The sequence below is a fragment of the Felis catus genome, chromosome B4, assembly GCF_018350175.1.
Source record: "Felis catus isolate Fca126 chromosome B4, F.catus_Fca126_mat1.0, whole genome shotgun sequence".
Classification (NCBI taxonomy): Eukaryota; Metazoa; Chordata; class Mammalia; order Carnivora; family Felidae; genus Felis; species Felis catus.
The window spans coordinates 42,668,476-42,740,083 of record NC_058374.1 but is presented as its reverse complement, the minus strand read 5'-3'; the positions used below and the strand labels follow the sequence as shown (position 1 = coordinate 42,740,083).

The following is a 71,608-nucleotide window of genomic DNA, read 5'->3' as shown; positions in this document are numbered from 1 at the left end:
TTTCACCACTTTGGTTAAATTTCTTCCTAAATCTTATTGGTTTTGATGTTATTGTATGTAAGATTTCTGTCTTAATTTGTTTCAGATAGTTGGTTGTTATAGAAATGCAACTAATTTTTGTATGTTGATTTTGTCTCCTGCAACTTTATTAACTTCATTTTTTAGTTCTAACATTTTTTTGGTGAAGTCTTCAGGGTTTTCTATATAGAGGATTATGTCATCTGTAAAGTGATATGATTTTACTTCTTCCTTTCTGGTTTGGTTACCTTTTATTTCATTTATTATTATTATTATTATTACTATTATTATTACTATTTTGCCTGGTTACTTTAGCTAGGAGTTTTAGTACTATGTTAAGTAGAAATGGTAGGAGTGGGCATTCTTGTATTGTTTCTGATCTTACAGATCTTACAGGAAAGGCCTTTAACCTCTCACTGTTAAATATGATATTAGCTTTGGGCCAGTTATACATGGCCTTTATTGTGTGGAGGAACATTTCTTCTATATTTAATTTCTTGAGAATTTTTATCAAGATACCATGTTGAATTTTGTCAAATGGTTTTTCTATATTGATTGAAATAATGATATGATTTTTTTCCTTTGTTCTGTAAATGTATTAGTTACATTTCTTAAAAAAAATTTTTTTTAACGTTTATTCATTTTTGAGAGACAGGGAGAGACAGAGTATGAGTGGGGAAGGGACAGAGAGAGAGGGAGGCACAGTATCTGAAGCAGGCTCCAGGCTCTGAGCTGTCAGCACAGAGCCTGACATGGGGCTCAAACTCATGAACTGCGAGATCATGACCGAAGTCGGACGCTTAACCAACTGAGCCACCCAGTTGCCCCTGTATTAGTTACATTTATTGATTTGCATGTGTTCAAACATTCTTGCACCCCAAGGGTGAATCCCACTTGATCATAGTGTATGACCCTTTTAATGTGCTCTTAAATTTGGTTTGATAGTATTTTGATGATATTTGTATCTATGTTGATCAGGGATATTAGCCCATAATTTTGTTTTCTTTCAGTGTTCTTATCTAGTTTTCGTATCAGGGTAATGCTGCCCTAATAACATGAATTTGGAAGTGTCCTTTTGTCTTTAATTTTTTGGAAGAGTTTGAGAAGGGTTAGTATTAATTCTTCCAAGATTTGGTGAATTTCACATGTGAAGCCATCTGGTTCTATGCTTTTATTTGTTGGGAGATTTTAATTTTTAAGTTTTTCAAAAAGTCTTATTTATTTAAGCAATCTCTACCCAACGTGGGGCTTCAACTCATGACCTCAAGATCAAGAGTCACATGCTTTTCTGACTGAGCCAGCCAGGAGCCCCATGAGATTTTTTTAAAGAATTTTTTTAACATTTATTTATTTTTGAGAGAGAGAGAGAGAGAGAGAGAGAGAGAGAGAGAGAGCACAAGTTGGGGAGAGGCAGAGAGAAGAGTGAGACACAGAATTGAAAGCAGGCTCCAGGCTCTGAGCTGTCAGCACAGAACCTGATGTGGGGCTCCAGCCCATGGACTGGGAGATCATGACCTGAGCTGAAGTCAGACACTTAACCAACTGAGCCACCCAGGCGCGCCCCCATGAGATTTTAAATTAATGATATAATCTCCTTGCTTATTATTGGTCTGTTAAGATTTTCTATCATTTCATGATTGATTCCATTTCATTTCATTATTCTTTTTTTTTTCAACGTTTTTTTTTTTTTAATTTATTTTTGGGACAGAGAGAGACAGAGCATGAACGGGGGAGGGGCAGAGAGAGAGGGAGACACAGAATCGGAAACAGGCTCCAGGCTCCAAGCCATCAGCCCAGCGCCCGACGCGGGGCTCGAACTCACGGACCGCGAGATTGTGACCTGGCTGAAGTCGGACGCTTAACCGACTGCGCCACCCAGGCGCCCCATCATTTCATGATTCTTATAAGTTGTGTGTTTTAGGAACTTATCAATTTCTTCTAAGTTACCTAATTTTTGATGTATAATTATTCTGGATAGTCTCGTATGATCTTTTGTATTTCTGTGATATCAGTTATAATGCTTCTTCTTTCAATCATAATTAATTTTAGTCACACTGTGGTTGAAAGAGATAGTTGATATGATTTCCATCTTCTCAAATTTGCTACAGCTTGTTTTGGGACCTGGCATACGGTCCGTCCTGGAGAATGTGCCATGCGCACTTAATAAGAATGTGTAGCCCGATGCTGTTGAATGAAACGTTCTAGACGTGTCTTTAAGTCCATTTCATCTAAAGTGTAATTGTGATGTGATTTACAATAAGAAATATATGGTTGGTCTTTTTCTCCTGGAACTCTTGAATTTTCCTGAGTGATGAAAATGATGTAGGTGTCTTTTGATATATTTAGAAGGTGATTTTGGAAAGCACCTAAGGATGGACATTGCTTGCAAGGAAAACCAACCGTGTGATTAGAAAGCTGAAAATTTCAGTCTCCTCCAGGCCCCCCCATCCTTGAAGGAGGGGAGAGGGCCTGGAATTTGAACTAATCACTAATAACCAGTGATTTCATCAACTGTGTCTGCATGATGACATTTCCATAAAAACACGAAAGGATTAGGCTCAGAGAGCTTCTGGGTTGGTGAAAACATGGAGATTTGGAGAGAGTGGTGTGCTTGGAGAAGAGCATGGAAGTTCTGTGTCCTTTCCCCATCCCTTGCCCTGGGCACACATCTCTTCTGTCTGGTTTTTCTTGAGCTCTATCTTATTATAATAAACTGGTAGTCTCGTAAGCAAAATGTTTTCTCTGAGTTCTGTGAGTCACTCTGGCAAATTAATCAAGCCCAAGGAGGGGCTCATGGGAACCTCAGATCTATAGCCAATCAGTCAGAAGCAAGGTGACAACTTGGACTACCACTTGCATTTGAAGTTTGGGGCTGGGGCGGGGAAGGGCAATGAGATCTGATGCTGTGTTCACTTAGTATCAGACCTGCGTTTAGTTTTAGGACCCTCAAATGCTGTTGGCGAATTGCTTTTTGGTGTGGGACCCACCTCCCCATTTTGGAATTTCATGCAGAACTGAAACTGGTGATCAGAAGGGAAAGCAGAATCTCAGTAGTTTAAGTTCATTATTTCCTTAGTGGGTTTTTGTCTGGATGATCTATTCAATGTGGAAAGTAAGGTATTCAGTTCTCTACAATTGTTACATTGCTGTCTCTTTTTGCCTTCATTTTTTAAAAAGTTTTTATTTACTTCTTTTGAAAGAGGGTGGGGGGTGGGGAGAGAGAGAGAGAGAGAGAGCACAAGCAGAGGAGGGGCAGAGAAAGAGGGAGAGAGAGAACCCCAAGCAGGGTTCATGCTGTCAGCACAGACCCTGGTGTGGGGCTCAATCTCACAAACTGTGAAATCGTGACCTGAGCCCAAATCAAGAGTTGGATGCTTAACCAACTGAGCCACCCAGGTGCCCCTATTTTTGCCTTCAGATACATTTATAATTGTGTAATCTATTTGGGCACTCCAAAATTAGATGCATATAATTCACAATTGGTATATCCTTTTGATCAATTGGTCCCTTAATCATATATAATGACTTTCTTTGTCTATTTTTACTGTTTTAAATTAATGGGTATTTTGTTTTATAGCAAAGTATAGCTACCCTGCTCTCTTTGGGTTACCGTTTTCACGGAGTATTTTTTTCCATCCCTTTACTTTCAGGCTATTAGTGTCCTTAAAGCTTAAATGAGTCTCTTGTAGGCGGCATATAGTTGGGCTTTGTTTGTTTGTTTGTTTAGTGATTATTTATTTTGAGAGAGAGAGAGAGAGCAGGGGAGGGATAAAGAGAGAGGGGGACAGAGGATCCAAAGCAGGCTCTGTGCTGACAGCAGAGAGCCTGATGTGGGGGCCTGAACCCACGAACCATGAGATCATGACCTGAGCTGAAGTCAGATGCTTAATTGACTGAGCCACCCAGGCACCCCTCTCTTTGCCATTTTTATTTTCACAAGGCATGTCTACTGGTGATAAATTCCCTCAGGTTTTGCTTGTCCAGGAAAGTCTGTATCTCTTCTTCATCTGAAGGACAACTTTGCCAGGTCAAGTATGCTGGGCTGACAGGGTTCGTTCATTCGTTTGTTTGTTTTTCCTAGCATTTGAGTATATATTATCCCAGTCTTTCCTGGTTTTGCAAGATTTCTGCTAACGAATCTTCTAATAACATTATTGGGAATTCCCTAGCATGTGACGAGTCTTTGTTTTCCCTTGCTGCTCTCAAAATTCCCTTTCTTTGATTGTTGAGAGCTTTATTATGATGTGTCACAGCAGAGATCTCTGGGTTGAATCTGTTTGGATACCTTTGCACTTTTGGTACCTGAATGTCCATGTGACTCCCCGGACTTGGGTAGTTTAAACTCATTATTTCTTTAAATTTTTTTTTTCAACGTTTATTTATTTTTGGGACAGAGAGAGACAGAGCATGAACGGGGGAGGGGCAGAGAGAGAGGGAGACACAGAATCGGAAACAGGCTCCAGGCTCTGAGCCATCAGCCCAGAGCCCGACGCGGGGCTCGAACTCACGGACTGCGAGATCATGACCTGGGTGAAGTCGGATGCTTAACCGACTGCGCCACCCAGGCGCCCCTAAACTCATTATTTCTTTAAATAAATTTTCTATTTCTCCTTATCTTTTCCTCCTGGGACTCCCATAATGTGAATATGATTCCTTTAGAAAAGAAACATAGAAACATAGGTTTCATTTTTCATTCTTTTTTTATTAAAATTTTTTAATGTTTATTTAAAAAAATTTTTTTTTAATTTTAATTTTTTTTGAGAGAGAGAGACAGAGAGAGAGAGAGAGAGAGAGAGAGAGAGAAAACAGGGGAGAAACAGAGAGAGGAGACACAGGATCCAAATCAGGCTCCAGGCTTTGAGCTGTCAGCACAGAGCCCACATGGGGCTCGAACTCACGAACTGTGAATTCATGACCTGAGCCAGAGTCAGACGCTCAACCGACTGAACCACCCAGGTGCCCCTAATGTTTATTTATTTTTGAGAGAAAGAGAGAGAGAGAGCAAGTGAGGGAGGGGCAGAGAGAGACACACACAGAATCCGAAGCAGCCTCCAGCCTCTGAACTGTCAGCACAGAGCCCCTCTTGCAGGGCTCAGACTCATGAACCACGAGATCATGACCTGAGCTGAAGTTGGCTACTTAACCGACTGAGCCACCCAGGCACCCCTGTTCTTTTTCATTCTAATTTCTTCTCCTCTGGATAATATTAAGAGACCTGTCTTCAGGTTCTCAGAGCTTTCCTTTTGCCTGATTGAGCCTGCTGCTGAAGCTCTCTGTTTCATTTCTGATTTTATTCATTTTATGGAGCTTCAGCTCCAGAATTTCTGCTATTTGATTTGATTTGATTTTTTTTTTATTTTTAATGATTTTTATTTTTTTTTTTGTTTACTTCTAGTTTGTGCAGCAGAGTCTGGGCATGCTGGTCAAAGTCCAACTCTTTCCCCAGGGCAGTAACAGGGCAGCAGCTGCACATCCCTTGTGGTGGCCTATTAGAGACATGTCAGAACCCAGGGGAGTCCCCGGGTCCCCAGGGACGGGTGGCAGAGAAGTGACAGCTGGCCCTGGCAATGACTGGTCAGAGCTGAGAACTGGAATCCCAGGGTGGAATCAGGACAGTGGCAGCTCACCATTATAGTGGCATTGGAGGCATGACTTGGTACCCAGTGGGTGGAGCCACAGTCGTTCTGCTCTGTATATAGCAAGGTGCTGTGGCATCCTGGTCCTGGAGAATGGGGCACAGGAGTGACTGGGGCCCCTGAGGACAGGTGTCATCACAGTGGACATCTCATCTTGGGAAGGAGATGTAGCAGCAGGGACTCTGGGCTGTTCCATCATCTGGGATCCCCGTTGGTGAAGGCTGTGGGGTTCCTCCGTAACAAAGGCTGCACATCTCCATGGTGGGGAAGCCTGCTGGGTTTCTCCCATTCTCTTTTTCCCTGGGTAGGGGGTGGTGGTGAAATTCCTCCGATGGGATCTTTTTTGGCACCAAGATTCTCTGGCCTGGGGGATGGAGTGATGCCTTCTTATCTGAATTGGGAACATGTTAGTTTGGGCAACCTGAAATTTTCTCGAATGTTAGAAAAAAAAAAAATCTCAGAGACTTTAGTATAATCCAAAGAAATAACATCATCACCTAAGGTAGCTCCATTTTAGTTTTTCAAGGTCAAGTGCTAGACAGAAAAATTTGTTTAAGGATAGGTATTTCATTAATCAGTTTGAGTCTCCACAAATGAAAAATAACAATAATAAATACAGGAAGCAAGAAAATGAAATGAGGAACTGAGACAGATCAGTGTATCTTTTTGCCGAAGAATAAAGAGAGAGTTTTTATTGTAAGACCTTTAAGACATCTCAAAGCATTGACAATTTTCCTTCCTTGTTAGTTTATCCCTTATGTTTCTTTGAAGTTACTAGTTAACTGAAAACCTCAGAAACTCAAAGAGCCCACGAGTTTTTTTTTAATTTTTTTTAATGTTTATTTATTTATTATTTTTTTTTTAAATTTTTTTTTTCAACGTTTTTTATTTATTTTTGGGACAGAGAGAGACAGAGCATGAACGGGGGAGGGGCAGAGAGAGAGGGAGACACAGAATCGGAAACAGGCTCCAGGCTCCGAGCCATCAGCCCAGAGCCCGACGCGGGGCTCGAACTCACGGACCGTGAGATCGTGACCTGGCTGAAGTCGGACGCTTAACCGACTGCGCCACCCAGGCGCCCCAACGTTTATTTATTTTTGAGACAGAGAGAGACAGAGCATGAACGGGGGAGGGGCAGAGAGAGAGGGAGACACAGAATGGGAAGCAGGCTCCAGGCTCTGAGCAATCAGCCCAGAGCCCGACGTGGGGCTTGAACTCGAGGACCGTGAGATCGTGACCTGAGTTGAAGTCGGATGGTTAACCAACTGAGCCACCCAGGTGCCCCATAGAGCCCATGAGTTTTCACAAGGAATAATAAAATACAGAGAAGTAGACAGCCTGTAAGCGAACACATTTTTATTGAATATTTACTATTTTTCTGGTGCTGGGGAAACAGTGGGGCACCTAAGAGTCCCTGATTTAAACCATAACTCTGGGGTGCCTGACTAGCTCAGTCTCTAGAGTGTACAATTCTTGATCTTGAGGTCATGAATTCAAGCCCCATGTTGGGCAGAGAGCTTAGTTAAAAACAAAAAACAAAAAACAAAAAACTGTAACTCTTACCTGTTAATGAAATGGACATTGAAAACATACATAAGCTTATAAATAAATTAATTAAACAAATATAAGCAAGCTCTGAGATAGCAAAGTTTTCCTTCTTAAGGTTGATCACAGAGAAGACAATATATTTAGGGTTGAAGAGAGTTATTATTAAACGGTTAGAGTCATGCTGGCAGATTTGAATCTTAAAACACATGAGATGGAATAAATGCGGGAGAACAGGGGTAAGGTGATCTGTGAGAGGTGATCTGTGTGTGTTCTGGTGGTTTATAAACATATGAAACTTTCTAGACTAACATATACTGAAGTGTAACAGAAATAAACCTCTTCTTCTTTTCCCATGATTCATCGAAGTTCTGCATAATGGAAATTTGACTTTTCTTTTAAAGTAGGCTCTAAGCCCAACATGGGCTCAAACTTGTGACCTTGAGATCAAGAGTTCCATGCTTCACCAACTGAGCCAGCCAGACACCCTTGACAAGGGTATTTTATGACTCACTTGTGAAGTGCAATCCTACTGAAAGACGCTGCTTTGTCGTGCGTAATCAGACTTCTTGTTCTAATGTATAATTTTCATTTCGTTTGATCTCCATACTGAGTTCCAAGTAAGTAGGTCCTGCCGTTTCACTTAGAGATCTTAAATAAGAATTTAAAACTTAACAAGTTGAAATAAGGCCCTAGATTTTACCAAAAAACTGCCTCTTCTAGAGCTCCCCGCTTAAGTAGATGGATTCAACATAAACCCAGGTGCTCAAAATTATAAATCTAAGAATCAGTTTTCAATAACTTTCCTCTTTTTACCCTCTGTTTTGTGCTGGGCTCAGCCTATCAATAGTGGTGCTATCAGCTAGACGTGCCTGGGGAGTTGACAAGGACCCATGGCAAGTCCCCACAGACATCTATCTCCCCTTTTGGAATCAATGTTGTCCGGACCAGCCTTTGTGGTTCTTCTTATGATTACAAGATGCCCCCAGCAATAACCATCAGGAAACTTAAAAAAAAAAAAAAAAAGCGTTTATTAGTTCAAGTCCTGGCCTGCCTGGGGCCACACATTGAGGTCAGAGGAAGAGACAAAGAGAGGCTGTATAAGCCTAGGGTTCTGCTTTTATTGGGGGTGAGGGTGGGAGGTTTTAGGGTTTTGTGAGTTAATCTCTTTACTGATGAATTTAAAACTGAAAAGTGGTATTTGAAGTGTAGAAGGGGAAAAACAAACAGCCAAATGGTCAGTTATCTAAGTCAACCAAAGGTCTCTAAAGCAAAGGAAACGTGGTGGTGGTTGGTGGGGGAGGGGGGCTTGCAATATTGGAGGAGGTCATCAAGATGTGACCACTGATTGCCCTGGGAACTGGACCCAGGCAATTGGAAATCCTCAGTCCCTCTCCTGTCCTCGGAGCATATGTTCTGCCTCTTATTCCGCATTTGGGGTCATTTTAAGGATGTAGTTCAGAGTGAGTAATGTGTTTTTGAGACCATCTCGACTGAATCCGTGATTGAACCCCGCTAAGGACTCTATACAAACTTTCAAAATCTGGGGGGCAGATGTGGTGATTTACTAGTAGCCAGCCTAGACAAGCCTCATTTGTAAGTTCTCTGGCTTCTTGAAACCGTCCCCTACCAGTCTGGAGTGGTCTGCTTCTTTCTTCAGTCTCTCCTTGCCCTCTGTGTATGAGGGTCAATCTCAGATTTCATCCAGGGAACTCCTGAGATTGTGGCCAAAAGAAGGCCTGCCTCTTTAGTTACGTGGTTGGTAATGTGTTTGAGATAGCCATCTTGGAGGTGGATGGTTTTCAGTGAAAAGCTTAAGTTGGCCCTTTGCATTACCATAAAAATAAAACCCAAACTGTCAGGTGCTTACACTACACCCTCTCGTCTACTATCAAATCCTATTTCTTAGAACTTTCAGATGATTATTAGTGACACCCCTCTACTCTCTGGGTTTTAGGGAAATTATGAAATAGACAAAGGAATCAGGAAGGGATCCGAATACCAGCTTTATTTCTGGTAAAGCTGTCCTGGAAAATGTGGATCGGATTTGCAGCTAAAAAGTGTTTCCTATTACTGTCTCAGCATCAGGTCTGAAATGGAAATCTGTTTTGGGGAGAGGGGTGTAGACTGGATGCAGAAAAAGTCCTCTTTTTCACCTTCCTGTAGAGAGCCCAGAGAGAAAAGGGACACTTGAATCCTGGTTTTTAATTAATTCTTCACAACGGAAATAATGAAAGCATCAAACCCCATCTCAAGAGTCTGGGATACTGTGAGTAATGAAGAGACCCAGAAATGTATTGGAAGTATTGCTGGAAATTCTTCTTTAGGGATTGAGGACAAATACAGAGAAGAGAGAATGGTTTTTACCATGCTGTCTTCCTTGTTTTGTTTTGTTGTTGTTGTTTTTTTTAATAATGTTTTAAAATGTTTATTTATTTTTGAGAAAGAGACAGAACATGAGTGGTGGAGGGGCAGAGAGAGAGGGAGACGCAGAATCTAAAGCAGGCTCCAGGCTCTGTGCTGACAGCTCAGAGCTTGATGAGGGGCTCAAACTCATGAACCATGAGATCATGACCTGAGCCGAAGTTGGCAACTTAACTGACTGAGCCACCCAGGCACCTCTGCCTTCCTTGTTTGAATCAACTTTATTGAGGCATAACTTATATAATAAGATACACCTTAGTTCAGGCTGCTATAACAAAGGACCAGGGACTGGTGGATTATAAACAACAGAACATATTTCCCCGCAATTCTGAAAGCTGGAAGTCTGAGATCAGGGTTCCCATGGTGCAGGCTGACTGCGTCTGAGGACCCAGACAGGGTCCCACAGGATCAGTCAAGAGGGTCCTTGGCTTTGTGTGGAATAGAAATCAAATGTGAGCTGAGAGAAAGTGAGAGCAAAGTTTATGGAAGACATAGAGTGTAGACACAGAACATCCAGGACCTTGGAAAGGAAAAAAGTGAGTCTTGTCTTAGTTTGGGGTCTGGGGTTTTTATGGAGGCTTGTGTTACGCTGCATGTGTCTTCTCAGGCATCCAGGAACAAAGACGAGTGTTTAGGTGTCCTTCAAAAGTCACTTATGCCCCAGACCCAGGGTGTTGGAGAACTTCATGGCGACCCACCCAGTAACTTTTTAGATGTTACTTGTGGCAGAAGACTCCAAAGAAATCATTAACTCCTTGATCTCTACAAGGAGGACATACATTATCTGTTTCATAAGGCTGTGGAAGATGGAAGTGTAGATTCTAGCAAGAATAGAAGCTGGAAAAGGAGCAGCCAAAACCATTTTTCATGGTGTCCCTTTAGTTGTCCTGTCTCGCCAACATGGTCTGGTTCTGGTGAGAGCCCTCTTTCAGATGGCAGACTGCTGTCTTCTCACTGTGTCCACTCCTGGGGTCTCTTATGAGGCCACTAATCCCATTCAAGAGGGCTCCTCTCTTATGGCCTAATCAACTCCCAAAAGTTCTGCCTCCTAATACCATCACATTGGTGTTAAGATTTCAACATATGGATGGGGGGGGGGAGGGACACCAATTTTAAACGTCCATTTCAATGACTTTTGACAAATTTTTACACCCTTATAAATTGTAACACAGTCATGATAAAACATTTGCATTACACCAAAATTCTCTTAAGCTGCTTCTTAGCCAATTCTACTCTCAACCCCAGCCTCAAGAGACCATGGATCTGCTGTGAATATAAATTAGATTTTTCTTTCCTGGATTGTCATGTAAACAAAATTATACAGTGTGTATTCTTTTGTCTATGGCTTCTTTCACTTAGCATACTGTTTTTGAGATTCATCCATATTATTGTGCCTATCAGTGTTTAATTCCATTTTATTTATTTTATTTTTTTTCAATTTTATTTTATTTTATTTTATTTTATTTTATTTTATTTTAATTTAATTTTATTTTATTTTATTTATTTTATTTTATTTTTTTAACGTTTATTTATTTTTGAGACAGAGAGAGACAGAGCATGAACGGGGGAGGGTCAGAGAGAGGGAGACACAGAATCCGAAACAGGCTCCAGGCTCTGAGCTGTCAGCACAGAGCCCGACGCGGGGCTCGAACTCACGGACCGCGAGATTGTGACCTGAGCCGAAGTCGGCCGCTTAACCTACTGAGCCACCCAGGTGCCCCTCAATTTTATTTTTTTAACTTACATCCAAATTAGTTAGCATATAGTGCAATAATGATTTCAGGAGTAGATTCCTCAATGCCCCTTACCCATTTAGCCTATCCCCCCTCCCACAACCCCTCCCGTAATCCTCAGTTTGTTCTTCATATTTAAGAGTCTCTTATATTTTGTCCCCCTCCCTGTTTTTATATTATTTTTGCTTCTCTTCCCTTATGTTCATCTGTTCTGTGTCTTAAAGTCCTCATATGAGTGAAGTCATATGATTTTTGTCTTTCTCTGACTAATTTTGCTTAGCATAATACCCTCTAGTTCCATCCACATACCTGCGAATGGCAAGATTTCATCCTTTTTGATTGCCGAGTAATATTCCATTGTATGTATATATACCACATCTTCTTTATCCATTCATCCATCGATGGACACTTGGATTCTTTCCATACTTTGGCTATTGTTGATAGTGCTGCTATAAACATCGGGGTGCCTGTGCCCCTTCGAAGCAGCACACCTGTATCCCTTGGATAAATGCCTAGTAGTGCAATTGCTGGGTCATAGGGTAGTTCTATTTTTAGTTTTTTGAGGAACCTCCATACTGTTTTCCAGAGTGGCTGCACTAGCTTGCATTCCCAACAGCAAGTTTAATTCCTTTTTATTGATGACTAGTATTCCACCGTACAAATGTAACACAAATTGTTTATCCATTTTCCTGTTGATGAACATTTTGGTTGTTTCAAGAACTTAGCTATTATGAATATATTTGCTATGAATATTTATGTGCAAGTCTTTTTGTGAGCACATGTTTTCATTTATCTTGAGTAAATTCTTAGAAGTGAAATTGAAGATGTCTACGTAAGTCTTTTGAAACCTGCCAAATTTCTGATGAGAAGTCTGTGGTCTTTCTTTACTTTGTTCCTTTGTACATAATGTATTTTCTTTCTTTCTCTGCTTTTAAGATTTTCTTACTATTGCTTTTTTTTTTTTTAAGTAATTTGGTTACACTGTACCTTGAGTTTGTGTGTGTGTGTGTGTGTGTGTGTGTGTGTGTGTGTGTGTCCTGCTTGGGGTTCATTAAGCTTTTTGCATCTATGTGTTTCTAGTTTTCAGCTACTTTGGAAAATTTTTAATTGTATTTTCACTCAAATAGTTTTCTTGATCCCTTTTGTGGGACTCCAAATATATGTATCAAACTACTTGATATTATGCCACAGGTCTCTGACATGTTCATTTTTTCAGTCTTTTTTTTTTCTGAAAAAAATTGGATAAGTTCTATTGCTGTGTCTTCAAATTCACTTAACTATTCTTCTTCAGTGTCTAATTTGGTATTAATTCCATCCAATGAAAATTTTATTTCAGATATTTCATTTTTTTAATCTCTAGAATTTCCATGTTTTTAAAAAATGTCTTCCAATTCTCTCAGAATGATCATGTTTTCCTTAGGACACTTTTATCTGATATCTGTTAAATGTTTTCTACTTCATCCTTTCTCCTCTACTTAAGATTTATGTGTAGAAAATAAACACATTATTAGTCTGATAGAGTTTCCTTTGGATAACAACGGTATACCTTCCCTTTAATGAAAATGGGATTCCACCAGGTAGGTTTTTTTTTTCCCATGAGTCATGAGTCCTCCCTTCCTCTCAGGGCTGACACACCCAATGTTGTCTCTCCTGGTGCCCCATTAGTATAAGTTATCCTTCTGTACATTTTTTTCCTTGGAGTTGTGGGTCTCAAACTTACCTTGCCCTTTGGAATCTCAGGAGATTTAAACAATTCTGAGGTCCGATACTCATTCCAGGCCAATTAAGTCAGAATCTATGGGAGTGGCACCCAAACACTGATATTGTTTTAAAGCTGCTCACTTATTTCCAATATGAAACCCATACTTATTCCCTCAGGACACGTGCAATGTCTCCGTACCCTTGAAATATATATAGCCTTTGAAATTTCCCCTCGTAATTTTAGAAACATTCTATGCTTCTCTTTTCAACTTTGGTAGGGCATTTCCATATCTACACATTCACATTTTTTATATGTATTTGTATTGATTTTAACATCTTTAGTTGCCTAAGATTTTTTTCTATTTCATCTATTTAAAAAATATGTTAGCAAATAGTTACTCCAAAGAGATTTTGTTGTTTTGAAATCTCTATCTATAGTTATTTCTTCCTGTTTATTCTATTTTTAAAAAAATGTTTGTTTATTGAGAGAAAGAGAGAGAGAACGTGTTAGCAGGGGAGGGCCAGAGAGAAGGAGAAAGAGAATCCCAAGCAGTCTTTGCACTGTTAGTGAAGGGCCTGACAGGGGGCTTAATCTCATGAACCATGAGATCATGACCTGAGCTGAAGTCAAGAGTCATTGTTTAACTGACTCAGCCACCCAGCTGCCCCATGTTTAACCTATTTTTTATTTATTTAAAAATTAGTTTTATTTTACTTATTTGAGAGAGTGAGAGAGAGGGCACAAGCAGGAGCGAAGGGCAGAGGGAGTATGAGAGAGAATCTTAAGCAGGCTCCAGACTCAGCACAGAGCCCGACTCGGGGCTCAATCCCCCAACCCTGGGAGCCCAAATCAAGAGGCAGACGCTCAACCAACTGAGCCACCCAGGTGCTCCTATTCTATTTTTTAAATTTAAATTTTTATTTTCTTGATGAGCCTTGCTGAAATTTGGATATCTTTTTAGTCTTTTGGATAAGTAACCTTTTAGTTTTGTTAATTTCTCCATTTTTTATTTTCCATTGTATGGGCTTCTACCTTTATCTTTAGTATTTTTCTTTCCCCTTCCCTCCCTCCCCCTTATTTCCTTCCTTATTTCCTTTTTTCCCTCTTTCCCTCCTTCCTTCCTTTTTTCCAATTGCTAAAGAGAATGGTTTACTCCTTTGAGTTTCTTGATGAATATATTTAAAGCAAATTATCCAGTGTAAAGCTAATTAGAGTCAATGCCGTCCAATTAGTGGCTGTTTAGTGCCAGATTGTTTTCTTAATCATTATGTTTTTTTTTAAGTTTATATACTTATTTTGAGAGAGAGAGAGAGAGAGAGAGAGAGAGAGAGAGAGAGAGAGAGAGAATTCCAAGCAAGCTCCACACCATCAGCCTCAAAGCCTGATGTGGGACCCATACTCACAAACCACGAGATCATGACCTGAGCCAAAATCGAGAATTGGATGCTTACCCAACTGAGCCACCCAGACACCCCAATCATTACGTTATGAATTTCTCTTAATGAGCACTTTAAGTACTTTAACAATTTTCCTGTACGTGCATTTTGGCTTTCTCTGATAAATTTTGAGATGTAATTTAAGTGTGTTTTTTTTTTCCAAAAAAAAAAAAAAAAAAAACACCAAATTTTAATTGTGGCAAAATACATACATAGAATTTAGTCACCTTAACAATTTTCAAGTGTACCATTCGGTCGTATTTAGTACATTCATATTGTTTTGTTTTGTTTTACACTACCACTATCAATCTTCAGAACTCCTTTTATCATCCAAAATTATAAGTTTATACTCATCAAACCATAACTCCCCATTCCTCCCATTTCTCAACCTTTGGCAACCACTATTCTACTTTTTGTCTCTATAAATTTCACTACTCTAGGTCCCTCACATAAGTTGAATCAGACAGTATTTGTCCTTTTGTGACTGGTTTATTTCGTTTAGGATAATGGTCTCAAGCTTCATCCGTGTTGTAGCATGCGTCAGAATTTTCTTTTTTAAGGCTCAATAATATTCCATTGTATGCATATCCTACAATTTATCCATTCATCCACTGATGAACATTTGGGTTGTTTTTACTTTTTGATTATTATGAACATGGGTTCATATGAATATGGGTATGCAAATGTCTCTCAGAGACCTAGTTTCAATTCTTCTGAGTATATGCTCACAAGGCATAATAGGTGCATAATATGGTAATTCAATTTTTTATTTTTTGAGGAACTGCCATATTTTCCATAGCAGCTGCAACAATTTACATTCCCACCAATAGTGCACAAAGTTTCCAATTTTTCTGCATCCTTGACAACACTTATTATTTTCCATTTTTTTGGGTGTGTGTGTGTATGTGTGTGTGTCGGGCTTTGTTTTGTTTTGTTTGTAGTAGCTGTCCTAATGGGTGTAAAGTGTCTCATTGTGGTATTCTCCTAATGGTTAGTGATGCTGAGTATCTTTCCATGTGCTTGTTGGCCATTTGTATATCCTTTTTGGGAGAAATGTCTTCAAGTCCATTGCCATTAAAAATTTTTTTCCTAATGTTTATTTTTTAGAGAGAGAGAGAGAGCGAGCAGGGGGAGGGGTAGAGAGAGAGGGAGACACAGAATCTGAATCAGGCTCCAGGCTCTGAGCTGTCAGCACAGAGCCTGACGCAGGGCTTAAACTCACAAACAGCGAGATCACGTCCTGAGCTGAAGCTGGATGCTTGACTGACCGAGCCACCCAGGCACCCCAGCCATTGCCCATTTTTAAATTGGGTTGCTTGTTTTTGTTATTCAGTTGTCGGAGTTATTTATATACGAATATATTAATCCATTTATGAGGTAAGTGATTTGCAAATATTTTCTCTCATTACATAGGTTGTCTTTTCACTGTGTTGATTATGTCCTTTGATGTACAATAGTCTTAAATGTATGTATTTTTACTTCTGTCGTTTGTGCTTTCAGTGTCATATGCCCGAAATTGTTGTCAAATACAAGTCCTACAGCTTTTCCCCTTTTATTCTGAGTTTGATGGTTTTAGCTCTAATGTTTAGGTCTTTCACTCATTTTGAGTAACTTTTGTGTATGGTGCAAGGGTCCAACCTCATTCTTTTTTTAATTTTTAAATTTTTTATCGTTTAGTTATTTTATTTTATTTAAAAAAATTTTTTTTACGTTTATTTATTTTTGAGACAGAGAGAGACAGAGCATGAACGGAGGAGGGGCAGAGAGAGAGGGAGACACAGAATCGGAAGCAGGCTCCAGGCTCCGAGCCATCAGCCCAGAGCCCGACGCGGGGCTCGAACTCATGGACCGCGAGATCGTGACCTGAGCTGAAGTCGGACGCTCAACCGACCGAGCCACCCAGGCGCCCCATCGTTTAGTTATTTTAGAGAGAGAGAGAGCAGGAGACGGGCAGAGAGAGAGGGAGACAGAGGCTCCAAAGCAGGCTCCATTCTGAGCCAAAATCAGACACTTAATTGACTGGGCCACCCAGTTGCCCCAACCTCTTTCTTTTGCATGTGGATATCCAGTTTTCCAACATCAGTAGTTGAAAAAAAATTTTTTTCCATTGGATGCTTTTGGCATCATTGTTGAAAATCATCTGACTATATATACAAGGACTTATTACTGGGTACTTTCAAAAATAGTTTGAAATTCTCTTACAAAGTTACACAGAATCCAGTAACTATATACTCCAAGCTATATGCTCAAATAAGTTGAAAACTTATGTGAAGACAAAAACCTGCACATAACTGTCCATAGTAGTTTTGTTCATACTCACCCAGAACTAAAAGCAGCCAAGACAACCCCTCAGTATGCAATTGGATAAATGAACTATGGTACAGCCAGACAATGGAATATTATTTAGAGCTGAAAAGAAATGAGCTATCAAGTTATTAGAGGGTGTGGAGAAAACGTAAAGTCATATTACTAAGTCAAAGAAGCCAATCATAAAAGACAGTGTACCTAAAAGACAATGCACTGACTTTGTATAGTGATTCCAACTATATGACATTCTGCAAAAAGCGAAACTTTGAAGGGAGTAAATAGATCAGTGGTTGTCATGGTTTCAGAGGGGCGGGAGGGATGAGTAAATGGAGCATTGACGGGCAGTGAAACTATTATGTCTATTCTTGGTTGATACACATCATTATGCCTTTGTCAAAACATTATAGTGTAACACAAAGCGTGAACCCTAATATCAACTATGGGCATTGATTGATAATAGTACGTCCATGTTGATTCATTGATTTTAATAAATGTACCACACTGGTGCGAAATGTTCATGGTGGGGAAGGCTGTGTGTATGTTTCCAGAGGGAATATGTGGTAACTCTGTATTTTCACTCAATGTAGCTGTGAAACTAAAACTATTTAAAAAATAATGTCTATTGAGTTATAAAAAAAAAAAAGATTAGAGAAGTAAAAAAAAGAAGAGAATTCTTTGCGTGTGTGAATAAGAATGGCTTAACTGATTAATTGGATTGTTGAGATATGTGATCTCTCTGCTTACTTTTAGTGTGCTTAATGTGCCAGTTCAGAAAAATGTGCTAATACCTCCAGCTATAAATTTTGATTTACCCATTTCCCCCTCTACATCTGTCAGTTGTTCTTTCATATATTTTTATTCTCTCTCCACTATTATGATTAAATCTTCTTTTAGCGTTCCTTTTAACAATATGTAATATTCTTCTTCTTCACTTATATTATTTTGCATTGAATTCTATTTTATTAGAACTTCAAATTGATACTCAAGCTTTCTTTTAGCTCATATTGCTTGAATCTTTTTTTCTTTTATCTTTTTTTTTGTTTCGTTTTTGATGTCATTTCATTGTTTCAAATTTTTTTCTTTTTCTGCTTGTTTTCTGTATGTCTCTTGCAGACAACAGCCTTTGATCCAACTAGGTTTCTTTTGTTTTGTTTTGTTTTGTTTTTTGGTCTCTTTTTTTTAAATAGTAAGTTTAACCCATTCCTATTTATTGTGATTATTTTATACACATCACTGTCGTCTTATTTCATATTTTCAGCGTACTCTGTTTCCATTTTATTTCTTTTTAACAATTGCTTCCTGCTTTTCATTAGATTAATCAAACTGTTTTCTTATTTTAAAAAGTTACGTTGTATTTTTGTCTTATGGTGGTGGGTACTCTTAATCTCAGATTCATACTTGTGATTATTGTGTTTACTAATTTGTATTTATTTATTTATTTATTTATTTATTTATTTATTTATTTTTGAGACAGAGAGAGACAGAGCATGAACAGGGGAGGGGCAGAGAGAGAGGGAGACACAGAATCGGAAGTAGGCTCCAGGCTCCGAGCCATCAGCCCAGAGCCCGACGCGGGGCTCGAACTCACGGACCGCGAGATTGTGACCTGAGTTGAAGTCCGACGCTTAACCGACTGAGCCACCCAGGCGCCCCTGTGTTTACTAATTTCTTAGACATTGTATTGGGATAGACTGTATTATACTGTGAAAAAGTTATACCAAAACCAAACAAACATGTTTCTTTCTCATGCTGCATATCAATTTCTAGTTGGCTAGGCTCTACCTGACACATGGAGCAGCCACAACGTGGAAAAATGGCAATGACCCTGGAGGAAAGAGCGCTCTGGAGGGTCTCTCATCAGTCGTACATACCTTGACCCAAAAGTGACACATGTCACGTATTACTGGCCAAATGAGCCACAAAGCTCTACTTCTCTTCAGTGACTAAAAAGGAAAATCATCCCGTATGATCAGAAGACAGTAAACCTAGAATATTTGACAAGCATAAGTAATAACTAACACGCTTCTCAGTGTCTATCTCTACTTCTCCTAAAAGAGACAAGCAATGTTAGCACATTCTTTTTTTTTTTTTTTAATGTTTATTTTTAAGAGAGAGACGGAGTGTGAGCGGGGCAGGAGCAGAGAAAGAGGGACGCACAGAATCCAAAGCAGGCTCCAGGCCTGTCAGCACAGAGCAGTAGGACACAGGGCTCCAACCAAACCCGGAGATCCTGACGCTTAACTGACTGTCCACTCAGGTGCCCTTTGGTTGGCACGTTCTTAGTTGCTTTTTTGTTTTTTGTTTTTTTTTGCTTTTTACCTCTCTGTGCTCCAGGTTGCTATGGTCTGGAATTAACTTTTAGACTGTTACAGAAATTCTTTGAAGAATTTCTTTGGTCTTAGGTTTTTCAAGATAACAATGAACTTCACTAAAGGCCTGGGGTCATTTTGTAGAACAATAAATTTTATTAAAATGTTTGATTCTCCTCTCTCCTATCTCCGGCAGCACTTGGCTGTATTTGTTCATATGTTTAAGGACCTCTTTTTATTTTCAGTGATAGATTTCTTGGGGTAGAATATTCTTATAATGTTCTTGTATGTAAAAGACCATTTGGCTAGATATAAATGTTAGATTCCAAATACTTTTTTAATAGGTAAAAAAAATATATTATTCCACTGTCTTCTTTCACCCAGTGTTACTATTGAGAAAGATAAGGTAAATCAGATTTTTCTTTCTTTGTAGGAGATTTGTTCTTTTTCTCTGGACTCTTTTTTTTTTAATTTTTTAAAATATTTATTTATTTTTGAGAGACAGTGAGACAAAGTGAGACTGGGGGAGGGGCAGAGAGAGAGGGAGACACAGGATTGGAAACAGGCTCCAGGCTCTGAGCTGTCAGCACAGAGCCTGACGCGGGGCTCGAACCCACAGACCGTGAGATCGTGACCTGAGCTGAAGTCGGACGCTCAACCGACTGAGCCACCCAGGCACCCCTCTCTGGACTTTTTTAAGATACTCCTTCTACCTTTGGTATTCTTAAGTTATGGTAATTTGTCTTAATATGTAATTTTATCTCTAGCTTTTGTGATGCTCTGAATCCTTTCAACAGCCAAAATTCTGTTCAAAATGATTCATCTTGTGACTTATTTTTCTTTTCATTAGTAAGAACTTCATTACCCAGAAGCTACATAACTCCATTACAGTTTTTCTCTTTTTGTGATGCTGGTGGCCACTGGTGGGGTATTTGATGACTAGATGCATTAATTCACTGGGTCCCAAAATGCTGATATTGTGATTGTATAATTTCCTTGTCATTTACCTGCTGGGATACTTTTAATAAGAGATTCTTCCTCTCAACTATTGTACCAGTAACATTTCATCTAAGAAACACAGGTTATATACTTGATTCTTTCAATTTACTTACTGATTATCAAACATTAGTGCATTTGTTCTCTGTAACTCTGGTAAGGTCGTTCAATTAATTCTTTTTTTTTTTTTTAATTTGTTTAAATGTTTATTTATTTCTGAGACAGAGAGAGACAGAGCATGAGAGGGGGAGGGGCAGAGAGAGAGAGAGGGAGACACAGAATCCGAAGCAGGCTCCAGGCTCTGAGCTGTCAGCACAGAGCCTGACGCGGGGCTCAAACTCGCAAACTGTGAGATCATGACCTGAGCTGAAGTCGGTCGCTCAACTGACTGAGCCACCCAGGCACCCCTCAATTAATTCTTATAATGCCATTATAAACTCATGGATTCAAATATTGGATGGGTGGCAATACATTGGAATTCTTCTTTTTTTATTATTTTTTGATTTATTAAAGATCAAATAATATTATTTTTGACCAGAGAAAGACTCTTCAAGTTGACTTCTGAGTATTTCAGACACAATCTTGGAAGTATTTGATAACTTCCTTGCTATTTGGAGTGATTTGAGGTTCATTCCAGATTCCTTCCCCCAGACATGAAGTCATCTGTTTTTATGAGAAACTTGGCTTTCTCTTAGTGGAAAATAGCATTTCAAGACTACAGTCACCATGTTAAGGATGGTCATTGCTCAGCTGGAAGAAGCTGATTTAAAATTTGTTAATTTTTAAAAATTAATATGTTATGGATATATACTTTAAAAAATTTTAAATGGTAAGTATTTTTTATTACATGTCACTGCTAATAAATAATATGTGCTTACTAAATACAGACACAAGCCAAATCCCTACCGGATACAAGAAACACTTTCTTTCCCTCTGTTGAGAGACACCTTCACTGACGTCATGAAACCTCGATAATATTACTATTTTCTGTTGTCATCCTTAGGCAGTTCTCTCCATTACCTGAAGGCTTCTAAAAGTAATTCTAGGAGAGAGAAAAGTAATTTGAAGAGAAAACAGAATCTGTTTAGGGAGTGATAAAAACAAACAGAAAACTTTCAGTGAGGATCAATACTTTATTTATTTATTATTTATTTATTTATTTGGGGAGTGGTAAAAACAGAAAACTGTCAGTGAGGATCAATGCTACATTTGACTTTCTTTTTTAAAAAAAAATTTTTTTTTTTCAACGTTTATTTATTTTTGGGACAGAGAGAGACAGAGCATGAGCAGGGGAGGGGCAGAGAGAGAGGGAGACACAGAATCGGAAACAGGCTCCAGGCTCTGAGCCATCAGCCCAGAGCCTGACGCGGGGCTCGAACTCACGGACCGCGAGATGGTGACCTGGCTGAAGTCGGACGCTTAACCGATTGCGCCACCCAGACGCCCCACATTTGACTTTCTTAAAAACAATCTTACCCTACAGCTAAGATATGAGGTCACACTGTTTGGCTTAATAAAATATTACAGCTTAAAAACAATTATCCTAAGAAACTGAATCCTTAATCGCTGAAGAAGGTCAAGGAAGAAACCCTGTGTCGGTCTCAGAGCATGGCAGGAGGAAATGAGCAAATGTGGATACCCACCCCCAACGCAGCGCCGAGGACTTCGACTTCACTCTTGCCCTACTTCTCTCGCCTGGCTTTCTCGACTCTCTTACCCTTGTTCAAGTTCAACAACCAGTTGCCACTATTTGAGATACAGCCACGTGAGTCTCCCATCCTGGTTTGTTGGTGTTCTGGGCATCGCCATAATATGTGTGGTGCTTCAGTATGTCGTGTGGGCCAGCAGGTCGGCACTAATAGGGTCAGCGGAGGCTCCGACCAGGAAGTCATCTATTTCCAGCCACCTGCCACCAGACGGGAGCAGGCTGCGGTACACGCCCTGTTTTTCCCCAGGAGCTTCAGGCTCTTTGGGATGCCTGGGTGGCTTAGTGGTTAAATGTGTGACTTTGACTCAGGTCCATGATCTCAGTTCGTGGGTTCGAGCCCCACATCAGGCTCTGTGCTGACAGCTCAGAGCCTGGAGTCTATGTCTCCCCCTCTCTCTGCCCCTCGCCCATTTGTGCTCTCTCTCTCTCTCCCCCAGACTCTTTCGGCACAAACCTGGCCCTCTTTTGCCAGTTGCCTTCCCTTTCCAGGAAGCTCAGGTAGCACTGCTCAAGGGCCGCAACTATCTCTTTTCTTGCACAGTCTGAACCAGTTCCTCTTTCAGAAGCTTCTCTTCTTCTACCAGCTTGCCCCCCCCCCCCCCCCGAGGATGCAGGCTTCTTATTAACTTGTCGTTCTCCTTCTGCTCCTCTTCAAGTTCCACAGACCAGTGAGCGACTGCATGCCTGCTTTCTGAGATCACGGCGTGGTACTTGGCTTCAAGATCCCGATGGAAAGCGGTCATTCACTGACGGTACCCTTCTCTCTCTTTTTCTCTTTCTGGGATTGCCTGGACCAAATCCAACGAAAAGCAGCCAATCACAGCATTGGAACCAACAGGGCATGATTTCATCTGCTTCCATTACCTCCATCAGCCCTGAAATTAGGCCAGATACTCCAGTCTGAGGGGGTCATTTAAGTTATTCATCGAGATGAACCCTCGGGCCGGAGCGCCGGCCCTGGGTCCCTTTGCACCACTGTCCTTGGGGTCCTGGATACATACTTTTAACTCAAATTCAGGACTGACCCTGCACTTTAGAATTGTGATGCAAATGTATTTTATTAGCATAACCATATTAATTCTTTCTTCACACCTTTCTCGCTTACACTAAACTTATCCAACAATAGTTGTGCTTAAATTGTTTTCGGAAAGCGATTTGTTATTCATCCGTGTGACTGATTTTCTGGGACTCTGTGCAAAGAGGCTATCGGCAAATGTAGGACCAAATACTTTTTTTTCTGGAGCATTTAAAAATACTTTATTTTTATTTCCATAGTCTCTTTCCTCAAAAAATTAGTTTGTTAATTAATTAATTATTTAGAGAGAGCACAAGCAGGGGAGGGGGCAGAGAGGGAGAGGAAGAGAGAGAATCCCAAGCAGGCTCCGCACTATCAGTGCAGAACCTGATGTGGGGCTCGAAACCACGACGTGAGATCACGACCTGAGCTGAAATCAAGAGTCAGACGCCCAACTGACTGAGCCACCCAAGCACCCCCAAAAATTACTGAATACTATAAAATTAAGCTTATTAAGTAATTTAATTAAATTGGGATGTTCCTAGCGTTCTATATAGTCCTCTGTTCTTGTTTGCCATATGCAGCCATTCAACTTGGGGCCAGTAAAAACCAAATCGGAGGCGTGGTCTCCAGGTGACCCATAGCTAGTGAAGTCTCCTTTATTCCCTGGGGAATGAATCGTTTCGGTTCCTATCTCCCATCTCTGCTGAAATTCACAGAGACTGTGTCAAGTTGAAGAGAGTTGATACAGTTGATACAGTAAACTGTGGCAAAGACGCTGGTGGTGCTTGGTGTTAAGTTTTTTGGGTCTTATTTCTGTGAAAAGCTGTGAAAATGGGATCTTTCTTGCCTCCGGAGTCAATATAATAGATATTAGATACCCGAGTGAGTGAGACACTGAACCCTTAATGAGTGTTTCGAAAATGCTAAGATCTTCACATGCATTATTTCATTTCAGAGTCACTTCTGTACGAAATAGGTATCGTCGTAAGTATATTTTACTATTAAGAAAAAAAATAATGCCAAAGTGTTGATGTCTTGCCCAATAGGTCCAGCAAATTCCTGTCCATCTTCAGGCCTTAGCTCGAACACCAGTCTCCATAATTTTATGATGACTGCTATCTTAGACAGGTGCTCATCTGCTATCCTCTTTTATAGGAGGAAATAGAAGAGAAATGATGTGAACTATGGAGTTAGCATATAAAAGTCCTGGAAACACTCCCTGGGGATGCTGAACTATCACATCTAGAAAATTGTTTTCATAATTATTACAGTAAAAGAAAGGAGAGGCTTAGACTTCAATCTGTTATGTGGACGGGGGCTGAGGGTTTTAAATAAATCAAGATGATGAGAACTCATCAAGATGATTAGATGATTACGCGATTCTTTTAAGGCAGTGTGGTTTCTCTGAGTCATGCGTTTTCTTACCACAAGTGACGTTCAGAGTTGTGGAGAGTCTCTTGTTAATATCATTTGTTTTCTGAGAATACAGAAGATGGCCAAAAGTAGAATACGGCTTCAGTTCCCCACATGGTCAATCTGGAATATAATGAACAGTGGTACATTTCACTTCAAAGAAATCAGATCACGTGTGGGTGGGAGGAAGTGAACACGTTTTAAAGATAGCTTTTTGCCTGCCTGTCTGCAATATAAATGATCTAGTTGTCATGTTCCCCTTGCAATTTTAACTTAATTACTAAGATGCTTGCTTGACTCTTCTTTGTGAATTTCCTGACCAATTCAGAACGGGCTAGGTTGGTTCTTTTTTTTTTTTTTTCTTTTTTTTTTAGGTTGGTTCTTGAAACACTGCAACCATCAGTGGAGTTCAGAGCTGAGCTCACCAGGGTATCAGTGAGTTCTCACTGCTTGGGAAACTGATGGCCTAACCTGGGCCTTATGACCAAAACTTTGGTGGTTTGTTGAAGGCAGCTCTAAAGGATGCAGTTATCACCAGGTGTACCAAGAAAAAAGTGTTCACCATTCAAATTAATTTCAGAATGGTGTCTTATTCAACTTTAAGAGGAATGTATGGAAGCATCTCAGGACTCCTCTTTATGGGATCACCTCCATCGTGAATCTTCAGAGTGGGGTAATTGTAGGATATGCAGGGTTTTTCCAACTAATTTTTGGTGGTACTTCTTTGTATTCATTTATTTATTTTATTTTTTAACTTGCATCCACGTTCCTTAGCGTGTAGTGCAATAATGATTTCAGGAATAGAATCCAGCGATTCATCCCCTACGTATAACACCCAGTGTTCATCCCAACAAGTGTCTTCCTTAATGCCCTTGTCCATTTAGCCCATCCCTCCCCCCACAACCCCTCCAGCAACCCTCACTTTGTTCTCTATATTTAGGAGTCTCTTATGTCTTGCCCACCTCCCTGTTTTTCTTTTTGCTTCCTTTCCCTTATGTTCATCTGTTTTGTATCTTAAATTCCACATATGAGTGAAGTGATATGATATTTGTGTTTCTCTGACTAATTTCACTTAGCATAATACCCTCCAGTTCCATCCACGTAGTTGCAAATGGCAAGACTTCATTCTTTTTGATTACTGAGTAATACTCCATTGTGTGTGTGTATATATATATATATATATATATATATATATATATATATATACCACATCTTCCTTATCCACTCACCTGTCAATGGACATTTGGGCTTTTTCTGTACTTTGGTAATTGTCCGTAGTGCTGTTATAAACATTGGGGTGCATGTGCCCCTTCGAAACAGCACACTGGTATCCTTTGGATAAATTAATTTTTGGTGGTACTTCTAAGTAACTGCCACAATAGTATTTTGTGATCTATTCGGCAAATACTCACGTAGGCTGCAGCGCTTGGACGCTCAAGCTTGTATGGCAATACGGAATTTAATGTGTAATTCAGAAAACAAACAAGCGTTGTTGATACAAACTATGTCTAGCCCGTGCCTCATCTAATACTCATTCAGAAAACCTATGTTGCATGTTATGTGAACGTTTTCTCCTGGGGGGTATAAAGTAGCCAAAAATCAGAGTTCCTGTTCTGGTACATATTATATTCAAATGGGATGAAACAGTAGTTAAACAAATAAATACATCATGTATCATATGATAAGTGCTTTGGAGAAACATAAAAACGGGATGAAGATATAGAGGGTAATGGAGGGATACTGATTTACATAGGTGCTTACTTAGGAAGCCTCTCTGTTAAAGTGACATTTGAGCGGCACCTTCAAGGAAGAAAAAAACTGAGCCAGGCAGATACCCGAGGGGAGGGTCCAGGCTAAGTCATGTTGAAAACAAAGACTCTAAATCTTGAGGATTGCTTCAAATAAAAGGCCACTGTGAGTGGATGTGTTTGCAGGGAGAAGGTCCCTGAGGTAGAGGGGCCAGATCATGTGATACTTTGTAGGCCATGATGAGGAGTTTTAAACGTTATTCTCGGTGAGATAGAAAGCCATTGAAGGCTTTTGAGTTGAGGAATGACAAGATTTCAATTTACCGTTAATTTTTTTTTTTTTTTTTTAATTTTCCGGATATGAAGAGACCTGCAGCATAAGACTATTTCAGACAGGACACCAAGAGCTCATTTGTGGACATTGTAAGTACGAATTCCCTATGAAGCTTTCAAGTACAGGTATCAGGACTTAATTCTATAAAATTAAGGCAATGCTCTGCCTTGCAAAAATAAGAACTCAATCTGTATTTCTGGAATGGATAAATAAGTAGATGAGTATTATTTCTCTTTATTTTTATTTTATTTATTTCATTATTTTTTTAATTTTTTTTATTTCTCTCTTTAAAATACTAAAACTTATTTAAAATCATCAGTGCGCATGGCACTCCACTCAGGAGGAGAGGAGGTTTACATATACAAATTTTAGAATAAAATGTATAGGTTTTTAAAAAAATTTTTTTTGGGGCGCCTGGGTGGCGCAGTCGGTTAAGCGTCCGACTTCAGCCAGGTCACGATCTCACGGTCCGGGAGTTCGAGCCCCGCGTCGGGCTCTGGGCTGATGGCTCAGAGCCTGGAGCCTGTTTCCGATTCTGTGTCTCCCTCTCTCTCTGCCCCTCCCCCGCTCATGCTCTGTCTCTCTCTGTCCCCCCCCCCAAAACAAAACAAAACAAAACAAAACAAAAAAAAACGTTGAAAAAACCCGCTCACCTCTAGGATTTGCTCCAACACTTACAGATGCTTATAAAGAAGTCCTAGAGCCTTGGTTTAAAAAAAAAAATTTTTTTTTTAATGTTTATTTATTTTTGAGACAGAGCATGAACGGGGGAGGGTCAAAGAGAGAGTGAGATACAGAATCTGAAGCAGGCTCCAGGCTCTGAGCTGTTAGCACAGAGCCCGACGCGGGGCTTGAACTCATGGACCGCGAGATCGTGACCTGGCTGAAGTCGTACGCTCAACCGACTGAGCCACCCAGGCGCCCCTAATAGTTTTTAACAATGACTCTGCTCCTGGATAGAGATGATGAAATACAGTGATTCCAAGTGGAATAGTTTTTATGTTGAATAGGTGACCCTTGATGGCAGTGACTATACTGTATAAATCTCCATACAGTGCCTGTCTTATAGCCAAAACCTAGAACTTTTTACTGAGTAAGTGAAATAAATATTTTCCCTAACTTGTGCTTTTGAATTTTTCAGAGAAACTTTTAGTATTCTCTAAAATAATCCCCATTTTATTGGCTTTCCATGCATGAATGAAGCAATTTTTAAAATTTTTAAAATTTATTTTATTTTTAAGAGTTTCTTTAGTTGTTTTGAGAACAAGAGAGGGCATAAGCAGGGGCAGAGAGAGAGGGAGAGAGAGAATTTCAAGCAGGGGGCTTGATCTCACCAGCTGTGAGATCATGACCTGATCCCAAGTCAAGAATCAGATGCTTAACTGACTGAGCCACCCGGCACCCTGAAGCCATTTTGTTTTTAAATGCAATTTTGGGGGTCTTTTTGCCTTCTAAAATTGAGGTGTTTCTGTAATTTAGTTTGTACCTATGAGGTTTAAAAGGGGGAATATTCGGGATGCAAATCACTGATTTTATTCTTTGTTATCAAATACAAAACAGAATTTATAAGGAGAAAGGTGTAGCTTGATTAAACCAAGAATCCTTACTTATTTAAACATTTTAATTGTCTTTTGTGCAAAGTGATCCAATCGAAAGATTTTGAGGTATCTATAACATAATGCCAGGGTGGGTACATGTAGGAAACAATGTGTTTTATTAAGATTTTTCTTTGTTTTCATATAATTTGGTGTTTATAGTTATCATGTACAGGGTTTTTTTTTTAAATTGAATTATAAAGATAAAATTAGACCACTCCCCAGTAAAATCCAATAAAATAAAATTGCCACACATTAAAGAGATGTATGATCCAATGTTTAATTACTCCCTAAAAGATTTTATGTTGGGGGCACCTGGGTGGCTCAGTTGGTTGAGTGTCTAACTCTTGATTTCAGCCCTGGTCCTGATCCCAGGGTCGTGGGGTTGAGTCCCATGTCGGCTTCCACACTGGGCATCGAGCCTGCTTAAGATTCTCTCTGCCACTCCCTCTACTGATTGAACACTCATTCTCTCTCTCTCTTTAAAAGAAAGAAAAAAAAAGATTTTATGCTGCCTTTGTCCAACTGGCTAATAATACAGATGTGCAGGGGCTTAAGCTGAGCCTTTTCACTTATCTAATTAGGCTTGTCTTTTCTAGGACAGAATAGATTCAGAATATGTAAATATGACATATGTGTTTATTGAATAATAAAAATAATTTTCTGCTGTATTATTTTTATGTAATTTTCTGCTCTATGAGTTTATATATTTTATAATCTCTATCTCCATGGCACTTGTGAAGTGGAAATGAAGTCAACCCGATTGCGAATAGGTATGGTAGCAGAGCCTTGGATGTGTTGAGGTTGTTTTCCCAAAGCACTGTTTACTGTGACAATTACATCTCCGGACACAAATAAAAATTTTATTATTATTATTATTATTATTACTATTTTAAACGTTTATTCATTGGGGCGCCTGGGTGGCTCAGTTGGTTAAGTGTCCGACTTCGGTTCAGGTCGTGATCTCGCGGTTTGTGAGTTCAAGTCTCGCGTCAGGCTCTGTGCTGATGGCTCAGAGCCTGGAGCCTGTTTCAGATTCTGTGTCTCCCTCTCTCTCTGACCTTCCCCCGTTCATGCTGTGTCTATCTCTGTCTCAAAAATAAATAAACGTTAAAAACAAAATAAATAAATATTTATTTATTTATTTTGGGGGTGGAGGGATGGAGAGAGGGAGAGAGAGAATCTCAAGCATGCTCTGCATTGTCAACATGGAGCCTGACGTGAGGATTGAACCCACGAACCGTGAGATCACGACCCGGGCCCAAATCAAGAGTCTGACACTTAACTGACTGAGCCACCCAGGTGCCCCACAAATGCAAATTTTAATATTCCTTCATGCTCGGTTGCTTCTTGCTACTTTCGGCCCACCTAGCTGACCTTTTGGGATTTTGATACCTGACTCTGTCATAGAAAGATTAACCTTTTCCAGTCCACTTTCTGGCATCTCAAAAATCTGACTAGTATACACTACAGCCAAGTAAATAAGCGAACCGTAAGCTGTGCATATTTTCTAAGACGATCTTTGGGCAATGGGACACACGGAGGTGAGATGGGATGTTCAGGGCTATCCTCCTTAGCTCTCTGCTGTCTCTTTTCTTTTCGAATTTGTCCACCGAAAGCTTGGTAATCATGTTTGTGATTACCCAACTCTCTCTTCCTTTGTCTCTACTTGGTCTAGGCTGTACAATCCAAGTCTGTCTCAAGGATTCGGAGTATGAACTGTGGGACACACAGCCTGGTTTTAGGAATCAAACCTTGTTGACCGCAGAGCCCTAGGTTTAAGATCCGAATATGCTTGTGTCTGTGATCCCCCAAGCTACCTTGGTTCACACTTATGGAAACCTGCTTGTTCATCTCCTTCTTGGATTCTGTGAAATGCATGAACAGCCATCTTATACACTTATTTTTTCTCTGGGAGTTTTTAGTAGGATTCTTTCTATCATTGGCAAATGAAAAACCTTAACCTAATACACAGGTTATACAGACAATACAAAGTAGGAAAAGACCAATCGAGGAAGGATTAGAATGGAATATAAAAATATACAGTGGTTTGGGGGAATAGTTACAACCTGAAAATGGAAATTAAGTGTGTGCTACACTCTGAAAGAAATAGAAGTGTAAGTGTCTAATGTCTGTTTCCAGTGGATTTCATCTTCCGATGGTAGACCACAGCACTCATGGGAAGAAAAGTGGTTTTTACTGTTGGTCTAGGCGTATTCACTCATAACCACTTCTGGTTTACTCTGGCCTGTCTGACCTCCAAGAAGCACGCTGCCCCAGATTAGTGCTCTTTTTTTTTTTTTTAATTATTTATTTCCTGCTTAAAAAAAAATTTTTTTTAATGTTTATTTATTACTGAGAGACAGAGAGAGACAGAGCATGAGCAGGGGGAGAGCAGACACAGAATCTGAAGCAGGCTCCAGGCACAGAGCCTGACGCGGGGCTCGAACTCACAAACTGCAAGATCAGGACCTGAGCCGAAGTCGGACGCTTCACCGACTGAGCCACCCACGTGCCCCCAGATTAGTGCTCTTTACTTACTCCACCAAAGAGGAAGCTGCGGGTTCCCATTGAGTCATTGGATTGTGGCCGTTGTTTCCATCCTGTTTGCCCATGTTGGTTTCCTCATCATCATTGTTGGTGTACATCGTTCCTCTCTCTGCCTCTTGCGCACTCTTTTCTTCTCCTTCTTCTCCTCCTCCTCCTCTTTCTTCTCCTCCTCCTTCTCCTCCTTCTTTTTTTATGATTCTCCTGTTTGATTTTCATACTAAACATGTCCTTATTTCTTGTTAGTCCTTTTAAAAAAATTTTAGTGTTTATTTATTTTTGAGAGAGAGAGAGACAGAGTATGAGCAGGGGAGGGGCAGAGAGAGAGGGAGACACAGAATCCGAAGCAAGCTCCAGGCTCTGAGCTGTCAGCACACAGCCCAACGCGGGGCTCGAACTCATGGACCGCAAGATCGTGACCTGAGCTGAAGTCCGACGCTTAACCGACTGAGCCACCCAGGCGCCCCCTTTTATTTTTAATTTTTTTTTTTTAACGTGTTGACATTCACTTTCTATGTATACTACAGCTATGATCAAGTGCCCATGATTTGTACAGAGGTCAACCCTAGTCAACAAACTTTTACATGATCACCACTCTTTTGGGCCAAAAGATGGGCTAAGATTATGTTTCCTTCTCTATAGGTCCCATGTCTTGATTCTGATTTGTTTAGAGGGGATTGCTCCTTTCACGAAGGTCAAATGGATTCTATTTGCTTAGATCCCATTAGGTATTTTATTTTATTTTTTTAATGTTTATTTATTTTGAGAATGAGAGAGAACGAGTGGGTGCGCGAAAGCAGGGGAAGGACAGAGAGAGAGGAGAGAGAGAATCCCAAGCAGGATCCGTGCTGTCAGCGCAGAGCCCGATGTGGGGTGCCACCTCCGGAACCGTGAGATCATGACCTGAGCCAAAATCAAGAGTCAGACCCTTAGCTAACTGAGCCACCCAGCTGCCCCACCGTAAGTTATTTTAACTCAAGCTGCATTGTTAATTTGCTTCCTAATTGAACTTTAGTTTCTCATATAGCTCCCCCCACTCCCGGCATGGCCAATTGCTTTTTCCTGGATAACCTATTTCTTTTATGCCCTTATTTTTCAACCCTTCTAATTAATGTGTCTCTTACACGGCACTCAGCTTTAATTTGGTTTTCTCAGCGCCCTTCTTCTGCTGCCCCATAGTGGACCCGTTCCTCTTCTCAGTAACCACCCAAGGACTTCCCTGGCTGACTCTCCCGGTTACAGCTACTGTTTCTTGTATACTGCGTCTTTCTCTTTGTTGCTGTGGGTATGTCTCTTTGTCTGCCAACTTAAATGTGCAAATCACTGCACATTTTTCAGTAAAAATAAATCTGCTTCTGAGACTCTGGTGCCCAGCCTGGTGGGTAGGAAATTCGGTCTCCGTCGTGTTGGGCCTTCGTTCCCCCCACTGCAATTACGGGAAGATCCAAGAAGCTTATGTGTTGTCCAGTAAAAGAGAGAGGGACTCTTGATCTTCAGTGCATCTTCAGTGGGGTCACCAATTCTTGTCCCAATGTTCCAGCCTGTGTGGGATCTGGGTGGTGGATGGCATCAGATTTTCTGTGACAACAGTCCAGTTTCTCTGGATGGACTCAACCGTTATTCTTCTCTGAGGTCTATCCACTTTGGAGATCTTTGTCAGGAGGCAGTGTCTAAGTTCTCAGGGTTACTGGAATTTGACAACTTTTGTTGATGTCAAAGTCTTTGAAAATCTTCCTAAGACTCTACCTCTTTATGTGCCCTTTAATTTTTTTTTTAATGTTTTGTTTATTTTTGAGACAGAGAGAAACAGAGCATAAGCAGGGGAGGGGCAGAGAGAGAGGGAGACACAGAATCCGAAGCAGGCTTCAGGCTCCGAGCTGTCAGCACACAGCCCGACGCGGGGCTCGAACTCACAGAACGTGAGATCGTGACCTGAGCTGAGGTCGGCCCGTTAACCGACTGAGCCACCCAGGTGCCCCTTTATGTGCCCTTTAGATTAATCACTCCAAGTATCACCATCTTCCAAAAATCAAAGGGGAAAAGGGATAGTGTTCGTTACGAGGAACTTTTTCTTTTTGGCCCCGTAGCACAAACCTTCCCTGAGGTGAGAAAACATAGGCCTGCTGGCCGATGAAGGTATAATTTCCTTTATTTCTAGCAAACCAGTTACAGTGATAAGAAGTCACACCCCAGCTTCATTTCTTTCTTTTGAGGAGATCTGTATTTTGTTTTTCTCTCTGGAAGAGTGTAGGTTCCTTTCTTAATACTTTGAGTCTGTGAGCGTGAGTTTGTCATTTTTATCTTCTCCCTTTCATAACATTGTCTTAGAACAAGGAAGGAGAGAAATATCTTGTAAAATACCGAGTCTCTGTCACATTTGAAAGGGACCCTGTGTCATCTAATTGGTGAGTCATTTACTGACTGTGCAACCTCATATTGTTCTCTGAATCTCCCGGCACGTGGTGGGAAAATGGTGGGGCAGACAACTCCTACTCACCTTCTAAGTCATTCCTTCCTTCCTTCCTCCTCATCCCTACGCCAGCCCCAGACTGGGTTATGTCCTCCCATTTTTCTTCTTTATGATCCAGGAATTCTTCGTAGGCAATATTCATTAAATGTATAAGTATTTGTTGAAAATGATTTTCCGTAAGGCAAGGTCAACACTAGGAAGGCGGGTAATTTGGACCTATTTTGCCCACTGCCTTTTCCCCAGGGCCTGGGGAAAGTCCCTGGTACATAACAGGCACATTGTGGAATTAGTGAAAGGAGTAGAGGCTTTCTAAATATTTGCACCTAGGGGCGCCTGGGTGGCTCAGTTGGTTAAGCATCAGACTCTTCTGTGTGTGTGTGTGTGTGTGTGTGTGTGTGTGTGTGTATTTAATATTGGTTTTTTAGAGAGGGGGGCTGAGGGAGAGAGAGAGACAGAATCCCAAGCAGGCTGTCAACTCAGAGCCTGCCGCATGGGGCTCCAACCTCTAAAACTGTGAGATCATGACCTGAGCGGAAATCAAGAGTCAGAGACTTAACCGACTGAGCCACCCAGGTGCCCCGAGAGTGGGACTCTTTGTTTCTGCTCCGATCATGATCTTACACTTTTTAAAATCGAACCCCCCGAGTTCGGCTCCATGCTCACAGCCTGGAGCCTGCTTGGGATTCTCTCTCTCTCCCTCTTGCTCTGCCCCTCCCCTGCTCTCTCTCTTTCTTTCTCAAAATAAGTAAATAAACTTAAAAAAAAAAAGGTTTGCGACTAATCAAGTGATTCATTTTTATTTCCATCTCCTTCCTGGTTTCTTCCTGAGGGATTTCCCTGGTACGTTTATTTCCTATATATCTTTTTCAGGTTCCATCTTTAGGATGAGTCCGAAAACGTTGAAGGCAACGAATTGTTTCTTTGCTAAGTTTTGACACAAGTTTTGAAGCTGAAATGTTTCTTTCACTTTAGGGCAATAGTTCATCTGTGAGATACTGCCTGACAAAAACCATTAAAAGGAAAATGGCAGAACCCAGAATCCTGTGGTGTGGAGGAGATGGAATAAGGCAAAAGCATGCACGGCTGAGAATCTTCTCAACTAACAAGCTTTGCAATAGAGCGCTGTGAAGTTTTGAATAGCGCGCTATCCTGGATCCCTCACTCTAACAAGCCTTTCAGGTTTACATTGCATAGAATCATTTTCATTTCTGGGCCTGGTTGCTGCGTGTTAGTTTGCCAATGTGAAAGGGTTCTGTGACCAACACCTTTTTTTTTAAATTTATTTTTAACGTTTATTTATTTATTTATGTGTGTGTGTGTGTGTGTGTGTGAGAGAGAGAGAGAGAGAGAGAGAGAGAGAGAGAGAGAGAGACGGGGCAGAGAGAGAGGGAGACAGAGAATCCCAAGCAGGCTCCGCACTGCCAGCACAGACCCAGACGCGGGGCTCGAACTCACAAACCATGAGATCATGACCTGAGCCAACAGCTTAACTGACTGAATCACCTGGGCACCCCTATTTTGATTTTTTTTTTTAATTTTTTTTTTCAACGTTTTTATTTATTTTTGGGACAGAGAGAGACAGAGCATGAACGGGGGAGGGGCAGAGAGAGAGGGAGACACAGAATAGGAAACAGGCTCCAGGCTCCGAGCCATCAACCCAGAGCCTGACGCGGGGCTCGAACTCACGGACCGCGAGACCGTGACCTGGCTGAAGTCGGACGCTTAACCGGCTGCGCCACCCAGGCGCCCCTTGATTTCTTTTTTGACTCATTGGCTAAAACATTATTTTATGGTATGTGAAGTATACCACAATAAAATGATAATGATAATTTCTTTAAATGAAATGGACTATATTCCGCAATCAAAAGATGTACAGTGGCTCAATGAATAATAATTTAAAACTTATATGCTGCGTGTAGCATGTAGTATGTATGTACACAAGAGCATGTTGTTTAACCTCATACATTTGTGAACTTTTCAGTTTTTGTCTTGCAATTGATTTCTAGATTTATACCAATGTGGTCAGAAAAGATGCTTAATATGATTTCAATCGCTTAAATTTATTAAGACTTGTTTTGTAGTCTAACATATGCTGTCTCCCGAAGAATTTTCCATGCACACGTGAGAAGAATGTGTATTATGTTGTTCTTGGGTGGAGTGTTTTGTAAAATGTGTGCTAGCTCCGTGTGTCATTTAAGTCCAGCGTCTCCTTATTCATTTTCTGTCTGGATGATCAATCTGTTGTTGCAAGTGGGGCGCTGAAGTCTCCTCCTATTATTGTATTGCTGTCTGTTTCCGGAAGTTTGTGTGTACCCTTTGGCCAATATCTCCCCATTCCCCCCCTCCCCCTTCCCAGCCCCTGGTAACCGTCATGCAACTCTCTCTGTTCCTCAGTTTGTCATTTTTTTTTATTCCACAAACAAGTGATATCATACAGTATTTATCTTTCTCTGCCTGACCTGTTTCATTTAGCCTAATGCCCTCAACGTCCATCCAAGGGGTTCCAAATGGCAAGATTTTCTTCTTTCTCATGTTTAAATAATATTCCATTGTATGTGTATACCGTATCTTCCTTATCCATTCGTCCACTGATGGACAGTTAGGTGGTTTCCATATCTGGGCTATTGTAGTAATGCTGCAAGGAATATAGTAATGCAGATATCCCTAACGATATCCTAATTTCAATGTCTTTGATATAAAACCAGAAGCGGTGTTGCTGGGTCATGTGGTAGGTCTATTTTTAACGTTTTGGGGAACCTCCATTCTATTTTCCATAGTGGCATCACCAATTTGCATTCTTACCAACAGTGCACTAGGGTTCCCTTTTCTCCAAATCCTTCTCAACACCGGGTATCTCTTGTCTTCTTGATATAATTGTTTTACCACGTGTGAGGTGATATTTCATTGTGCTTTTGATTTGCATTTCCCTGGTGATTAGTGATGTCAAGCACCTTTTCGCGTGCCTGCTGGCCATTTACCTGTCTTCTTTGGAAACTGTCTATTCACTTCTTCTGACCATTTTTAAGTCTGGTTGTTAGGGTTTGTTTGTTTTTGCTATTGAGTTGTAGTAATTCTTTATACACTTTAAAATTTTTTTTTCAACGTTTATTTATTTTTCGGACAGAGAGAGACAGAGCATGAACGGGGGAGGGTCAGAGAGAGAGGGAGACACAGAATCAGAAACAGGCTCCAGGCTCTGAGCCATCAGCCCAGAGCCCGACGCGGGGCTCGAACTCCCGGACCGCGAGATCGTGACCTGGCTGAAGTCGGACGCTTAATCGACTGCGCCACCCCGGCGCCCCAATTTAGATATTAATTCCTTATATATGATTTATAAATATTTTCTTCCATTCTTTAGGTTACCTTTTCATTTTATTAACAAATGTTTTTGCACGTCTGGAAAAAAAATCTTTTTTAAAAAGCAGAAAGCAGGGGTACCTGGATGGCTCAGTCGGTTAAGTGGCCAACACTTGATCTTGGCTCAGGCCATGAGCTCGTGGTTCCTGAGTTCAAGCCCCACATCAGCCTTTGTGCCGTGGTGTGGAACCTGCTTGGGATTCTCTCTCTGACCCTCCTCCACTCCATGGTGTTCTCTCTCTCTCTCTCTCTCTCTCTCTCTCCATCTCAAAATAAAGAAATAAACTTAAGGAAAAAAGCAGAAAGCTTTTAAGTTTAATGTAGTCCCACTTATTTATCTTTAATTTTGCTGCTTGTGCTCTTGCTCTGATAGCCAGAAAAGCATTGCTGACACCAATGTCAAGTTTTACCCCTATGTTTTTTTTCTAGGAGTTTTGTATTTTCAGGTCTTTTTAAAGTCTTTAATCCATTGGGGCACCTGGGTGGCTTAGTCAGTTAAGTGTCTGACTTCGGCTCAGGTCACGATCTCAGTTCTTGAGTTCGAGCCCCATGTCGGGCTCTGTGCTGACAGCTCGGAGCCTGGAGCCTGCCTCGGATTCTGTGTCTCCCTCTCTCTCTGCCCCTCCCCTGCTTGCTCTCTGTCTTTCTTGAAAGTAAATAAACGTTAAAAAAATTTTTTTAAGTTTCTAATCCATTTTGATTTCATTTTTATTAGTGGTGTAAGTTAAGGGTAAGAACCACATTCTCCCACATGTGGTTATATTTTCCCAACACCATTTTGAAAGGACTATGCCGTCTCTGTTGACTGTTCTTGGCTCCCTTGTGAAACATTTGTTGACTATATATGCAAGAGTTCTGGGCTTCCAATTCTGCTCCATTGATATGTGTGTCTATTTTTATCCCAATACCACTATTTTCATTACTATAACTTTGTAGTATAATTTGAAATCAGGGAGCGTGTTGCTCTGGTTTTGTTCTTTTTTTTCTCAGGATTGCTTTGGCTCCTTAGGGCCTTTTGTAGTGTCATACGAATTTTATTATTGTCTTTTCTATTTTTGTAGAAAATGTCATTGGAATTTTGATAGGGATTGCACTGAATCTATAGATGGCTTTCAGTAGACTAGACATTTTAACAATATCAATTATCCGGATCCGTGAATACAAAGTATCTTTCCATTTGTTTGTGTCCTTAATTTTTTTTCATCAAAGTCTTGTAGTTTTCAGTGTATGGGCATTTTACTTCCTTGATTAGATTTATTCTTAAGTGTTTCAGTGGTTTTGATGCTATTGTGAATGGAATTGTTTTCTTTGTTCCTTTTTCAGATGTTTTATTGGTAGTGTATAGAAATAAAATGATTTTCTGTATGATAATTGTGTATGCGGCAACTTTATTGAGTTTGTTGATTAGTTCTAGAAGTTTCTTGATGGAATTCTTAGGATATTTTGTATGTAGGATCATATATACAAACAAAAGCAGTTTTACTCCTTTTATCCCTTACATCCCAGGGATAATTCCCATTTAATCAGGGTGAATGATCTTTTTAATGTTCTGCTGAATTTGGTTCGCCATATTTTGTTGAGCATTTTTGTATCTATATGCATCAGGGATAATGATCTGTAATTTTCTTTTCTTATAGTATCCTCATCTGGCTGTGGTATCAGAATACTGCTATCATAATATAAGTTTGGTAGTATTTCCTCCTTTTCAATTTTTTGGAACAGTTTCAAGATTGCCATTAACTCTTTAAATATTTGGAAGAGTTCACCAGTGAAGCCATTTGGTCCTTGGCTTTTCTTTGTTGACAGGTTTCTCATTACTGTTTCAATCTCTTTACTGACCTGGGTCTGTTCGGATTTTCGATTTCTTCATGTTTCTAGGAATGTATTTCTTCCAGGTTATCCACTTTGTTGGTGTATAATTGTTCATAGTAGTCTCTCATGATCCTTTGTATTTCTGTGGTATCAGCTATAATATCTCCTCTTTAATTTCTTGTTTCATTTATTTGAGTACTCTCTCTTCATGTCTGTGTTACTCTAAAAGTTTGTCAACCTTTTTAAAAATTTTTTTTAACGTTTATTTATTTTTGAGACAGAGAGAGACAGAGCATGAATGGGGGAGGGTCAGAGAGAGGGAGACACAGAATCGGAAACAGGCTCCAGGCTCCGAGCAGTCAGCACAGAGCCCGACGCGGGGCTTGAACTCACAGACCGTGAGATCATGACCTAAGCCGAAGTCGGCCGCTCAATCGACTGAGCCACCCAGGCGCCCCTAAAACTTTTTTTTAAATGTTTATTTATTTTTAAGAGACAGACTGTGAGTGGGGGAGGGGCAGAGAGAGAGGGAGACACAGAATCTGAAGCAGGCTCCAGGCTCCAAGCTCTCAGCACAGAACCGGATATGGGGCTTGAACTCACGAACTGTGAGATCATGACCTGAGCTGAAGTCGGATGTTTAACCGACTGAGCCACCCAGGCGCCCTGTCAACTTTTTTAATCTTTTAAAAAATCAGCTCTTAGTTTCAATGATCTTTTGTATTTTCGGTCAGTCTTTATTTCATGTATTTATCTGGTCTTTGTTAAGTCCTTTCTTCTGCTCATTTGGGTTCAGTTTGTTCTTTTTCTAGCTCCTTGAGGTATAAAGTGAGGTGTTTGAGCTATTTCTTGTTTCTTGAGATAGAGGCTTGAATCACTATAAACTTCCTTCTTAGAACTGCTTTTGCAGTCTCCCATAGGTTTTGATGTGTTGTGCTCTCATTTTCATTTATTTAAAAATGTTTTTTGATTTCCCTTTTGATTTCTGTGTTAAACCATTCAGGACCATGCTGCTTAATCTCCACATATTTATGTGTTTTTTTTTTCCAGCTTTCCTCTTGTTACTGGTTTCTAGTTTCATTGTGATTGGAAAAGATACTTGGTGTGATTTCAAGCTTAAATTTGCTTAGCTTGTTTTGTGACTGTCATGTGATCTATCCTGGAAAATATTCCATTTGCACTTGAGAAGAATGTGTATTCTCCTGTTATTGGATAGGATATTCTGGAGACGTCTGTTGGGTTCATTTGGTCTAAAGTTTGTTTCAGGTCCATTGTTTCCTTAATTGATTTTCTGTCTCAATGATCTATTTGCTGTTGGAAGTGAGGTATTGAGATCCCCTACTATTTTGTATTGTTTCCTATTTCTCTCTTTAGGTTTGTTTAGATTTTCTTGAAACATGGATGCTCTAATGTTAAGTGCGTATATAGTTATGTTTGTTTTATTTTCTTGATGTATTGACCCTTTATCATCATATAATAACTGTCTTTGTCTCTTGTTACCATTTTTGGCTTAAAGTTTATTTTGTCTTCTGTTAGGAAAGATTTTTGTTTTTGCTTGCATGGAGTGTCTTTGCCATCCTTCACTTTGAATCTCTGTATATCTTTTGAGCAGAGGGGAGTCTCTTGTAGTCAGCATATAGTTGGGTCTTGGGTTTTGTTGTTGTTGTTGTTTTTTAAACCATCCAGTCATTCTATGCCTTTGATTGGAGAATTCGATCCATTAATATTAAAGTCATTATTGATAAGCAAGAACTTGCTAATTATATCTGATTAATTGTTCTCTGGCTGTTTGGTCATTCCATTTTATTTTATTTTTTTCTTCCTTTCTTACTGTCCTCCTTCGCAAATCAATGATTTTCTGTAGTGGTACGCTTTGTTTCCTCTCTCTGTATCTTAGCGTATTTATTTTATTAGAGTTTTACTTTATGGTTCCCATGAGGTTTACATAAAACATCTTTTAGAGGTAACAGTCTATTTTATGCTGATAACAATTTAACTCTGCTTGCATTCCAACTCCATCTTTTACTCTCCCCCTTTTTATATTTTTGATGTCCCATTTACATTTTTATTGTGTCACCATCCATTAACAAGTTAAGTTATAGCTATTTTTTTTAATGTTTATTTATTTTTGAGACAGAGAGAGAGAGACAGAGCGTGAGCAGGGGAGGGGCAGAGAGAGAGGGAGACACAGAATCCGAAGCAGGCTCCAGGCTCTGAGCTGTCAGCCCAGAGCCCCGCATGGGGCTCCAACTCACAAGCCTTGAGATCGTGACCTGAGCCGAAGTCGGACGCTTAACCGACTCAGCCACCCGGGTGCCCTTGGAGTTTTGTCTTGTTCTTCATTTTCCTTGGCTCTGCATTGGTTTCTGGTGGTCTTTTCTACCAGTCTTGGAGGAGTGGTATCATGTAGGAGATGAACTTTATTGGTTAGCCTAACCCTGGCTCTTGATTGTCCCTCAAGCCTTTGTGATTGTCCCAGTTGTCTTTTTTGTTCTTAGTGGGTCCCAGTCATTGAGAGTGTACCAAGACCTGTCAGTGTCTCAAAAGGGAGGATCTCACTCAGCGCCTAGATCCAAGTCAGTTGGAAGCTGGACCCTAAGCAGTAGCTTTGAAAGTATGCAAGTAGTTTTCTTTCATGGAAAGATTGGAAGATAGTTGTTTCTCTTCACTGTCTCTGTGCTGAGCCCTGAGGGGATAGCCATGCAAGTCCTCAAGAGTCCCTTAAGAACTGTTTCTTTGAGGGGTCCCTGGGCGGCTCATTTCGTTGGGCATCTGACTTCAACTTAGGTCATGATCTCTTGGTTTGTGAGTTTGAGCCCTGCATTGGGCTCTCTACTGTCAGCACCAAGCCTGCTTTGGATCCTCTGTCTCTCGCTCTCTGCCCCTCCCCTCTTCTCTCTCTCTCTCTCTCTCTCTCTCACTCTCTGTCTCTTAAAAATACATGAATATAAAAAAATAAGAAATTAAAAAAAAACCTGTTTCTTTGCTACAGTCTTGTGAGTCCCCTCGATACAAACCCCATTCACTTTCAGAGATAAGTATTTGGGGGGCTTATCCCTCATGTAACAGTCTTAAAAGCTGGGGCGGTAGATATTGGGTCCAAACTCTTTGCTCCTTAGAGAGAGACTGAGAGTTGTGATTCCCTCCTGATTGTGTGTTGCTATGCCAGCGGTGGGGTTTATGGTGAGCGTGTGTCTCAGCTTTCCTACCCATTTTGGTTTTTTTCTCACTTGCCTGATGTGCAGGGGTCACTCAGCTTCTTTCTGGATTTCTTTCAGAGGGATTTATTCCACAGGTAGCTATAGATTTGGTGTTTCCATAGAGGAAGTTTCAGGAACCACCCGTGCCACCATTTTGGATGGGAACCCGATAATGATGTTCATGCCCTTTACTTGTGACATCAGTTTATTTTAGTCTGTACTTTTCATACGGTTTATTTTTTTGCAACCCGGTGTCTCCCCCAGAAATACTGTGCCTCTACTATCTTTCTGGCTAGCGTTATATAACTCACTGGCTTCATCTGTTAATGTTATTCCAAAACCATGTGGTCCTTATTTTTTCAATCAGTAAGCCCATGTTGGAGTTTTACCTTGTAGGATATAAGTGAGTCAATGCTGTGAGTTCTTTCGCTTAGTTTTCTCTGACTAATTCATAGTTTTGCAGCACACTATGAACCCTCTATCTACTCAGCTACTTTGTACTGATGAACTCTTGGTTTCCCTTTTTACCTGGCTATTAAATAAAACAACAGGTGCACACTGGGCCGTCCTGTTGTTGGTAAAGAGTTGACTTTTTTTCCAGGATTACTTGTCTTACCATTTCTGGTATCTATTATTTAGTCTTACAAACAAAGCAAGGAGATACCTGTGCTCAGAAATGTATACATTCTTGGGGCGCCTGGGTGGCGCAGTCGGTTGAGCATCCGACTTCAGCCAGGTCACGATCTCGCGGTCCGTGAGTTCGAGCCCCGCGTCGGGCTCTGGGCTGATGGCTCAGAGCCTGGAGCCTGTTTCCGATTCTGTGTCTCCCTCTCTCTCTGCCCCTCCCCCGTTCATACTCTGTCTCTCTCTGTCCCAAAAAATAAATAAAAAACGTTGAAAAAAAATTAAAAAAAAAAGAAATGTATACATTCTTACAGGAAGAAACAAACATATATATCAATGTACACATCATAATAAAACCTTTGTCTACCAAAATCAATTAAAAATCAACAAAGCTGGCACAAAAACAGACACATAGACCAGTGGAATAGAATAGAAACCCCAGAACTAGACCCACAAACGTATGGCCAACTCATCTTTGACAAAGCAGGAAAGAACATCCAATGGAAAAAAGACAGCCTCTTTAACAAATGGTGCTGGGAGAACTGGACAGCAACATGCAGAAGGTTGAAACTAGACCACTTTCTCACACCATTCACAAAAATAAACTCAAAATGGATAAAGGACCTGAATGTGAGACAGGAAACCATCAAAACCTTAGAGGAGAAAGCAGGAAAAGACCTCTCTGACCTCAGCTGTAGCAATCTCTTACTCGACACATCCCCAAAGGCAAGGGAATTAAAAGCAAAAGTGAATTACTGGGACCTTATGAAGATAAAAAGCTTCTGCACAGCAAAGGAAACAACCAACAAAACTAAAAGGCAACCAACGGGATGGGAAAAGATATTCGCAAATGACATATCGGACAAAGGGCTAGTATCCAAAATCTATAAAGAGCTCACCAAACTCCACACCCGAAAAACAAATAACCCAGTGAAGAAATGGGCAGAAAACATGAATAGACACTTCTCTAAAGAAGACATCCGGATGGCCAACAGGCACATGAAAAGATGTTCAGCGTCGCTCCTTATCAGGGAAATACAAATCAAAACCACACTCAGGTATCACCTCACGCCAGTCAGAGTGGCCAAAATGAACAAATCAGGAGACTATAGATGCTGGAGAGGATGTGGAGAAACGGGAACCCTCTTGCACTGTTGGTGGGAATGCAAATTGGTGCAGCCGCTCTGGAAAGCAGTGTGGAGGTTCCTCAGAAAATTAAAAATAGACCTACCCTATGACCCAGCAATAGCACTGCTAGGAATTTATCCAAGGGATACAGGAGTACTGATGCATAGGGCCACTTGTACCCCAATGTTCATAGCAGCACTCTCAACAATAGCCAAATTATGGAAAGAGCCTAAATGTCCATCAACTGATGAATGGATAAAGAAATTGTGGTTTATATACACAATGGAATATTACGTGGCAATGAGAAAAAATGAAATCTGGCCTTTTGTAGCAACGTGGATGGAACTGGAGAGTGTGATGCTAAGTGAAATAAGCCATACAGAGAAAGACAGATACCATATGGTTTCACTCTTATGTGGATCCTGAGAAACTTAACAGGAACCCATGGGGGAGGGGAAGGAAAAAAAAAAAAGAGGTTAGAGTGGGAGAGAGCCAAAGCATAAGAGACTGTTAAAAACTGAGAACAAACTGAGGGTTGATGGGGGGTGGGAGGGAGGAGAGGGTGGGTGATGGGTATTGAGGAGGGCACCTTTTGGGATGAGCACTGGGTGTTGTATGGAAACCAATTTGTCAATAAATTTCATATATAAAAAAAAAGAAAAAAAAGAAAAAAAAATAAAACAGTGAAACATTGTAAAAAAATCAACAAAGCTGTGGAGAAAAACAATTAAAAATAAACAAGGCAATCATATTTATTCATATTTTGTATTACAAATGTAAATGATTTCCTTTTGGGTCATTGTGAATTCATAAACTTTTATACATTCAGGTAGTTCTAATTAACCATCATAATAAAAATATATTTATATAGAAATTGTTTAAACTTGTCCTTAGAGTCCTTGCAAGTAAACTGCTTTATCTTTTTTAAAAAATTATTTTAATTTAATTTTGTTTTAGAGAGTGTGAGAGAGCACAAGTGGGGGAGAGGGCTAACAGGAGAAAGAGAGAGAGAGAGAGAGAGAGAGAGAATCCCAAGCAGGCTCCATGCTGAGCATGGCTCCCAACATGGGGCTTGATCCCATGACCCTGGGATCATGACCTGAGCTGATACCAAGAGTTGGACGCCCAACTGACTGAGCCACCCAGGTGTCCCAAATTCTTTACCTTTTAATAAAGTTTTTCTGTGATAAAGATTTTGTCTTTCCCACAGGAGTTCACACTTTCTCTTTCTTTGCCATAACAACCGTGCTTTGTCTTATGCAGGAAAATCTTGGAGATTAATCGAGCTCTATTACCTCTCTCCCAACTCCAAAGGTTAATACAGCACTTGCTCATTTTCATATTGTCTTTTCATGATCTTAACTATATGGTGGACACAGCTTTTCATTTGGCTCAGGAAACTTTCTAAAACAGACTATCTCTCATGTGTTTGAAATCATGTTTGTTTTCTGGAAGCACAGAATATGCCAGGTGCACTTTATTTTCTCCTGCCCTAGGTGGGATTTATATATCTTCTAAGACTCCTACGTCCTTTAAAACATTTTTCAAATGTTTTTTTTATTTTTGAGAGAGAGAGACAGAGTGTGAATGGGGCAGGGGCAGAGAGAGGGAGACACAGAATCTGAAGCAGGTTCCAGGCTCTGAGTTGTCAGCACAGAGCCCGACAGGGGGCTCTAACTCACAAACAGGGAGATCATGACCTGAGCCGAAATCGGACACTTAACCCACTGAGCTACCCAGGTGCCCCACTAGACTCCTAGATAATTTTGATAAAGAACACACATTGGGATGCCTGGGTGGCTCAGTTGGTTAAGCGTCCAACTCCTGATCTCAGCTCAGGTCATGATCTCATGGTTCATGGGTTTGAGCCCCATGTTGGGCTCTGCACTGACAGCACAGAGCATGCTTGGGATTCTCTCTCTCTCCCTCTCTCTCTGCCCCTACCCTGATCACACACATGTGTGCTCTCCCTCTCTCTCAAAATAAATAAGCAAACTTTAAAAAAAAAGAACACCTATTACTTTAGACAAAGATCTAGTTTCTAGGGTTGCTCGTGAGAATTTGTGGGTAGGTAATGTTGTTGCTCTGGGAATACTTTTGGTTATGACAGTGTTGAAAAATGTGTTGTCGGGGCGCCTGGGTGGCGCAGTCGGTTAAGCGTCCGACTTCAGCCAGGTCACGATCTCGCGGTCCGTGAGTTCGAGCCCCGCGTCAGGCTCTGGGCTGATGGCTCGGAGCCTGGAGCCTGTTTCCGATTCTGTGTCTCCCTCTCTCTCTGCCCCTCCCCCGTTCATGCTCTGTCTCTCTCTGTCCCAAAAATAAATAAAAACGTTGAAACAAAATTAAAAAAAAAAAAGAAAAATGTGTTTATAATTTTACTTCCTTCACTCCCAACTTAACATAGCAAAGTAGTCTTTCATTCAAGATCACTAAATATATATGTGTATGTGTATGTGTATGTATATGTATATGTATATGTATATGTATATGTACATATACTTAAAGTAATATTGTAGCTTAAGGAAGAATGCAGGTGGATGGCCATATTTTGGAAGCTAGAATTTAAGAAAGATCTCTAAGTTGCTAGATACTTCTTTTTGTGATCTCAGGCTGCTGTAACGAAATACCATAGGTTGGTGGCTTAAACGACAGACATTTATTTTGGACAGTTCTAGAGGCTGGAACATTTGAGATCGTGATGCCGCAGCATGGGTGGGAGGGGACCTAAACATTCAGTCCATGACAGTACTGTAAATGAAGCCAGGGACCCTGATAGTGTCTCTGTCACAGAATGTTACATTTCCTTTTCCTTTGCCCTAACAAGCTTATTTTCTGTCATCTAGGAAGATTCGGGGAATTAATCAACAGCTCCACCATTCCTTCCTCAACTTCAAAACAGAAGTTCCTGTGTCTTTACATGCAGCACACATGCACTGTGTACATGAGAAGCTTTAACTCATTGCACACATTGTCTTTTGCCATCCTGTACACAACTAACTGAGCTCAGAGAACGTCTTAGGGGAGAATCTACCTCAAACATGTAACTGCCTTTGAAAAAGAAAAAAGATGAGGGAATGTTTATTAAATTTTTATAAGACATAATAATGATTCTTTTTGGGGCATTACTAAACATTTTGTGTGAATGAATAAAAACAAATTGAGTAATTTCACGTGACACGCTGATAGTGATCTCAACATACTTCTGGAAATTTCTACTGACTGTTTTTGGGTGTTGCTTTCCCAATTTCCTTTTGTCTTTGCTCTGTGTCCCAGAGTGAATCAAAGGAAGCCCGTCTTTGAAAAGACTTCTTTTGACTTATTTTTTATACAGGGAGCTTTCTGATCTTATTTGGAATAAGTAAGATTAATGTTCACTCTCAAGTATTTCTGAGGGTATACTCCCTTACTCACAGGACTACACCCTTGTGGAAAAATACAAGAGGTTTCTGGTTCTCCCAACCACTGGACAGCAAGAGAGTTAATACACAATGAGCCAAGAACCTCAAAATAAACGTGAGTACATTCTCTCCTTTCAATTTGAAAGAGACAAATGTGATTATGACTAAGATTTTTTTTTAAGTATTTATTTTGAGAGAGAGATAGAGAGCAAGTGAGGGAGGGGCAGAGAGGGGGCAGAGAGAGAGACTCCCAAGCAGGCTCTAACAGCACAGAGCCCAATGAGGGACTCAAACTCATAAACCATGAGATCGTGACCTGAGCTGAGATCAGGAATCGGACATTTAACCCACTGAGCCACCCAGGCACCCCATAATTAGGACTAGGATTTAAAAATACAAATTAACAAAATTATAGTTATGAAGATTGAAGATGAGGAGGAGGAGGACATTAAAGGAAATGACAATGACTTTGGTGAAGAGGAAGGTCATAGATAGATTCGATTATGTTGGGAAGGGAAGCTTCTTTATGAAACGCAAACTGGGCCAAAAGAGGAGGTAAAGTATACAAAAGAAAAATAAGATGGGAAGAAAGAGAGCAATTCGGGAAGATTCTTTTAAAGGCAAGAGGAAGAAGGAAGATCTACAAAACACGATGACCAAGGCTCACAGTTTACCTCGGGGCTCTGCCGTTAATCCCCTTTTATGCTGCACTTAAGTGTCACAATGTATTTGCTTTACAAGAATATTGAGTAATATTTTTGAGAAAGAACAAATGCAGAAATACACAATTTAAAAATTAATGTTTTGCTTCACCTCATCAACCCAAGCATGGCAAACTTCAATGGGAGCACAGAGTATACTGGGCTTGAAATTTTTTATGTAACAACACATCTTGAAGACTTTTTCCGTTGATACTTACTGATGTATATGATTATTTTAATCACTGTGCAGAATTCCATCATAGAGACTCACCATAATTTAGAATCTGCACTAATACACAAGCAAGTCTTGGTTTCTGGTTCTGGTACTGCAGTGAATATCCTTTCCTATAAATAAGTTCAGTTATTTTCATACGACAGATCTCTAGGATTGAAATTGTTGCGGCAAATGTAATGCACTTAAAAACTGATAAAGGCTGCTAACTTGGTCTGTCTGAAGGCTTTCTAATTTATATTTCGTCAGTTGCATTTATTTCCTCACCAAGAGAGTTAATTTTCCCCCCAACCCTACCAACACTGCATTTTTTTTGTTTTCCTCTAAAACTCTCATTTGTGAAAAAGTATATCATTATATTTTAGTTTACATTTCTTTGAACATCCTTTTTTTGCTTAATGGCCATTTATAATTTCAGAAAATTAAGTTTTCAGCAAATATCCGGATCCGGTTTTTGCTTAGTTTTTGAATTGACTTTTGAAATTCTCTACACAGCATAGACAATAATATTGTGACAAAATTTTCTTTCATATGGTGCTTGTGTCTTAACATTATTCGTGTTATATAGACGTTTAAACTTTTATGGACATAATTGACATTATCAATTTTTTATTATTTGGGGGTTTTGTGTCTTGCTTATAAAAAGCCCTTCCTATTCAAAAAAATGTTTATATTTTTATACATGTATGTGTGTATCAGGAAGCTCTAAAACTGACTTATTCAGGAGGAAATCTTTCAGCTCTCTGCTAGATCTAAAATATTTTGGATGATCTCATGGTTAGCTTGCTCCTCAGTAGAGTATTTTCCTTAGTTCTTAGTTCTTGTGGCTGAGAAGACAATCTATTTATCTTTCTTTTTGTCCCTGTAGAAGAAGGCCAGCCTTCCCACCTGATCCCTTGGGCCATCGCTATTTTTTTCATCTCACTCCTCAGTGCTTGTTTTATTGCAAATTGTTTGGGTAAGTTATTACCAAAAGTGGAACTCTTTGTGAATTATTTTCTCAACTAAACTTCATAAAGTTGCTCTAAGCCTTTTGTTATCTTGATTTTCCTCCAACATTTCAATTCATAATGTTTTTCAAGGTCTTGAACTTAAAATCCAGAGCTCTGCACTTAACCTTCTATTCTTGATGGTGCTGTCTTGTGTAAGGGAACAAAATATGGAAGTTAGAGTCCCTTTTCTATACATATGCAGGGTGGTGACTATAGTAAATCATACCCCATTTTTACTGAGATTACTAAGGGCTGCATGGTGTCAGTAAAGAGTAACCAGCAAAAACCCCACTTTCTGATGGACCGTAGTCTGGCTTTTTTTTTTTTTTTATTTTTTTGACGTTTATTTATTTACGAGAGAGAGAGGGCATGAACAAGGGAGGGGCAGAGAGTTGGAGACGCAGAATCCAAAGCAGGCTCCAGGCTCCGAGCTGTCAGCACGGAGCCCAACGTGGGGCTCGAACTCATGAACCGTGAGATCATGACCTGAGCTGAAGTCTGGCGCTTAACCGACTGAGCCACCCAGGTGCCTCTTTGAAACGAAGAACAATGAAAGATTTGTTCTTTCTAATAGCAAGACCGTGTGTAAAGTTATTATAATTACACTAATATAGCATAGGTGCAAGTATGGATGAATAGACCAGAGGAAAGATAAAGAGAGCTTAGTTACAGATCCTGCCTATATGAATCTCTATATAAAACAGAAGGGGATATTGCCACTATAGGGAAAGGACAGATTTGTTCAGTTAATGTGCTAGAGGACCATTGATCATCCTTATTCAAAAAATGAAATCAGTCTCCTGTTTTATACCTTGTACAAAACCAACGCAAGGTGGATTATTGGCCAAAATGTGAAAAGCAAATCGATAATCCTTTTTAGAAGATACATGGAGAATATGTTCATATCCTCAAGGCCGGGAAAAATTTCTTTTTTTTTTTTTTTAATTTTTCTTAACGTTTATTTATTTTTGAGACAGAGAGAGACAGAGCATGAACGGGGGGGGGGTGTCAGAGAGAGAGGGAGACACAGAATGGGAAACAGGCTCCAGGCTCTGAGCTGTCAGCACAGAGCCCGACCCAGGGCTCAAACTCACAGACTGTGAGATCATGACCCGAGCTGAAGTCGGACGCTCAACCGACTGAGCCACCCAGGCGCCCCAAGGCCAGGAGTAATTTCTTAAACAAGTCACAAAGTGTTCTAGCCAGTGAAGAAACTGTTGACCAATTAGACTATATTAAAGTAAAAATTACTCTACAACAAAAACACCAAGAAATAAAACAGCCATTGGAGACGGTGTTTTTAATATATTAAAAAAACGGATAAAAAAATTTAGTGGACAGTATATATAAACAATCCTTTCAACCCAATAGGAAAAAATACTGACAATACAGCAGAAAAATAGGCAAAATTTCGAATAGCCGTTATAGAAAAGAAAGCCTGAAATGTCTAATGAACACATAAAAAAGGTCAGGTTTTGGGGGAAATGCTAATTCAACTCACAGTGAGGTACCTTTGCAAATATACCAGGATGGCAACAATGGAAAGGTCTGGCACTATTGACTATTGATGGTGTGGAGGGACTGGACCTCCAATGAATTGCTGCTAGTGGGAGCGTAGAACAGTACAACCACTTTGGAAAAGTCTGCCACTATCATAGTTGGCAATATGCATATCCTATTACCAGCAATTCCGCTCCTAGGCATGTAGCATCCTACAGAAAGACATGCTTATGTGCTCTAGGATGCATGGTCAAAAACTCTCCAAGTGGTACGTACAGTTCACATGGGAAGCGATGCAAATATTTACCAGAAGACGAATATCTAAATACATTTTAGTGCATTAAGACAACAGATCACTTTATAGCAGTCAAAATTAATCGATTATAGTTGTGTGTAGAAATATGGACAAATTTCAGAAGTTAACACTGAGCGAATGGCCGAAGGAAAAGAATGCATATTTTAGGATTTGATTTATATAAAGCTCAAAAGCAGGCAAATCTAATCTGTATGGTTTAGGGATATGTCATTAAGGGGTACGATTGTGAGGCAAAGCACAAGGCGATTACTTTAGAAGTGGCATAGTTACCTTTAAGAGACTGAAAGTGGGTTGCATGTGGTATGTGACTCATAAATCTTAGCAGGACGATCCCTGTGTTTACTAAAAATCTCCGTCCTAACACAGATTGTGAGAAAAAACAGAGGCTTGCAGGACTACTGCCATAAAGCACAGAATGGATAATGTGCTAATAAAAAAATAATTTTGGGGGCATCTGGGTGGCTCAGTCAGTTAAGCGTCAGACTTCGGCTCAGGTCACGATCTCACGGTCAGGTGAGTTCGAGCCCCCGCGTCGGGCTCTGTGCCCACAGCTCAGAACCTGGAGCCTGCTTCGGATTCTGTGTCTCCCTCTCTCTCTGACCCTCCCCCGTTCATGCTCTGTCTCTCTCTGTCTCAAAAATAGATAAACATTAAAAAAAAATTAAAAAAAAATTTTTTTTTGCAACTCCTTTCAACCAGTTCACCCAGAGCTGGAACAGAGGACTGCGTAGTAAGAAAAGGGATTAACTCTTACGGGAAGAGAAAGGTCAGAGTGACCAGCCCCATTTCCCTACTTCAGGGGTTTTACAGGAAAAGAAAACTAACTTGTTTTCCTCCTTGACAGTGACTCATTACAGCTTTCTACACTGCAGGAGACGCATGGGAATGTTCAAGTTACCAGAGTATTACAAGAAGATAACATGCACCAAAGAGGAATCAAAACTGAAAGGTACAGATAGCAAAGGGCATAGGAGAATTTCTGTCTTACTGCCATTTCTATTCAGGTTCATAATCTGATTTAAATTTTTTTAAATGTTTATTTTATAAATAAAGGGGAGGGGTGCCTGGGTGGCTCAGTCGGTTGAGCAGCCGACTTCGGCTCAGGTCACGATCTCGCGGTCCGTGGGTTCGAGCCCCGTGTCGGGCTCTGTGCTGACAGCTCGGAGCCTGGAGCCTGCTTCAGATTCTGTGTCTCCCTCTCTCTCTGCCCCTCCCCCATTCTTGCTCTGTCTCTCTCTGTCTCAAAAATAAATAAACATTAAAAAAAATTTATAAATAAAGGGGAGAAGGGGGGAGGAGCAGACAGAGACAGAGACACAGAATCTGAAGCAGGCTCCAGGCTCTGAGCTGTCAGCACAGAGCCCGATGTGGGGCTTGAACTCACAAGTGGTGAGATTATGACCTGAGCTGAAGTCAGACGCTCATCCGACTGAGCCACCCCGGCACCCCTCATAATCGGATTTAAAGGAATCAGTAGTAAACCAGGAGAGATTAAAAACATGAGCATCTGGTGCAAGAATGAACATCAATAAATAGAAACAGATTTCTCACGACTGTAGCCAGTTGAATAACTGAAGAATATAACAATACATTTAGGGTCCATTTTTGGCATCCAAAACATAACATTAACTTAATTCCATTTTCTTTTGATTCAGACATATCTTAAGGACTGTTTCCTTCTAGAATATACAGCTTTGCTGAAGGGACTTTATCTCTTTTATCATTCTAGAATTTGTAAAATCTCATCTGGGAAAATGGGGAAATGCTTGACAGTTCTAGTAGGTTCTCTGCTCCCTTTGCATATAATTTCCTACAGAAGGCTTTATTCTAGAAGATACATGTAGGGACATGGAAAAATGATGATGTCTTCTAAGAGAATATCTTCTAATTTTCTCACAGTCACGATGTGATTCAGACAGTTCTGTTTAGAGAATATTTAGAATGTAGTTTTCAGGATTTTTTTTTTTAAAAGGGGAATAGGATGATTTTGGTAATCATGGTATTATTTCCCAAAATGTGAACTGCATAGTTAGCAGAAAAGTAATGCAATCTGTTACAGATGATAGGCTCCTTGTAAGTAATTTTCATGTCAATTTCCTCACGAGGAAGCACCTGGAATTGCTGTCCTACTGGTTGGAGATCCTTCCAGGACAGTTGCTATTTACCTCTGAATGACAACAAGACATGGGCAAAGAGCGAGAGGAACTGCACGGACATGGGGGCTCATCTGGTCACCATCACCTCAGAAGCTGAGCAGGTATGTTGGGAGGCTCACATCAGTCTCTCTACTGGTTTGAATCTCTTGGAGTAGACAGGAATTTCTTTGCTCTGTCTCTGTGCCTTTGCTTTATCTGTTTCCTCTTTCTTTCTTATTTTTCTTCATCTGGCCAACTTCTGTTCTCTCCAGATTTGATTCATGTATTATTTCCTCCAGAAAGTGACCCTGACCATCTTCCCTACTCCATCCTCCCTGTTCCCCTTTGGAGATACTTCCGTGGTACTTTGTGTATTGCGTGATCATGGCTCTTGCTTCGCTAGTGTTAACTGGGAGGTTACCTGTTCACTGCCCCATCTCTTCCAATGACTCTGACTTTGTAGAGGGCTGGGGCCATGCTTTCCTCACCTCTGCATCTCCAAAGTCTTGTGCAGCGCTAGGCACACTGGATAGGACCTGATACATGTTTGGTGAGTAAGTGAATACGTGAATGGTTAATCATGACTGAGTAAGTTAATACGTGAATGGTTAATCATGACTGAGATAGCTTCTCAGGATAAAGCATAGGAAAAATAATTCAGCTGTCTGGTTGTAATTCTAAATAAAAAACAATTCTTAAGTTTTATTCAGTTTTTTTTTTTAAAAACCAATTTATTTCGTCATATAATATACTTCCAGAGATGTACCGTAACTCCTAATCTACTCTTTTCTTTGTGAAGGGGGTTTCCTGGAGAATTCTGTTCCAATGGCTTTGCAATCTACAGGTTCATTGACTCTTTGAATAAAATGGAACTTAATTTAATATGCAAGCCATTGAAGAGACAATTTTAAAAACAAAAGTTAAAAAAAAATCTGATCCTACTAAGCATTGTGCTAAGTGATTTGCCAGTATGATCTCACTTACTCTTCACAGTAATTCTTTGAAGTCATCCACTTTTGGAGATGAGAAATCTTGAGTTTGGAGGGGTATAAGCACTTATGACATTACACGATATATGGCAGAGGCAGGATTGAAAGGAGATCTGTCCGATGACAGTGCTTCTGTGCTTAGCTAGTAGTAATCCATCTGACCTTTCCCCACGTTTCCTAACATAACAGCTACTAAATGACAAATGCAAATATACTTACAAAAGTTTACCTTTTTATGCAGAACTTTATTGTTCAATTTTTGGATAGACGGTTTTCATATTTCCTGGGACTTACAGATGAGGACCATGAAGGCCAGTGGTCCTGGGTGGACAAGACACCATTTGACCCACATATTGTGTAAGTATATTGACTGGGGTGAAAACTTTCTAGGCAAAGACAAGAAGATAGCAAGGAGAATTCATTTGCCCCGAGGCATACCGATATAGAAATGCCTGCTCAGAGAGGACCGTTATGTATTGAGCAACTTCTCTACTAATAAATGACTACATTTCTATTAGAGAGTGCAGCTCTAAATTTTTCACCGGAGGCGTTTTCTCTACATGTCTCCTGATCTACACACACACCCCCCCACACAAATACAAATATAAAAATATACATATATATTTTTTTCATTTTAGATTCTGGCATGAGGGTGAACCCAACAACTATAAACAGAATGAAAATTGTGTTATCCTTGTTAACGTCCAAGACAAATGGGCCTGGAATGACTTTCCTTGTAACTTTGAGAGAAGAAGAATTTGCAAGTTACCTGGAACACCATTCAACTAGAAACCTCCAAAGGAGTCCTTATGATGGCAACAGAAAAGGGGACCCAATTAGACCAGGGCAGAATGTGCCTGCACCATTGGAGCAGAGAAAACACGCTGAGAAAATAGAACATTTTTCAGTTACGATGGCCTTACTTTTGTTTTATTCGTTCAAGACAATGTGCTTTTGTGTGGTTTGGTGGCCACACAATGGATTCTGTGAGAATCCATTTTCATGAACTTTGCTTTCTTGATAGTGTATCAAAGTGTTTCCTTTGCGATTGGTGTGCATTGATTATATGTCAAACAGAATGGCTCAAATGAGGTGATCTCTTGGTCATTGTTCTCCTCTGCTCAAATTCTTAGCTCTTAAAATTCAAAGGCAGGGTATTCCAACTGACAGAGGCATGCCACTTTTTTTTAAATATGACAAACCCTTTGAAGTTTTCAAACAACATTCTTATTGTTCAATGTCTCGTTCCCAGACTTTTTAATAGTATCAGTCATTAGATTGACATTCCATGAGCAAAATATTTTCTGAACAGGAGTGTAGGAGTTCTGAATCGTAGTATTGCCAAGATGGAAAACAAAGAAAGTCTTATCTACCTTTAAAAACATTTTCCTCTTACTCTACCTTAAATGTCTTCCCAAAGCAGGGAGTCCCAAGCTGACTTAGTTTCTTTTCAAGCGGATAAATCCCTCATAGGCCACCTTAACCAAACTGCCTTCAACTGTGTAGCTGAAGAAACTGAACCCACGGGAAGGCAAAGAGCTCACCTGGAACATTGCTAGTTCATGAAGAGAAACAGGACTGTGGCCCAGAACTACTTTTCACGGGCGGCAAACTGTGTTGCCTTCGGTATTACAGGAAAGTTACTGGGGTGACTTGGCCTCTTGACTAATGGATGAAAGTTCTAGCATTGTATTTGTGTTTCTTCTACATTTTTAATTTGAGTCAGGAAAAAAAAATCATATTTTCAGCCCATTTATGTTAGCATGTCTTTTAACGTTTATTTATTTTTGGGACAGAGAGAGACAGAGCACGAATGGGGGAGGGGCAGAGAGAGAGGGAGACACAGAATCGGAAACAGGCTCCAGGCTCTGAGCCATCAGCCCAGAGCCCGACGCGGGGCTCAAACTCACGGACCGCGAGATCGTGACCTGGCTGAAGTCGGACGCTTAACCGACTGCGCCACCCAGGCGCCCCTAGCATGTCTTTTTAGAGCTATAAAGCTAGAGTTCAAACTAGAAGGGAAGTCCTTGTCTTAACAACATGACATGACACTTCTGTGATATCACTAGTGTGAACTGTGGAGCAGTGCTATCCAAAATATGGTGGTCTTCCTTAAAATTCTCAATTTGCTGATGTTTCCTGAATCGAAGCTAAACAATTCCAAGCAGTGGCTTTTTTTTTGAAGTTGATTTTATTTTGAGAGAGAGAGAGAGAGAGAGAGAAAGAGTGAGCATGAGCAGGGGAGGGACAGAGAGGGAGGGAGAGAGAGAGAGAGAGAGAGAATCCCAATGGGGGTCTGTTCTCTCGGCACAGAGCCCTATATGGGGCTCCATCTCACAAACGCGAGATCATGACCTGAGCCAAAGTCAAGAGTCAGATGCTCAACCACTCAACTGATTTGGCCATCCAGGCCAAGCAACGGCTTTTTAACCTGACTGCCTTAAAGCTATTTTTGAAAACAGCATTTATTTTGTAAATTACTTAGTGATTTTCTGCGTTAGGAAGATTAGTGTTTGATTGTGTGTGTGTGTGTGTGTGTGTGTATCTGCATTTAAAGCTGATACTTTTAACTGAAGGAGTGCTAATGATTTTAATTGTTCGCCATTCACTAGTTACATAGCACAAAATCTACAAAACTTGTGGAAATAATTTTATGTATATGCTAAAAGGCTTTGTGTAGTTAACATCACCCATTTTCTCTACCGTATATAGGTAGAGATTCAGTTGCCAATAAAATGTGATCTCTATGTGATTTTATACATCTGTGTCGGCATCTATATCCTTAATCTCTTTTCTCGCAGTCTGATCATTTTTCATTACCTCCGTGGTGACCACCAACAGACCATCTTTCTTACCCGGATTATTGCAATGGCCTTCTGACTGGTCTCCCTATTTCCACCCTCGGGCCCTTTCAATCTATTCCTAACTCTCATGACACTTGTATTCCTCATAATTTCTTTAAGACACCTGATAGTAATTTCATAAAAATAAATGCAAATTTTTTAGGGCATTGTGGTAGTCTTAGAAATTTGAAACACTTAAAAAATTTAAATATTGGTTTTTTGTTTGCTGTATACGTGTGTGTGTGTGTGTTTGCCACACACACACACACACACACACATCTCAAACAGTAAAAATGTAAATAAAAGTATCAGTTAAATCTTCCACCCCGAACTTCAGTCCCTTAAATGCCTCTTCAGAGTAGATATGATTATGTTTCTTATATGTATTTCCATATATGTTTATATGTGTTATATAAATATATATACATACATAACCTACTGTTTTTATACTAATAGCAACATTATCTACATTGCCTTAAACATCTTACAATTTTTTCCCCACAAATCTAAGGGGTTTTTGTTTGTTCGTCTGTTTTCATCATGACAAGTGTATTCTTTGATCCCCGTCACCTATTTCCTCCTTTTCCCCACCCACCACCCATCTGGTAACCATCAGTTTGTTCTCTATAGTTAAAGAGTCTGTTTCTTGGTTTGTCTCCCTTTTTTTCCTTTGTTCCTTTGTTTTGTTTCTTAAATTCCACCTATGAGTGAGATCATGTGGTATTCGTCTTTCTCTGTCTTATTTCGCTTGGCATTATACTCTGTAGCTCTATCCATGTTGCAAATGGCAAGATTTCATTGTTTTTTTTTTTTTTATGATGGAATAATATTCTGTTGTGTATACACGGCTTCTTTAAGCTTCCGTAATTTGGCTATTGTAGATAATGCTGCTATATACATTGGGTGCATTTATTCCTTTGAATTAGTATTTTTCCACCCTTGGAGTAAATACCTCATAGTGCAATTACTGGATCGTAGGTAGTTCTATTTTTAACTTTTTGAGGAACCTCCATATTTCTTCCACAGCGGCTGTACCAGTTTCCATTTCCCCTAATGAATACAGGAGGGTTCCTTTTTCTCCACATCCTCCCCAACACTTGTTTCTTGTGTTTTTTTATTTTAGCCATTCTCACAGGTATGAGGTGGTATCCCATTGTGGTTTTGATTTGCATTTCCCTGATGCTCAGTGATGTTGAGCATCTTTTCATGTGTCTGTTAGCCATCTGGATGCCTTTGGAGAAATGTTTGTTCACGTCTTCTGCCCATTTTTATTTTATTTTCAATGTTTATTTATTTTGAGAGAGAGAGAGCAACATGAATAGAGTAGGGGCAGAGATAGAGGGAGACACAGAATCTGAAGCAGGCTTCAGGCTCCGAGCTGTCAGCACAGAGCCTGATGCAGGGCTCAATCCCACAAACCATGAGATCATGACCTGAGCCGAAGTCAGACGCTTATCCGACTGAGCCACCCAAGCGCCCATTCTTCCCATTTTTAAATTGATTATTTGGTTTTGGGGGGAAAATATCTTGCATTTTTTTACTTAAAAATATAGTTTGGAAAATGATTTATACCTTGCCCCATATAAGTAAATAGTGTTTCATTATATTGGTATATCATAATCTGAGATAACTTTTGAGTGACAAAATATTTCCTTTATATAATAAAAATCAACAAAACTACATATTGTCACATATATCTAAGAGGAAAGAACACTTTAAGGAAAACTAATATAGATAAACCTTGGTCTGCGAGCATAATTCATTCCAGAAACATGCTTGTAATCCAAAGCACTTGTATATCAAAGTGAATTTCCCCATAAGAAATCATGGAAACTCAGATGATTCATCCCACAACCCCAAAATATTCATATAAAAATGATTACAATACTGTAACATGATACAAAGTAACAAAGAAAATATAAAGAAAAATAAAGAAATTAACCTGCCCTTACCTTTGAAAACCTTCGTGGCTGGTGTGAGGGAGACAAGAGAAGGAGGGTTATTGTGTAGGGTGACTTTCACTATCACTAATGGAATCACTGCTATCTATTGGCTCCGTGAAATCTTCTGCATCGGGGCCATTGTATACACTCGCACGGATGTTGACTTCGGTACAGTATTGATAAACTCTTGTCACATGCTGTATTTAATGTAACTGGCAATAAGGCAGCAGAGGAAAGGGTCCATATCTGCAGGCAGCCTGACCTAGAATGAAGCAAAGCATTCCTGAGCTTACTTTTGTATAGAAAAGGAGAGGACTGTCCATAGGTGCTTTGCAGTGACAAAAAATACACTAGTGCCTATTGTGGGCATCTTCCAACATTCTGAAAAATCACTGATTTTTCTGCCAAACACCACAGTCTGAGACTGAGCATCTGAACATGGGAGATGATCACCCACAATCCCACAGAGAGAGAGAGAGAGAGAGAGAGAGAGAGAGAGAAGAACCATTGGCTCAGTTGTGATCATATGACATTTGGTGTCACATACTACTTGTGTTGCAAGACATTGCTCTTTTATCAAGTTAATATTTATTAGAAATGTTTGCTCGTCTTGCGGAACACTTGCAGAACAAGTTACTCGCAATCCAAGGTTTTACTACGTATTATATTCACTCACCCAGTTGAATTTTCCCATCTAATGATTACACATTAATTTCAGTGTATGAATTTTGAGGGTCTCTGTGTGGTGCCGTGTGCAAGAAGTGTGGTTATTCAAGGTACCAAGATATTTAAATATTCTTGAATAACCATATCAGCATTGATTAAAATATTATGCACGTAGTGGATAGGCTTGAGATAGGAAGTTGTCAAGCTGAATGTTCTCTTAGAACAATTTAGCTATTGGACCCTGGCCCTAGCTGAGCAATAGCCACAAATCCAAGTGAGATTCAGTTATTCAGTGGAGCCATTTGCAACAGCGTGGATGGAACCAGAGTGTATTATGCTAAGGGAAATAAGTCAGTCAAAGACAAATATATGATTTCATTCATATGTGACATTTAAGAAACAAAACAGATGACCATAGGGGAAGGGAAGCGAAAATAACAGAAAAACAGAGGAGTCAAACCGTAAGAGACTCTTAAATACAGAGAACAAACTGAGGGTTGCTGGCGGGGTATTGGGGGTGGATGGGCTAAGTGGGTGATGGGCATTAAGGAGGACACTTGTTGGGATGAGCACTGGGTATGATATGCAAGTGATGAATCATTAAATTCTATTCTTGAAATCATTATTACACTGTATGGTAACTAACTTGGATTTAAATAAAAAAAAAAGAAATCTTCTATATCTATATTGAGTTTTATTCCTAGTAGAGCTATTTTTCTCAGGATGTTAATGAAATTATAAATCCTTTGGCATTCTGAAATGTTTTGCTATCCTATAGGAAAATATAAAGGCATTTCTGCTTCATTGCAAATTTATGATCTATTTTATAAAAGTCGTTAGTATATTTCTTGGAGAGTTCATATATATCCACTTAATAATATAGCATTGGATAGCTTCTACAGAGGTGAGTCCAATGAGGTAGGTTTTAAAGTCAACAGTTTGTCTATATCTTACAAATAAATTGGTTCATTGAGTTGATCTCTGTGACAACTACTTGGCTCTAAGCTTTGTCAGCGTTGGGCCAGCTCTTGGGTTAATGATAACTAGCTAATGTCATGGATTAGTTAATGGGATTCTTAGTCACCCTTATCTGACTTATGGATATATGGCTTTGTTATTTGGAATTACAATTAAGCCTCTGATATAATTAACCTTTGACATACAAAATAAACACAAAATGTAAAAGAAAAGAAAAGAAAAGAAAAGAAAAGAAAAGAAAAGAAAAATAAAATCCTCTTCTTTGCTGGGCTCTGTACTCGCTGTATGTCTCTATATGTTCATATAAATATTCACAAACAAAGCAGGAGTATTCTTTACTTTTCCCAGCATTTGTTAGAGAATTGCTTGGTAAATTGGGAGAAGCCCTGAGACTAATATAGAGAAAAATGCATGTCAATCAGGATCATAAATTATATCGTTCAAAACTACTTATTTTATTTAAAATCTTTTTTAAAAAATTTTTCTTTCATGTTTATTTATTTTTGAGAGACAGAGACAGAGTGCAAGCAGGGGAGGGGCAGAGAGAGAGGGAGACACAGAATCCGAAGCAGGCTCCAGGCTCGGAGCTGTCAGCACAGAACCTGATGCGGGGCTCGAACTCACGAACCTCGAGATCATGACCTGAGCCGAAGTCAGACGCTTAACCGACTGAGCCACCCAGGCGCCCCCAAACTACTTAGTTTATTTATATCAAAAGCGACAAGTCCTTATGAAGTCTCTAGGTAGTCCTTATAAAGTGCAGTGCACAGTTTTCTCGTGTTGGTGTTGTGTTCATGCTCTTGTGCCTCTGTCTTTATGCATTTCAGTTGTGCTTTCTGTTCTCAGAAGATTTTTTTGTTATTCAAAGCACTTATTTCAGGCATTTCACAAATCCGAAACACATTGAAGAAACAGGGCACGTCGTTCCAATTTTTCCTCGGATTTGAAGAGTCTCGTATGGTAGCACAGTCCTCCACTGTAACTATATTATTGGGCTCCCCTTCGTCCCAGAAGCTGGAAGAGAGCAAGTGCAGAAGATTTTAAATCCCAGCTACAGGAAGCCACGTGACCTCATATGCTAGACCAGTTGCATTTGTGTTGTGCTCCCTCGCAACAATTTTGTTGCGCATTGTAACCTCCATTAGGCATTATAGTTAGGCATTAAACCTCCATTTTATTGAAGAAAAGGAATCCCGGAAAAACCGAACCACTTGTCTTAAGTCTTAGAGTGGCAAAGCCCAGCTGGATATTCCTGACTTTCTGGTCTGTCAAGCTTCCTCAGCTGTAGACCCATAATGAGAAGTTACGGGAAGCACTGATGCTCATGAATTTGTTTCCTTCACGCTTTTGTCTCATCTTACGTTTAGTTCCCTTTATTCTGCACCGAGTTCGTATTAACCTAGGTGCATACTTTAGTGGTGTTACGGTGCCGTAGAGAAGCAACTTTCTAGAGTCTCAGTGCATGGCAGCTGTACTCTTAGAACTGAGCCTTTGGTTTCCTCAAATGCTAAATGAAGATTAATAATATCGATGTATCTCAGAAGGGTGCAATTTAGGTAAAATGAAATAATTAATGAGATCAAACCCATGAAAACTCCAATGTGCTGTTCTCTAAGGGTGTAAGGTCACTATCAAAGAGAAAAGAGACCTTATCAAGGGAGTCCCCACTTTCACTCCATAAATCTCCTTTCTCAAATCACTACCCTCAAATCATTTACTAGTTTGGGCACAAGACTCTGACTTTCACTCTTTGTCTCTGCTGCATTTCCGATGAACTAGTCTTCGATTCTGATTCCCTCCTCGTGTTCATCTGTTATCTCCCCTTTCTTCTTCAGATGGTCTCAGGAAGCGAGAGCATGAGATCCTCGTGCTTCCTTCGACTATCTTCTAGCACATAAAATCACCAAGGATTGACCTGAAAATATCTCATGGAATGGAAGGAGGTTCTGAGAACTCCCCTCAACAATGGTCTAACTTTGGGACTTGAGATAGTGTTAAAATTGTCCTGTAAGAAGGAGATTACCTCAGAGCTTCTGTGAAAGGTGTGCCGTCTATCCATTGCCACTGACCCTCAGTCACCTGGTCTGTCAGTCCAATATAAAACTCTCTCCTTTTCGGTTTCGCGTAGAAAAGAAATTCCTAGAGGAGCAACACGATAGAAACACAAAGTAGATCAGTCATTCCAATTTTGGACAAATGTTGAAGGTAATTGTTATTAAAAGAGGTCAAGTGGATTATAGGTGACAGATAAATGGCTCTGAAATTGTAAGATCATGGAGGAGTATCTCCTGAATTTTTTTTTTTTTTGTGGTAAAAATATACGGAACATAGAATTAAACCAACAAAAAGAGAATCTTTAACAGAGAAGGAGTTTCTTAATATCTCATTCAAAGCTGATCTACTGTTATTTGTAGCAAAAGCTACTTAGATATCCAGCATGAAAGATTATTTAAAAAAATTTTTTTTCAATGTTTATTTATTTTTGGGACAGAGAGAGACAGAGCATGAACGGGGGAGGGGCAGAGAGAGAGGGAGACACAGAATCGGAAACAGGCTCCAGGCTCTGAGCCATCAGCCCAGAGCCTGACGCGGGGCTCGAACTCACGGACCGTGAGATCGTGACCTGGCTGAAGTCGGGCGCTTACCGACTGCGCCACCCAGGCGCCCCATTTTTTTTTTTTCAGCATGAAAGATTATTAATCACAGCTTAAAGATAATGGACATATCTTGGGCATATCTGACATAATCATCTGATGTGTTCATCAACACAATAGTCATTCTAAAATGAACTGTCAGCGTCCCCCCCACCTCTTTTTTTCCCTTAGTAAGAAAGGCATTGAACATGGAAATTCCCCTTTCTTCCCCCCTCAGGCTCTTCTAGTGATGACAATAAATTAGAGTAGGTATCGACTTATAGAAATAGTAGGAACAGCATGCATTTTAATACATTCACTTAACAAATAGTAATTTTGGACCAAAGAGTGCATATACATATGGAAAGAGGGATAGATCCTGGAAGGAATGTTACATTGACACTGGAGGTGACTGTGCTCCAACTACCTGCTCCTCCTGTGTGTTGATAACGACCAGATGTGCTCCCATGTTTGAGCAGTTTTTTACGCTTGATGCCCAGGACATGGTGTTAGTAGAAAATAAGTAGCAGCTAGATTGAAAATGGATCCAGCTCAACGGACAACAATTCTTGACTGAACCTAGGAGGAGAGAAGTTTCCATGAGTGTCATGTATCAACTAAGTAAGGAAACAGAAAGCTTCATCTGGCCTCATGAAGTTCATCATTACCAGTCTTCTGACTGGTACCTTGGAGCCCCTTGTCCTTGCCCACTCCCCAACCTACTATCTAAGACTTTAGAGAATTCCTATGTCAGTAAACACAAATAGCAATTGTCTTGTCTTTTGAGACATAACCCTTGTTTTCTAAATTAAAAAAATTTTTTTAAACGTTTATTTTTTTAAAAATTTTTTTAACGTTTATTTTTGAGATAGAGAGAGACAGAGCATGAATGGGGGAGGGTCAGAGAGAGAGGAGACACAGAATCGGAAACAGGCTCCAGGCTCTGAGCTGTCAGCACAGAGCCCGATGCGGGGCTCGAACTCACGGACCACGAGATCATGACCTGAGCCGAAGTCGGACGCTTAACCGACTGAGCCACTCAGGCACCCCAAACGTTTATTTATTTTTAAGAGACAGAACATGAGTGGGGAAGGGACAGGAAGAGAGGGAGACACAGGATCCGAAGCAGGCTCTAGGCTCTGAGCTGTCAGCACAGAGCCTGATGTAGGGCTCGAACTCACGGACCGCAAGATCATGACCTGAGCCTAAGTCAGATGCTTAACTGACTGAGCCACCCAGGCACCCTGAGATATAATCCTTATTTTGTAAACTTGCCAGTGAATGCAGTCATACATACAATCTATCTCTGTTATGCTATTGATATAGAGCCTTATTAACTATTCTTAGAATGCCAAGGTGAGAGAAGGTTATGCATTTTATCTCAGCAACCATCTCTCATGTTGCCCAAGCAATGTGCCCTCAACAAAGTCTCCAAACTGGTTGTGGAGATGGGCTACACTTCTTAGAATTGTAGAATGTAAGTCTTTGAAGTTTATTAGAAAGAAATAGTCCAGTGTTTCTCAATTTAATGGTGAGGAAATTAAATTCCAGAGGAGCGTCATGTAGCATTTTGCTAAGACTTAGAACAAAACTATATATATAAGAGTGTAGAGAGTATATTTCTGAGATATCTCCAAATTCCCTATTCTCTCTCTATTTTTTCTTCTTCACCTCATTGGGAAGCAAGTGAGGAATGAAAAGAAAGTGCACTCCTGGAGATAATACCTTCCACTTCTAGATTTTCTGTTCAGACATACCTCAAATTTCTTCTAAAAGTTTGCTATGATGTCCCCAGGATTTCCTGTCCAATGCTAATCACATTTTCAAAGTCCTAGACCTGTCTTTTCAGTTCCTCATCATTCTCTGGTGGTACAGGCAAGATTTTATATTTTGTTTTTGAGACACAGGACACCCTCCAACTCCTTGTCCCCAAATCAATCTAGAAGCCAAAAAGTGGCAATATGTAAATGTTGATGTTCAAATTTCAGGACCATTATACCCGATACATCTTTGTAGCAGGAGAAGTCCATTAAATCCTCATATGGCTGGAACTTTTTCTCATCACAGAGTTGAAAGCTATGATACGTCACTGTAAGGAAAGGGGCAGAGTGTACGTTCGTTATTCTTGATAAAGAATTAAGTTTATCATGTGTGTATTTGTAACAAAAGTACCAGCAATCATCATGATATCTTTTTTTTTACTCTCTATTTGTCCTTCTACACGGAGAGGTACCGAGATTTACTTACCCAAAGAAAAAAGGATTCACATTTCATGGTTTTTGCTGATTTACGAAGATGAATGTACTTTACTTCAGGTCCAAGGGCCCAGAGAAAACAAATATGCTTTCACTTTCTCTTATGCCCACCCTCCCTACCCTTGTTCCAAAACACAGTTTGTCATGTCTCTGGCTAGGTTCCCGTGGAGAAGTTTACACTCATGACAGAAGCACAAAGGCGAGGACTCAAGGCCACCAAGGAGATGAAAAATGTCCATCATGAAAAATATGTCAGAGGTCGCTGCAATTTGGTAACCGTTCTGTACTAGTTGGGGTTCTAGTTGAGGAATAACCTGGAGATAAACAGGGAAGAAAGTGGAACAGAAATACCCTTTGGAGGAGAAGGGAACCCACAGGCAAGAAGAAAGATTTTACTCTTAATATTCACCAGGGAGATTAAACTTGACCTTTAGAACTCACCAACACATCTGGTGATAAAACAGACACTGAGCAGTAGAATGGAGACCCCAGCAACAGTCCATAAGAGCCTTTGGGAAGAGAAGCGTCCTTTCTCTGTAGAAAGAAATATGCAAACATGGTCAATCTTCCCAAAGCAAGATACAAAAGACATTCTTATTCAACCTTACTTATCTCCTTCCACTTGCGCTGTCTATATGGAGTAATTCTTAGACTTCAGCATGCCTCAGAATCATTTGGAGAGTTTGTTTAAACACCGATGATGGGGCCTCACTTCTAGAGTTAACAATTCATTAGAGCTGCTATGGAGCCAGCAAGTTCCTGGTCTGGGAACCAGCTTTTAGAACCACTAGAATAAGCCATTGCTGATCTTAAGACTCGTGAACTGAGACAGATGTGCTATTTTTCCTTCTTAAGTCTCTCAGGCTTTCCGTCTTCTTTTCCTATCTTTGTCTTTCCCTTTCTCTCTCTCACCCTCTCTGGTTTTTTTTTGTTTTGTTTTGTTTTATTTATTTATTTTTTTTTAATTTTTTTTTTCAACGTTTTTATTTATTTTTGGGACAGAGAGAGACAGAGCATGAACGGGGGAGGGGCAGAGAGAGAAGGAGACACAGAATCGGAAACAGGCTCCAGGCTCCGAGCCATCAGCCCAGAGCCTGACGCGGGGCTCGAACTCCCGGACCGCGAGATCGTGACCTGGCTGAAGTCGGAGGCTTAACCGACTGCGCCACCCAGGCGCCCCTGTTTTGTTTTTTTTAAATCTCTCTCCTGCCCTCCTCTTTCTGGTGTCTCATTTCCCAAGCCCTTTGCAAACCAATTCATATAAAACGTGAGCAATGTTCTTATAGTTCCTCTCCCCCTCCCACCCGATAAACATTTACAAACAGGGAAAGTGAGTTCCAGAGAAGGGAGGTGGCTTGCCCAATGCAACACAGTGAAAGGGTGGGAACAGCAGTCTGATTCAGTTCTCCCCAAAACCCAGCCCAGCAACCCTCAGTACAACATAGCGTCTCCTAACCACTGCCTGTTTCCCCCCTTGCATTCTGTCTCTGTCTCCCTTCTTTTACTTCAGTGGAGACATTTCTAGAGTCCTATCCCCTCAGCATATTTATCACCGCTTCCCCCCAGAAAAAGATCTATGAAAGAAAGGGAGAGTTGCAAATTTTACCTGTGCCTTGTGATGTAGATGGTTGGGATGAATTCATTCTCTCTCTCTCTCTCTCTCCTTCTGTCATCAGTTTCTGAGTCCAGTACTATTTTGTTGCTAAGATCTAAGGAAAATGAATCCATTTCTGTTTGTTTTTTTTTTTAAGGAAGTTCAGCCCGAAGGCATAATAATATTAATCTGTTCTGCGGCTTTGTGTTTCAGTCAGGGTTTCCTTTCTTGCATAAGGAGGACAAGGGAGTTTACCGGGCAACGAGTCTCCTCACTTAAGGAAACAACAAAGTGGGGAAATGATGATAGTGGTAAGTACCAACAGAAATGGGCTCACCGAGGGGAAACATCAGGGGCTTAAAAATACTGTTTTCTTTGGGCAGATAAAATTTCTCTGTTTGGGGCCCCCCGGGGGGCTCAGTCGGTTAAGCATCCGACTCTTGATCTCAGCTCAGGGCTCGATCTCAGGGAGGTGAGTTCAAGCCCGCACTGGGCTCCGTGCTGGATGTGATGCCTATTAAAAAAAAAAAAAAAAAACAAACAAACATTCGCTACTTTCTTCCAGGCCTCCCCACCCATGCCTCAGTTTGTCTCTGACATTTGCGGGGGCCCGCCTCTGCACTCCCAGTTTTACTTCTGAGCCTTACTGTCACACATTTGTCGGCGGGAAAGAGGACAAAACCAAATCTTTGCACTGGGCACACAGCTGGGCACATAGTAGAGGCATTTATAACTCCATGTGAGTTTCTTTTCATAGTTCGGGTGGGTTTCTTCCTCATTTGCTTGCAACGCTGGAACATTCTGGCTTCATGTTGGGCTGAATATGTCGCATTGTGGGTTTATAGCCCTTTTGTTAAAGCAATCTCCTACCTCTGCCCCAGTTGAACCCCCCCACGCCTTACATGATATGACTACTTTGCAATTCAGCTCCGTTCCTTGTTCCTTCCGTTACAACACAACTTCTGCCACCTTCGAGACTCAGTGGGTAATCTCATTCTATTCTTCCTAATTCTTTGGGAGTTTTTGTTTTATAATGTGACCTATATAAGAGAAATGAATTTGAATGTCAGAAGAAGCAATGTCAATTAGACATTAAAATATAATGCAGCTTTCTCTGGATGGTTAGTTACCTGTAGTAATTTTCCACTCTATTCCTTAAAAATACTTTGGAACAAGATCCAGCTGGCCTCTATTGATTAAAATTCACAGGTGTCAGGAGGCGTTAGTAACATATATATGACTTGGTAATTCCCACAACAATGACTCACACGCTTTTCACATGTTAGAAAACATCCTTGTTCTCAAAGGGACTTTTTGTTGTTTCAAGGTATTGCTCAACTTCCTCTGCATCTTCCATTTTACAGTTATATAGATTTATTAAAGAATGTTTAAAAATTATACATGTCCATATTATAAAATATATGCATGTTTAACATGTGTCTTATCAGCAAATGGCTTTTGACCTGCAAAAAGAAATTATATAATGGCTGAGTTAAGTGAATTATTAAATGATGAATCATAATGACTACAGTCAATTATTTGTTAATCATGATCAATCAGCAATAACTAATGTCCATAGACAATTATGTGTTAATAATTTTATGAACGTGCAATTAATGAATATTAATAGTTAATGATTAGCATCTTACCAGCCAAAATATGTATATGTTTTGATCCTTTGTTTTATCACTTTTTCCAAATTATAAAAGTAATATTTTTATGGTTAACAGTATGAGAAGAATATGGCAAGTAAAAGACCTCCCATCTGTCCTTCTAAAGTCGACCATGCTTGATGATTTGTTCCTTTTTTTTTTTTTTTTAATTTTATTTATTGAGCGCGAGCTGGGGAGAGGGGCAGAGAGAGGGAGACACAGAATCTGAAACAGGCTCCACGCTCTGAGCTGTCAGCACAGAGCCCAACACGGGGCTCAAACCCACAAACCTTGAGACCATGAGCCGAAGTCGGACGCTTAACCGACTGAGCCACCCAGGCGCTCCTTGATGATTTCTTATATACACTTTGAGACATTTTCCAAGCTTATAGAGGTGGAGTTTATATAATAGATTGTTTATTCATTTTTTGTCAAATAAGATCATACCTGCTTTCATGTTTTTAAAAACTTTCATGTTTTAAAAATTACTGTTATATGCATCATTGTATTTGGGTATCTGTCTTCCTAACTCTACTGTTTCAACTTTTCCATAATTTATAAACCAGGCACAAATAACTTCTAGTTTTTCCTTCCTCTAACGCATGAGGTACTGACTCGCTTTACACATATTTGCAGGTACACATTTTTGGCTCAATGATACATGGCAAACGTTTAAAACAAAATCAATATTTGGCTTGAGCTTTCATCACAGAATAACCTTCTGGGATATAAACATAATAATAAAAGTTGTGCCTGAGGGAAATTTTCATGGCAATGTTTTGGAAAAGATTTCATTTTTTATTTATTTTTTATTTTTATTTTTATTTTTTAATTTTGTTTCAACGTTTTTATTTATTTTTGGGACAGAGAGAGACAGAGCATGAACGGGGGAGGGGCAGAGAGAGAGAGGGAGACACAGAATCGGAAACAGGCTCCAGGCTCCGAGCCATCAGCCCAGAGCCCGAGGCGGGGCTCGAACTCACGGACCGCGAGATCGTGACCTGGCTGAAGTCGGACGCTTCACCGACTGCGCCACCCAGGCGCCCCAAGATTTCATTTTTTAAAGTAACACCTACCCCCGATGCGGGGCTCAAACTCACAACCCTGAGATCAAGAGCTGCATGCTTCACAGGCTGAGCCAGCCAGGGGCTCCTCATAGCAATTTAATATTAAAACCGTATTAGGTAAACGTAACACAGGGACATTACGGTATAGGAGCACTGATTACTTAACAGAGCAGTTGGCACTTTACTGCTGTGGTCACTATGCTGCTATTTTTTCATGGGATACAAACTTCCCTTTCACTGTGGGAGAATAGAGCACGAGATATTTTTGAACACTTTCCTTTTCTCTAATCCCTTCGTAACCATGCTCTTTAACGACAATAAAAGTTTCTTTCTGTATCAAATATGATTTTCCATGAATTTTGTTAAATAAGATTTTGGAATTTTGCTCCCTTAGGACATTTTGAGGTGGCAAAATCAATATTCTTTTGAAAAAAGTTTTTTTTAACGTTTATTCATTCTTTGATAGAGAGAGACAGAGCGTGAGTGGGGGAGGGGCAGAGAGAGAGAGGGAGACACAGAATCGGAGGCTCGGAACTGACAGCACAGAGCCCGTCGCGGGGCTCGAACTCGCGGACCCTGAGATCATGACCTGAGCCGAAGTCGGACGCCCAACCGACGGAGCCACCCAGGCACCCTGGCAAAACCAATACTCTGCTGTTAATTCTGCCATGTAAGATGCGGAAAATGCCCAAGCAGAATTTACCTTAAAAGATTTGTAACCTAAATGGAAGTTAAGTAACAGGACAAGTGATTTATTTCATTTTTATTTTTATTTTTTATTTATTTCATTTTTCAAGATATTACATCCAACAGAGATATTCTACAAAGCTTACAATTATGACATAATTGATTTCTGTTACATTTATTATTTCAAATTTTATAAATGTATGTTAACCATATTACCTACATTTTTGTGAATAATTTTATTAAAGCTATCTAGACATTGCACTTTCTTTTTTTTTCCATCTTAACAACATATTTCATTTGTCTGTCAATCTACACAAAATATTACCCTTTCGACAATATATAATTAGTATAAAAATATTGAGGTATTTTATATTCTGGTTTTATCTTACATTTTCTAAATCCACTACATATTTCACACATTTAGTGTATCCCAGTCTGGATGAGTCACATTTTTTTTTTTTATTAAAAAATTTTTTTTTTCAACGTTTATTTATTTTTGGGACAGAGAGAGACAGAGCATGAACGAGGGAGGGGCAGAGAGAGAGGGAGACACAGAATTGGAAACAGGCTCCAGGCTCTGAGCCATCAGCCCAGAGCCTGACGCGGGGCTCGAACTCACGGACCGCGAGATCGTGACCTGGCTGAAGTCGGACGCTTAACCGACTGCGCCACCCAGGCGCCCCTGGATGAGTCACATTTCAAGCGCACAAAGCCACATGTTGCCCAGGGGCTACTGCACTGGGCAGCCTACCTCTATGATCCTTGCCTTTTATTTATCTTCCAAAGTCTGTCCATATTCTTTGGTTCGTGACAGCATCACTCCAACCTCTATTTCCATGGTCACGTCTCCTTCTCTGACTGATTTTTTCATGCCTCCCTCTTATAAAGACCTTTGTGATTACATTGGACCCACCTCCATAACCCAGGATGATCTCACGTCAAAATACTTAATCACATCTGCAAATTCTCTTTTGCCCTATCAAGGACCATACTCACAGGTTTTGAAGATGGACATATTTAGGGAAGGCATTCTACCTACCTCAATACCTCATCTGTTCACAGCAAGGTTAAGTGTAGAAATTTCTCCAGGAACTATATATTAGTCCTAGCTCAAAGACTTAGTGATTCAATTTAAATAGTGACACTGATATGAATGTAGTCCTTTGCCATAGATGTGCATAAAGTAGTAGTAAGATGATCTTTCACTTTGCAAAATGCAGTAATCCATTAAAAAGCTTTTAGTAATTAGCAATGGCCAAATGTGTTGATTCACAAATTTTGTTCATTCTGCACAACTCTGCTTATTGGTAGCTGTTTGTATGTCTGGTCTCACTCTTTGTCCACATCTAGTTCCTCTGAGTCTAATCTCTCTCTTTTTCTCTCACCTGCCTCTTCACCAGACCTCATTTGATTCTCCAAATATGCCCAGCTTCCTCCTACCATAGAGCCTTTGCATATGGCTTCTTTCTGCCTAGGATGCTCTATACCTCCCTCTTTGACTGATACAAGTTTTTTTGTTGTTTTTGTTTTTGTTTTTTCAATATATGAAATTTATTGTCAAAATGGTTTCCATACAACACCCAGTGCTCATCCCAAAAGGTGCCCTCCTCAATACCCATCACCCACCGTCCCCTCCCTCCCACCTTGCACTCTTTCTTTTTTTTTAAAAAAAGAAAAAACAATGTTTATTTATTGGGGTACCTGGGTGGCTCAGTCGGGTAAGCCTCTGACTTCGACTCAGGTCATGATCTCACGGTTCGTGGGTTCGAGCCCTCATCAGGCTCTGTGCTGACAGGTCAGAACCTGGAGTCTGTCTCAGATTCTGTGTCTCCCTCTCCTTGCCCCTCCCCTGTTTGTACAGAGGGGGAGGGGCAGAGAGAAAAGGAGTGAGAGAATCCCAAGCAGGTTCCTCGCCTATAGTGCAAGTCCCATGCAGCGCTCACTCTCATGAACCATGAGATCATGAC

The 71,608-nt window shown here is 40.2% G+C and overlaps 2 protein-coding genes and 1 pseudogene across 4 annotated transcripts; 1 reads left to right on the top strand and 2 right to left on the bottom strand.

The window, feature by feature from the left end:
• Positions 1–21,930: 21,930 nt before the first annotated feature.
• LOC101095504 lies at positions 21,931–22,740 on the bottom strand (annotated as a pseudogene).
• On the top strand, positions 22,478–56,082 carry CLEC4D (C-type lectin domain family 4 member D). 2 transcript variants are annotated; one of them, XM_045061326.1, is made up of 8 exons: positions 22,478–22,566; positions 26,360–26,416; positions 46,474–46,573; positions 48,260–48,349; positions 51,044–51,148; positions 52,305–52,456; positions 53,565–53,680; positions 53,962–56,082. In XM_045061326.1, exons 3-8 carry the CDS (start codon positions 46,549–46,551, stop codon positions 54,110–54,112), a joined length of 639 nt encoding a protein of 212 aa, XP_044917261.1. In that variant the 5' UTR covers positions 22,478–22,566; positions 26,360–26,416; positions 46,474–46,548; the 3' UTR covers positions 54,113–56,082. The 2 variants fall into 2 exon arrangements, with proteins under 2 accessions (XP_044917261.1, XP_023112516.2); XM_023256748.2 differs by lacking the exons at positions 22,478–22,566; positions 26,360–26,416 and having other exon boundaries at positions 46,303–46,573.
• A 4,245-nt stretch (positions 56,083–60,327) lies between these two features.
• CLEC4E (C-type lectin domain family 4 member E) lies at positions 60,328–66,484 on the bottom strand. Of its 2 annotated transcripts, XM_003988370.5 has the most exons (6): positions 66,248–66,437; positions 65,083–65,175; positions 64,386–64,475; positions 62,814–62,965; positions 61,777–61,892; positions 60,328–60,767 (listed from the first exon to the last, which is right to left on the bottom strand). In XM_003988370.5, exons 1-6 carry the CDS (start codon positions 66,312–66,314, stop codon positions 60,596–60,598), a joined length of 690 nt encoding a protein of 229 aa, XP_003988419.4. In that variant the 5' UTR covers positions 66,315–66,437; the 3' UTR covers positions 60,328–60,595. The 2 variants fall into 2 exon arrangements, with proteins under 2 accessions (XP_003988419.4, XP_044917260.1); XM_045061325.1 differs by lacking the exon at positions 64,386–64,475 and having other exon boundaries at positions 66,248–66,484.
• Between the last annotated feature and the right edge of the window lie 5,124 nt (positions 66,485–71,608).

What these genes read in the sequence shown, in the direction of transcription:
- CLEC4D (XM_045061326.1), top strand. Translation starts at nt 46,549, where the DNA reads ATGAGCCAAGAACCTCAAAATAAAC. An exon ending in CCAAGAACCTCAAAATAAAC is followed by an intron (nt 46,574 to 48,259) that starts GTGAGTACATTC and finishes TTGTCCCTGTAG; the next exon opens with AAGAAGGCCAGCCTTCCCAC. An exon ending in TCACCTCAGAAGCTGAGCAG is followed by an intron (nt 52,457 to 53,564) that starts GTATGTTGGGAG and finishes CTTTTTATGCAG; the next exon opens with AACTTTATTGTTCAATTTTT.
- CLEC4E (XM_003988370.5), bottom strand. Translation starts at nt 66,314, where the DNA reads ATGACAGAAGGAGAGAGAGAGAGAGAGAGAATGAATTCATCCCAACCA. An exon ending in CTGCTACAAAGATGTATCGG is followed by an intron (nt 62,966 to 64,385) that starts GTATAATGGTCC and finishes CTCTCCTCCTAG; the next exon opens with GTTCAGTCAAGAATTGTTGT. An exon ending in TCAACACACAGGAGGAGCAG is followed by an intron (nt 61,893 to 62,813) that starts GTAGTTGGAGCA and finishes TTGCTCCTCTAG; the next exon opens with GAATTTCTTTTCTACGCGAA.